The sequence below is a fragment of the Camelus bactrianus genome, chromosome 9 (genome assembly GCF_048773025.1).
Source record: "Camelus bactrianus isolate YW-2024 breed Bactrian camel chromosome 9, ASM4877302v1, whole genome shotgun sequence".
Classification (NCBI taxonomy): Eukaryota; Metazoa; Chordata; class Mammalia; order Artiodactyla; family Camelidae; genus Camelus; species Camelus bactrianus.
In genome coordinates, this window is record NC_133547.1 from 52383782 (window position 1) to 52455870 (window position 72089).

The window sequence follows — 72089 nt, forward strand, 5'->3', positions numbered from 1 at the left end:
AGAAACCATTTTATGAGCACTTTATCATTTTTGGATGTTCTTTTTAAAATGTTTATCTCAATAGGCTTTGAAACTGGAAACAAAAATCACTGATTCCTTCTCTGCCCACACCCCCCCCCCCCAGGAGATAGCTCCAGCTTCCTGATATATTTTACTTTTAATAAAATATCAAATGCCATTTTCTCTAATTATTTCTTATTGAATGTACTCCTTAAGTCCCCCTTTTTCAAATAAAAAGAATAAAACCGACCATGTAATAGGACAATGGCTCTATCACTACTGATAATTATACATTTTGTTCTCATTGTAATTGCCCTGGTTTGAACTGTGCTTATTTTAGCAGAAAGTGTTCATTATTTTATCAACAACTGGCAGACCCCGCTGGTATTTACTGACTTTTCTTTAACCAAAACAAGGATTATAGCTCCTATCCAAGGCTCAGCTGCTAGATCTCTGCTAAGAAATTTGGGAACCCCTTTTGAATGAAACACTGTACAAAGCTTTAAGCACTCTTTGCAACTGAGTTGTATTAAATGATAGACAAAAAAAGCCCTCTGAAGAATTGGTGCTTAATTACAACTTAATTAGCATAATTATGCATGCTAATAGCATCTCAAATGAATAGCAGTTGTCAGGAGGTTGGGACCATCTGTAAGAATGTCGGATTAATACATCATTTTTTATTTCTAACAACGCTGTAACTCTTTCCCTGAAAGTGATTTTCATTAATCAAGTTCATTTTTATTATATAGAAAATTTGGCATTTTTCATTATGGGCCATTATCTGTTTCCCCATGCAGCCCTAATACAATACTAATGAGCCCCCGTGTGGCTGGCCCACACTGACAATGGTGGTACAGGTGTATTATTATAATTGTTACAAACAGCACATTGTACCTCTGGAGTAGTGGAGTTCTAATCTCCCAGCACCCGCGTTTCCGCTTGGTACTTCCCCAGGGCCTCGTACAATTTTCAGAGCTTTATGAAAAACATACATGTTTGTGGTTACAAAGAAGCTATTTAAAGAGAAAGAGGCCAGCGATTACCTGTGGCCAGGATGCTGTTTTGCTGAGAATCCCTTTTGTGGAAACAGAAAGCTTTGGGGGCAAAAAGGAGGTCTGTGCCTGGACCAGCCCCATACCAGGGAGGAGGGAGGCAGCGGCTGCGAGGCCTGGGCGTTCGCTGCAGAATGGCTCCGTGCCGTTCAGCATCACTCATCGCTAAACACGGCCATAAAACCGCAGGGGGGACATGTGTCTTCATGGTTCTTAGCCCCAAGAAGCACCCCAAATGGCAATTTTGAAGTTCACATCTGGATCCACGCACACATGCTACAGCAGGCTCTGTAAATATCTGGAGTCTGTCTCGTCTCCGAGCTGCCTTTTACTTTTTACTTTGGTTTTCGACTGTTTTGAGGGTTTATCTGTGCTCCACCCTAAAAAATACCTCCGCTGGCCCTGTCCCCGGATGCACAGCTGCACAGACTCTTCCTACTCCACTCTTTTCGGAGGAGCCTCATCTTTTCTTGCACCCGCACTCCAGATTGAAGCCCAGGGCAGATGCTCAGGACTCCCTGCTGCGGGGCAGGAGGGTCCTTCAGCTTTAGCGCTCTTCGCCCATTTCCAAGCTCAAGGGGAGTGGCAGCCTCAGGCACTTTGTAGACATGCAAAACAAAAGGGCTACAGCTTTATTCCCAACCTCAGTTCTGGGGGAGTAGAAACAAGCCTCTGGCTGTACAGACAAGCCCCAGGGTCCAGAGGTGAATGAAGACTCTCTCTTTAGCATCACAAGCAACACAGGGGCTGGGAGGGGGCTCTATGTAGGACTAGTGATGTGTGTTTATACCTTGTACCTGCAGATGGGAAATGGGGTGATCAGAGAGGACGGGGCAGGCTGTAGGCTTCTCCCCACTGAGGGTCCACATGGAGGTGAGTCTGTGACTCTGCGCTGGCCACCCGTGCCAAGAAGCATGCTGTGTGTGGAACACGCACGCTATGGAGCAGGGATAGCACATGTGACATTCTTATGCTAAAACAGTTACTTGTCATTTATTTTTTTTGTAATTTGCTAATTCTGGAAGCCGTATTCCAGAACCAGACTGCCTGGTCTTGAATCCTAGTCCTGCCGTTATAAGCTGTGTGACTCTTGGCCACTTACTGAACCTCTCTGTGCCTTGTCTCCCTTGTAAAATGAAGACAGTGCTACTGACTTTGTTGGGAGGATTAAAAGATTTTTAAAAGGTCAAGCACCTAGCACAATACCTGGCAATAAACACTCATAAAGTGATAGTTATTAATGTTATCTTGTGGGAACTGTTTGCTAAGTTCCCAAAGTCAGATGTAAGATGCCACTTGTGTTTTAAATGTAAAACAGGAGGACAGCTGTTGCAAGCAGGGCCTGTGGGGTCAGAGACAGTGCAGAACAATGGTTCTCAGCATGGGCTTTGGAGCTCAAGGGGTCCAGGTTCCGCAGCCCTCAGTTACTAATAGTGGGATCTTCCACAGGCTCTTTGAGGTGACCTCCTGTGTCCTTATTGGCAAATGGAGTTATTCATGGTCCCTGCCTCCCAGGGCTTCTGGGAGGAACACCCAAGATATGTGTGGATTTCTCAGAGCAGTGCCTGCAGTATAGACAGAATCCTCCCCTGGCACCCCCAGCCTAATGAGAAATCGTACGGGCTGAGATTCCTGTTCCACTCGTGCCACATGCTAGCTGTGTGGCTCTAAACACATTACTCAGCCTCCATGCCTCGGCTTCCTCCTCTGTAAATGTGGGTAATGGTAGTGCTGACCCCACTGGGCAGGGGTCAGATGTGCCTAGCACTTAACTAGTCATCAGTATAAGATGCTGTGGTTTTCAGCTCTCGTGATTCCTTGTCTCCTGCAAACTCTCCCCTTGTTGGAGGAATCAAGCCCCAGTTTCCTGCCAGAGCGAATTCCCAGGCAGGGCATCTGCACAGAGCTTGCCTGGCTTACAGCGAGCTGCCACTGGGAGATGCACTGTGTCCGTGACAGCTCCAGTTAGTGCAGAACAAAAGAGCGCCAAGCAGTCCTGCCGACAGCCTTTGCCGGGGGGGGGGGGGGGGGGGGGTAGGGTTCTTCCGAAGGTCATGGGTAGTCTGCTTTTGTTGTTTTTTGTTGCTTAAGGAACAACCTGCTTTGTGCTCAGTAACGTGCACGCACACAGACACACACAACACACAGGCACACACAGACACACCATGCCCACTGACCTGGGAGAGGCCAGGTCTGCTCTTTGCTCCTTCTGCACCCTCAGGGTCATCTGGAAAAACACAAGTGTGACCTAAAGGAAGACATCTTCCTCCGCGTTCAAGAAGAGAGAGACCTTGTATCTTCCTGTTCAAAGGGTTGAGAGTGAAATCCACTGAAAAAACTATGAGACCCCTACTAAGTGCTTGCTGTTCACTCCATCATCTGTTCAGGCAGCCGTGGATTCTTTTAGCAGATGTTTCATGAATCGCTTTTCTCTGCAGAGGGAGGAAGGTTCATCCCGCGGGACTCTAAGGGGAGTGGGGTTTGGTTCTCCTTAGGGCTTTTGACCCATGGAGGAGACACAGTACATGAATGCCATGGGGACAGGAGACAGAATCACGGGGGCTGGAGGGAGCTGGAAAAAGAAGCCAGGGTGAGGGGGAAACCAAGATGGGAAGTTTCTCCTGATATTGTACAGAGGCTCTGTGATTACTGATATGCCTGAAAACCCTGTCTCCGACTATAAAATATCCATCACATCCACTACTAGGGATTTATCCTCCAGACCTGTGTATGAGACTGTTTGTTCAGCATAGATTTGAGAAACAAAAGAATGGAAACAACCAGGATGTTCATTAATAACAGAATGGTAAATAAATGATTGTCTATTTAAACAATGGGATATTATGAACTTGTGAAAAAAGAATAAAGTGGGTCTCTATACGGTGACTAGTAGGATCTCAAAGCTCTTTTGTTGAGTGAAAAATACCGAAGGCAATATAATGACTTTGGAATGTTCCCCTTGGTGGAAAGAAAATGGAGATATACACACAGGCCAGGAATAAAATACGGTGAATGGTGCTTGGACCTGAAGACAGGGCCTAGGTCTGGGAGTTTGATGGAGACTTAATTTCTTTGTATGTGTTATTGTTAGGTTTTCATTTTCTTCCACATGTGTACATTAATTGTTCAATTGAAGAGGCAGAGCAGAAAAAGGAAACCTTCCCCTGCAACAAGGCAGAGAGAAGGCTGCCTGGGAGAGCAGGCTACAGGCCAGGGCTTGGGGATAGGGGATCCCATTACAGTCCCCCAGCCTGAAAGGGTCCCTCCAAATCTCTTCTCGGAGATTCTATAACTTGTCAAATTCTGTAGCTGGTAGAACCACTTCATTGCTAATTTCCTGATATCATTTTGCCCCACGGGGAGTGTTGACAGAGCTTCATTTGAATGAAATTTGTACCTGTCTGTCTTGTTCCTGGAACTGAAGTGGTTTGGGGTAGAAGACAGTGGATTTCCTAAAAAGACTGTATTCACTAGGACCAAGAAGCATCTCTTGGTAAGATTCCCTCATCGGAAGAAATTAGCAGTTCACAGTCTGGTTGCGTGAATACTAATCCTTTGTTGTGCTGCCACCCTTCTGATCTGAGATCCGGGGAACATGGGATTCACTCTTCTGAAGTGCTGGAAAGAGACCGAACTAGAACCAGGAGCCCCGGGCTTCTGGCCCAGCAGGGTCACCCTGCGAGCTGTGTGGGGTGAGTTGCCTGCCCTCTCCAGCCTCCTTTTCCTTAGTTGTGAAAGGGACCGTTAGTCCTCATCACTGCTGGGACCCTTCAGTTCTGAAAACCCATTGTTTTATGAAACAATGAAAGAACAGAGAAAAGATGTAGGAGAAAATCCTTCCACTCTGTAGATACCAAGATGGTGCCATTGACACTTGCTGGCCGTATCTGCCTAGACAATTTTTGGCTTAAATATTAGGGAAATTTAAAAAACAATAATAACACTGAGTTCAAACAGCCACTTTAGGTTTTCTGCCTCCTCACTGTTTGTTTTTAAAATTCCTCCCCCACCATCTCTGGTGTTTATGACCCGTGTGGAGGTGCTTGCCCTAGGGGCCCTGCCTAGTTCCTCTGCCCCTGTAGGATCTGATTCTGGCCTCAAGTCCTGCAGACAAGCTCTCACCTCCTTTGGGATCCATGACCTCATTCTACTTTTCCCACAATGCTCTCTGGCCCCTTCACAGGGCCTCCCAAGGGTTAGGATCTTTCAGTTCTAAAGCCAAAATGTTTCCTAAGACGTTCGTATTTCCTAACTGTATATAATGTTACTTAAAAAGAGAAAGAAGGCAAGAAAGAAAGGAAGAAAGGAAGGAGGAAGGAAGGAAGGAAAAAGGAAAGAAAGAAACAGAAGGAAAGAAAGGAGAAAGAAATTATTTAAAATGCTTGGAGAAGTTGGGGTGAGTGGGGTGGGGGAGTGGCAGGCGCCATTCACTAGAATTCCTATAGAGTAATCAAGTCTTTTCATTCCCAAGGGTGTTATTGCCTGGAAATTAATATTAGATCTGATTTTGAAATAAGCCTAATGATGATGACTTTTGGGGATATATATTTTTTTGCTGTATTTGCATAAAGCCTTTTCTTCCCCCCAGCTTTGCATATGGAAGTTAAAAATAGGCGTCTTGCCCATGAAATTTGTGTTGGCTTATTGTATGGCAGAAAAGGTGATTGTTTGCAGGGATCACAATGAGGGAGGTTAACCTAGTGTTGTTTGAAATGTTGCTTTTGAAATTCAATGGCTTTCCTGGGGCTCGTCAGTGCTGGGAGGGCTTCAAGAGCTGTGTCTAGAGCCTCTGGCTCGCTTGGGTGTGGTGGAGTGTTCAGCTCCACATGTGTGCATTTTTCACAGGCCTGTCTCTCTTGTCTTCTAAGCCACAGCAACACCTCTGTATTTTCTCCATCTCTATCATTATTTACAGGATGAAGTTAGCAACACACACACAAAGTGGTGTTTTACCCTTTGTTCATTACCTATCGCCTTATGACAAATGAGCCAGAATGTAGTGACTTGAAATAACATTGATTACCTCAGTTTCTATGGGTAAGGAATTTGGGAGTGACTTAACTAGGTGATTCTAGCTCAGGATCTCTCTTGACCCTTGTTTTTCTCCCTTCTTATGTGCACACAATTTTCTCTCTTCTTGCAGTACTGATCCATGGTCTTCCTTTATCAAGAGGTGGACTCCTAGCCTTCCTACAAAACCCTGATTAAACAACCCATCCTCTTTTATTTTTCCCTTTGCTCTCCCCAGAAATTAGCTTCTACCTGTAGGCTCCCATGGCATTCAGAGACCCTTCTATTAAAATGAGAGCCTCTGACTTTTTAATGTGTGTGTGCATGATGTCCACACATGAGGTGTCCAAGATGGTAGCCACATGTGGCTATTTAAATATAAATTTAAATTAGTTAAAATTAAATAAAATAATAAATTCAGTTCCTCAATCCCATGAGCCACTTTCAAGTATTTGCTAGCCATACATGGCTGGTGGCTACTATATTGGACAGTGTGGGTAGAGAATTTTCCATCATCATAGAAAGTTCTACTGGACAGCATTACTCTAGAGTGCTAGCTCTTTCAAATCTGGGGTCCTGTCCTCTTCATCCAAAAAGCAAAATTTTCTGGTCTAAAGCAGCAAATATTTGACCTGTTCACCTCTGTATGCCTGGGTCTGACATAGTGTCTGGTTGAATTGGCAAAGTGGTTTCTGAAGGGTCTCAGAGACTTATTTGACATATATTGAATTCCTACTCTATGTCAAACACTGGTTCTTGGGACTGAATGGAAAAGGGATAGTGTGGCCATCAGAGTTAATTGATTGGCTCAATCTCTGTTTACAAAACCTCACAAGTGTCACCTTTCAGCCAGAGGTGACAACATGACACAATGGCCATCTGGAGATGTAGGTATAAGGCTGCTATGGAGTTTCTGCGGGCTCTTTTGCTTTCCCAGTACTGGTGTTGTCACAACGATCTTTTATGTGAGATGATAAGTTGTCACCCTTCTTCATTCCTACTGGAGTACAGGTATGATAGATGGGGTCACGGCAGCCATTCTGTGGCCAAGAGGTGATGAACGAACACACTGAAATGACAAAGCAGTTGATAGAGAAAGTAGGCCATACCATTGTGGAGTCTCTGCACCAGCCCTGGACCACAATTCTCCAGGTTTCTTATTGGTGAGGAAAAAGTAGATCCCTGTGCTTGAAGATAGGATGGTTAGGTTTTATATCACTTGCAACCAAATGCAGTTCTAAGTCACACAGATGGAATGAGTAGAATCGCCAGTTCCTCCTTATCAAGTTAAGGAGGATTCTTCTTCAAAGCTTAGCACTTAGGGCCTCTAGCCACTGGAAACACAGCAGCTGAAGGTAACATTTCTGACCAGACTGTCAAGTGAAGGATTGGAGACTGGGCTCACTGGAAGCACTAGTCCACAGCCCTCGCTGAGTCTGACCACCTGGTTGTTCCCCTCTCAGAGCCTTCCAGGAGCTTTCAGGGATGACATCCTTGGAGCTGTGATGCGCCATGGCACCTAGACCCATGCTGACCAATGGGACCTGCGAAACACACCATCAACTGAGGGCCAGGCCAACTCTGGCCACTGGATGGTCCTCTCTAGTCCTGACCTGCTGGAGACATAGAAATGATTAAAGAAACTCTGGAATGACTTTGGAGTCCTTCCTTTTCTTATATTACACTTTTGATTTAAAGGAGGCCAGAGGAAGTACTTTATTCTGGCTAAACTCAGTGAAGTTTGTCAGTGAGAATTTCAAATACAACGTTGTCTTGCACTTAACCGGATCTCCTATGCATCATGTTTTAATGCGACAATTAAGTCTTTAAGTCCGTTGATGGAATGCTGCGCTGTGTGCTTGTCATCCAGGGGAATAAAAACACTTGTTGATATTGAATGCAAAGGGCAAACTTAGCTCTAACTGCCAAATTCCATTCTGAGCAATACACTCTTGTTCGGCCACTGGTTTGCAAGACTTTGAACCTTTAATTGGCCCGTAACAGCAGACTGACAGCAAGCTAGATTTCAATCAACATACTCATGATTGGCCAGTATTTTGAGCAATAAATTGCTAGCTAATAAATTTCCCATAGCTTCCTTTGTAAATGCCAGCTAAAGGCCTAAACATTCCGTGTAGATTTAATTACACATTTAGTGTTCCTGTAATTTTGAATTAATTACATGCCAAACAGATTTATGTTCTATGTACTTAATAAACCTCAGTAAGTGCCCTTTTAGCAATCAAGTGGTATTTAGGACCTGGTTTGTTTTTAAAAAAATAATGGTTTACTTCGCTGGGTCCTGTTGTTCCTTCCATATGTTTGGGTGTTGATAGAATTAGAGGCACCAGATGTTGATACTAAAATGAAAACAGAGTCACTGGTGGATAGAGGGGTTTGAGGGTGTGGGGTGAAGAAAGGGGATGAGCTCACACTTGGACGTCACGGAGCAGAACCATCAACTCCATCAGCAGGTCTGGGTTTTGCTGTTTGTCTCAGGCCACGGTGGGGTGGGGAGCAGATGCTGCCCTTTGGGAGGAGAGGTGAATCGCAGGAGACGGGCAGTGACCTTGCTGTTCCCACGTGGTTGGTACCCTGATGTTTCAGGGGGCATTTTCTTGATTTATGTATTATTTTTCTTCAGGTGCTGCTTCTTATTGTATTTTCTCTCAGGACAGATGTATTTTCAAGCTCCTTGGGAATTTCGATTGTATTTATTGAGAATTTACTCAATGCTTAAGACTTTGCTGAATGTTTATGAATTATGTTCCAGTGATTTCTGATTTTCGATCACAACTGTCTGGAGTGGGGGTCCCATGCACATTTAACAGATGAGGAAACTGAGGTCTGGAGAAGTGGAGATGCTTGCCGAACTGACAGAGTGAGCAGAGGGTGGAGCAGGTGTTCGACTTGAGCAGAATGCACAGATGTCTGTCACTCCTAACTATATTTTTATCTCTGGTTTTGTTGTTGTTGTTGTTATTTTTCTGCCTTTTTTAACCCTTCTGTCTTAGTCTGCTCAGGCTGCTCTAACAAATTACTGTAGACTGGGTGGCTTAAACATCAGACATTAACTTCTCACAGTTCTGGAGGCTGGAAGTTGGAGGCCGGGTGCCAGCATGGCTGGGCTCTGGTGAGAGTTGGCTCACTTCCTGGCTGCTGGAAGCTGCCTTCCCCCTGAGTGCTCGCATGGTGGTGGTGGGGAGAGAGAGCAAATTCTCTCGAGCCTTTACTTATGAGGGCACTAATCCTATTATGGGGACCCCATCCTCACAACCTCCTCTAAACCCAATCACCTACCTACTCACCTCCCAAAGACCTCTTTTCTAAATACCATCACATTGGGGCTTCAACAAACGAATTTTGGGGAGACACAGCTCAGTCCATAGCTCGTCCTGAAGTGGTTGATGACAACTCAAATTGGGAGGCAAAAACCAAGAAATCAGTGACCTCTGGAATCTCTCAGGTTTGCATGACATCCCGCGTCGGATGCAGGCGGGAGCATTTTAATATGTGCTGCAGAGCCACCTCTCAGTGAGGCAGCAGCCACCCCATTTCATAAGAGCCTTCAGGAGAAATCCTCCTCCAGAGCAGACCTGGAAGAGGCAGGCTCTGCCCTCTGTACGTGAAGATAAAAGCTGATCGGCTGGGGAATGCAGAGGCAGGTCGGGGTGATGAGAAAAGGGCAGCAGTGAAATGAAAAAGCAGATCCTGGGGGTGGGATTGGAATTCTACATAAAACAGAGTCGCGAGAGTTCTCCCTCCACAGCGCCGGCGTCTGATTTCCCTTGTTGTTGGAGGTCGGGAGGCCAGTTTACCGGCGCGGGATAAGGACTGCTGCACCATCACTAAAGATGTTCTCTGCTCTGGGCGAGTGTAGTTCAGGGCTGACCGCGCCCACCTGCAGGGAGACGGCTCTTTCCTCTGATCACCTCCCACCCACTCTGGTGGCAAGTTCGAAACTGAGCTTTGTTCAATAAAGGGAGAAACTTGCCATTTTTTACCCGCGTTCTCTCTTTATCTGGACACGTCCCCAGGCCTGTGAAATTAAGCAGTAACGGAGCACGCAACTGTCATTATCTCTAGATAATCGACTGCGTATCCCGAGTGAAACAGAGGTGGTTACGGAATGGTGAAGTCAATTATCATTTATTAATGGCGGTTACAGGGCATAGCAGAGCAATTTCCAAATTGAATTTATAAAATTGAACAGCCTTCTTTTTTATATTTTTAAAGGCAGGAGGCAGATAGGTGGAACAAAGCATGTGACCTATAGCTGGTGACACTACGCACCTACTTTTGGAGACGCTTTTTACATGAATCCTTTATTAGGCCTCTTTTGTGAGGCACTTCGTTCCTTTGAACGAAAACTGCTAAATGAGCACGTTCTCTCCCATCTGATTTGGGTGAATGGATATAGCCGCTGTCAGTGTCTGTACGTGAGCCATGTGTCCACACACTTATGTGTGTCTTTACACATCAAGAGAGTCCCTGTAGAAATACACGAAAAGAGAGGAAAGAAAAAGCCAGAGGAAGGCCGGAGAAGGGTGCGCTAACCTCGTGAGGCTTTTTCATCACTAATTGTGCTGTTTTAACCAGTCCTGAAATGGAGAGAGAGAGATTGCTGAAAAATAAGGGAAAAGATCACTCACACCAGTGCCGTGTTTTATCAGAGGGTGACGTAGGTTCTGCTGCCTTTTGAAGGCATTTCTATCTTTAATAAAAGAGTGTTTTAACTTGACACCCCTGATGAGCTACAGTCGCAGAATTTCCGGCAGGCTGAGTGAATTTCTTCTTCTTCTTCTTTTTTTTTTTTAGGATTAAAAAGCTTCTCTCTAACACTTAGAATGAAGAAGCAGACCAGTAAGGTACCATCTGTGAGTTTAAAAACATTTTGTCTCTTCCCACTTGTGCTGTTGGCACGCATCTCAGCGGCCGCGGGAGATCCTGTTTCTTCTGTGATTTCATAACTCAGGCGGCACTCGTTCATTTATATTCCGAGTCACACTTTCACCTACATGGTACCTCACGACCTGAGCCAGGGGTAAAGGTGACCTCTTCCGGGCTTTTGTCCCACGTCCCTGTTTTGCCTGTGCAGTTTTGTTTTTAACCACCACGTGACGTAGCTAGCTCCCCTTAAACCTGCTACGCTTGACAGAACTGCTTGAAAGACACAAAGCTGGATGTCAGTGTCTCCTTTTACCCCGTCTGAGGGGTTATTCACCACGATTTGTAGGCGGCACAAACCGTGTTGCTGTTTTACCCCCTTCCCCAAACACCCTTTCTTTCCCGTAAGGTTTGGGGCCCAGGAATGTTCACTGCTTCGTGCAGATGTTGCCTCCTGCATGATAAAGACAACGGGCAATTGCACAGCTGGAATCCCCCAGACCCTCTGCTCAGTGAAGATTCCCCCTCTCCGCTCTGAAATCAGCAGCAAGCCCTACCCTCTCTGTGTTTCCATTAATTTTTCCTCCAGCACATCTGATTTCGATTGCAGGGTCTCTGGGAAGAGCCCTGATTAGCTTTTCTTTCGGAGTTGGTCCTCATATTGCTTACAAAACGCGTGCAAATCATGAAAATGATTCTAAACAAAATCCACTAGCTGCAAATAGTGTGGGGAGAGAATATTGCGGTGGGATGATGCGTATTTGAAAACGCGCTGAGTTGGAAGCCGTTTGCCAGAGATTCTGCATAAACAGTGGTGATTGTTGGGACTTAGCTTCCTCGCAGTCTTTCTGCTGAGAACTACTGGGCAGGCCATATCTGGAAACTTCTGCCTCTCCCCTTAAAAAAGAGGGCAGAAAACTCATCTTTTCTCCCAGGCATCCCACTTCTAACTTCCAGCCCACTCAGCACTGACTTGGAATTTCTGGCCCCAGTCAAAGCTTTTGTGCCTCTTTACATAACGGCTGGGCCCCTCTGCGGAGGGGTGGGTTGAGTGACAATTTTCTGCATTGTGTCTGTGTTCCATGACTGGGTCAATAGTACATCCCTTAGGATAGGAAAAATAGCTCATGGGTGAAAACAAAACCATCATTTAAAATCCCCACACAGTCGCCCCCGCCCGCCGCGGATGGGGCTGACGTTTGGGAGCGCTGGTCTTTGGAAGAAGAACAGTGCTGAAAACGCACTCTGCCGGCATCATCGAGTCAAAGGGAAACAGATCCTCCTCCCTCCCCTGCTCTTCTCCATTCCAGCCAAACTTCCTGCACTGGTTATAAATATTTAAAGCTACAGTCAACAAAGTTTAAAGACGGGGAAGTGAGGAAACCCAATCTTGTCTGCAGTGCCTCTGTGTCCCAGGGCCTGCCTCTTCTGTCCTTCAGAGTAAGGTCAAGGCACGTGACTCAGAAGGAGCAGGTTCTCATCGTCAGGAAAGCCATCAGCCCCTGTGAGTGGCACACAGGCCTTTCATTTTATGATTCTCACTCTGTTGAGTGTCGAATGTGGAACAGCTTGCTGGAAAGAAAGCTCCTGAAGCAGCTTGCTCTGGATACGTTCAGTGCAAAAAGCACGTTTAGGAGCCCTCAGCCAAGCACTGCCAGGCTCTGTGCTGGGTTTTGGGGATGCAGGACTTCAAAAGTGCAAACCCTTCCCTCCAAGAGTTCACATTTACAGTACACGGTGATACCATGTTCCAACACTGGGCATCGGGAGGCTTATCAAGAATTACACAAAGTGCTGTGGGGCTTAAAAGATTGATTCATTCATTCAGCCAACAGTTAAAAGCACCTACTATGTGCTGGGCAGTAGGCTAACCTTCAAAGAGTCAAGGATGAAGCAGGGATGAGAGTGGGGTGCAGAAAACTTACGAGATCATAAGGCTTCACCTAAGGAGCTAGCTTTGTTGGACCTTGAAGGATGAATAGGAGTTTTCCAGGTAAAATAGTGGATAAGGATTCGGGAGAAGACATTCCTGGCAGACAGAAGTCAAGGGCAAAGGTGTGCAAGTGGCAGACATAATTAAAGAATGGGCAGAAACCAGGTGGGAGTTTCCCAGGTACGTGGGTACCTCATGGGCAAGAATCTTGTAAACCAAGAAAACACTGGATCTCACCCAAGCTGGAGACTCTGGTCCAGAGCTGGGCCACTCAGAGAGAGAGGTATGTTTCTAAAAATTGTTCCACCCAGAGAAAATCCCTTTTTCTTATTCTCACAAATACACTGTATATTATTCACTATCTCATGAAAATGTTAAGGTCTGCTCGAACCCTAACAAAGAAGGCAGAACTCCTTGCTGGGGGAGAGAGAAGGAATTGCCTCCTGTCTCCTTTGCTTAGGAGCGGACTGTCTAGACAGGCAGTGCAAGGATTCTTCTGGCAGAGAGGGTGATGTCTGCACCCTGCAGGAGTGAAGCCTAGGAATGAAGGTTGCATAGGTCCTGCTCTGGGTCAGCAAAAATGGATATAGTGGCAAGTTAGTTTATTGCAGATGTCTTGTTGTTGGATAATATTGGTTAGGGGCAAATGTTATAGTCAGAATGTAAACCCCGGCCCAGAGGTCAGTTTCTAGCTGCCGTGAGGGGCTCACGTTCATGAACAGAACTGTCCTCCTAATGGGGGGACAACCTCAAGCCATAATTTTAAAAAGCCTTTTAATCAACAGCAAAACTTTAGTTAAATAACATTAAACACGTTTTTACGAATGACATGTGAAGTTGCTTTTGAAAATAAATTTTGTTTTGCAGCTCTTCCCTTGGTGAAAAATCTATAATTCTTCACTCAGTCTAAGTACATTATAGTTTATAAGACATTCTTATATATCTCCTCTTCCCAAGAACTTCCTGACGATCGGGGCCGAGGTTCTTAAGCCCATGACGTGGGTGAGAAGACACAAAGTCGGAGAGGTCCCGGCACTCACGGTGGCTTGGGACTGATTCTGTCTGTTTCCCCGATCCCACATCCTAATGCAAAGGGTGATTAGGTGCTTTGCCTGAAGGTTTGGGGGCCGAAAGGGCCTCATTCTGCTGCTGAGGGGCTGTGGCTTCAAGGGACATGTTTGTGTGTTGAGGCAAGTGTGTAACTTGGGGCCCAGGAGCTCTGAGCCGGCTCTGTGATTGTCCTGCAATAAGACAGCCCACTGTCTTCTATCCTGCAGTCAGCGACAGACAGCACGGCTTTGGGGGCGTCAGTGCCCGGCTCAACAATGGTCCCAGTGGCAGTGAGGGACCCACACACGCTCAAACTCTCAGAAGTAACCAACTGGGGACCTTGCCCTTCGGAAGTGATTGAATGGCAGAGTCAAGTTTGTTGTGATTTTGTCTTTGAAGTTACCTGTAGTGACTCAGTATGGCCTGAAAGAGGCTCCTTAAGACTTTGGAAGTTGGCTTTTTTGATTCCCGGGCGCTGTGGGATTCCTCTCCGACAGCAGTTCCTTCCTCTGCTCATGCAGGGAGAAGTGCTGTGAACCAGTTCTTTCTTTACTTAATCACATTTGCCCATGACTTGTTTTTGAGGCTTCCCTATATATTGCTTTATTTTTTTTTTTGCACTGCCCCCTGTTGACCATTCTGAAACGCTGTGCCCTAGTGCACGTTCTGGGCTGGGAGTGGCTTAGCTGCACTTGGAAACCCAAGAAGACGAGTCAGTTGCAATCACTTCTGTGGGATTTGTGACACGTAGGGATGAGTCATATGTTTGTTCATTCCATTTTCCATAGGCTTGTCACTTCTGTGCCTTTTGTCCCTGTGTCTATAGAGGGGGAGGAGCAGGGGGACCTGGGCATGCCTCCTTTCTGAGATAGCATTGAGGTTTCCAGTCTTTGGGGCCTCTGTCAATCCCAAGTCTCTCTCTCTCTGCCTCCTCTCACCTCTATCCACACACATATAGTTGCATGTGTGATACAGACTTTTGGAAGCTATTGCAAAGTCGGGTCACCCACGGATTCCCTTTCCCAGTTTGGACTTAAGTGTTAATGGTTTTAGTAGAAAGTGAGGAGACCTTCATCCACTCGGTGGTACATTTCTGTAGGAAAGTAACTCCAAAGGAAAATGATATCTCTTTACACAGGAATCACGAATCCCCAGCCTCTCTTGGGTGGGTTCCACCAGAATGGAAATTGTCCCCTGACCCTCTGCTGGGTAAATAGGCACCTGGGTGTAGGGTGGGAGGACACAGTGGGCTGAGTCGTCCATGCCTTTAGAATGCTTCTGTGAAAAACGAGATGTGCTTCTTGAGATGAAAGCCCCTCAAAAGTGACTGACCTATCACAGAGTAAAATGAGTGTTTCTGCTCCAGAGTGGGTGGGTGGAACTCATATTCCAGGAACGAGGCCCATTTTCTAGACACCATGCTTCACTGGGTCATGGTGCCTGCTAACCACACACTTAGTGCTGGGGGGAAATGAGCAGACTGCCTTTAGAGTTGTCTTTTTTTTTTTTTTTTTCTTTCTTTTTTTTTTTTTTTTTGCTTGATTGTTTCTTTAAAAAAGATTTGCCCAAGTCTTGGGCAAGTTAGGAAGATAGTATAGCTCAGTGAGGTCTGGCCTGAGAGTGACTGGGTTTAAATCCCAGTTTCACCTGTACTGGTTGCATGACCTTGGGCATGTGATCTCATCTCTCATCCTCAGTTTCCTCTTTCTGCAAAGTGGGAGTAACAACTTTACCTACTTGTGATAGGCTGAAAGATGACCCCCAAAGACATCCACTTCCTACTCCCTGGAACCTGTAAATGTTAGCTTATTTGGAAAAAGAGACTTTGCAGATGTGATTAAGTGCAGGATCCTGAGATGGGGAAATTATCCTGGATAATCTGGGTGGGCCCTTAATGCCATTACAAGGGTCCTTATAAGAGCGAGGCAGAGGGAAATTTCACAGGCACACAGAGGAGAAGGGAATCTGAAGATAGAAATGGACTAGAGAGAGATTTGAATATATTGGTCTTGAAAACTGGAGTGATGCAGCCATAGCCAAGGAATGTCAGTAGCCACCAGAAGCTTAAAGAGACAAAGAACAGGTTCTTCCCTGGAGCCTCCAGAAGGAACCAGCCCTCCTGACACCTTGATTTTAGTCAATGAGACTAATTTTGGACTTGTGGTTTCCAGAGCTATCAGAGAATACATTCCTGTTGTTTGAAGAAATTTGTGGTGATTTGTTACAGCAGCTGCATGAAACTAATACACACCTTCGTGGTGTTATTGAGGGGATTAAATAAGATGATGCACATAAAACATTTGGCATAGTCCTGGTGTTACATAGTACACTCTCAAGAAGTATTAGCTGTGATTATTATTTTATTTTGAAGCTGGGAGGAAGATTTGCAGAGGGCAATGGAAACTGGCTGAGGGGGTCGAAAGGGGGGGGTGTCAGATCCTGGTGGGGTCACTGTCATTTGCAAGCCCAGCTCCTGTTTTTCTCCTTTGGCAAAAGGAGGCGGCCGAGGCCTGCCCTGATCTCTTCCCCTGAGTTGTGAGGATCAAATGAGTTAATGAACGTGAAAGTGCTCTGCACGTCACCCACGTAAATTGTTAAGCTGTGGTCACAAAGACCGGGACCAAACTGAAGCAGCGTGGCCGAGGGCTGCGGAGAGCTTTGTCCCTTTGGCTCTGTGAGGTGAGGTCATCTCTTTCAGCTTTTGTTCCTGCCTCTCTGAGCTCATTTGCTGGTTTTCCCCCTAATCCCGGCCCCTTCAGCCCCGAATGGGGCTTCAGATGACAAAGCCCCACCAGCCCCAGCCAGCCATGAGCCACCCCGGGGCATATTTCTTCTTGTTTCCATTTTTAAGAGGCACAAACAAAAATAAAAACAAACCCCCAAATACACTAATCTTAAAAATGATTTGCAGTGCCCACCGCAGAGATGATGAGGTCAATGGATTCCAGTCCCACTTAGCTGAGGTTTGAGGTGTTTTCAGTCTGTTTTTCAGGCCAGAGACCCATGAGACCCAGCATCGGGTGTCAACTTAGATGGGAACAAGTCAACCTTTGTCAAATGCTTGAAAGCAGTGAATTCATCTGTAAAGATACCCAGCCTCCCAGGAAATGTGTGGTTTTAGCCTGAGTAGGCAAAGGACAACACACAGGATGAAAACAGGCCATTTCTGCCCATCATTTGCTTTGTCTTTGACTGGTACTCCCAGTAAAATCTTCACTCTCCTTAAGATGGTCAGAGGTGTGCATTGTGAAGACTGCCATTGCTGCGGGACTTGGCAGATTCCTCCAGCTCGTTGATTCAGATCTGCTCACCTACTGGAAAAGGAAGGACCCCGTTCATACTCATTTACCTTTAACAAATATAATAATGAAAACCATTGTGTTCCAGGTATGGTGCTAGGCACTGGGGAGACACTGCTGATCTCAATGCATGTGGTTTATCCGGAGTTTGCAGTTGAGTGGGGATGACATTAGCTAAACAGTGACATGACGTTACAAATTGCAGTTTTGTGGTGCAAAGGGGCACCTAGTCCTGGAAGGGTCTCCAATGGAGATTTCTCCCAGCAGAGAGATCCCGAGTTCAACTCAGATGTCCAGGGATCTGTTGAACCAAAAGAAAGAGGAGCACATTAGCTGCAGAGAGAATGGTGTGTGCAGGGGCCCCAAAGTGGGGAAAAAACATGACGTGGAGGAGGAACCAAGTGGAAGCCAGGGTGGTGGAAAGCAGAGGAAAGAGAAAAGTCTGGGGTGAGCCTGAAGGAGGAGGAGGGGCCAAAATGGAGGTCTTGTTGGCCATGCTAGGGTGTACACGATCTGGGGAAGAAAGATTCTCCTCTTTGGTCCCACTGTCCTAGAGATGCATTAGTGTGGCCTTCCCTGTGGGCTCCCCAGGTCTGCCCAGCCCTACACTGATCTTGACACAACCCTGGCCATTAGAAGGAACCTCAAAGGCAGGCGCCCTGTAACTCCTCGGCCACCCAGCCCAACAAGAGCCTGGGCCCTGAAGCCTGGAGAATGTACCTGCCATGCTTATCCTGGGTCTTCTTTTGGCTGACTTCATGCATAAAGGTTTTGCTTCCATTTCCCCGCAGATCTAGGTCTCTATTATGAACTCAGCAAGTCTTACTCTAGCCTTGAGCTACCCCCAACCCCCACGAGTTTGTTCATTCACTCAGCAAGTATTTAGTGAGCATGTGTTATGTGCCAGGCCCCGGGCTGCAGTGCTGAGTGAAAAAAGGCCTGCTCCCTGCTCCAGAGACACTTCAAGTCCAGTGTGAGGGTGGGGGAAGCTTGGACCCTCCACGATCAGACATCATTTTCCCCTTTGCCCATTGTCCAGACTTCCTGCTGACACCCTCCATGGACTGCCCACCAGCACGTCCCCTTATCACAGGGGCTTGGAAGTAGCCAGACTCTAGACCATTCACAGTGGTCTGCAGTGGTTCTCACTGTGTGGATCGGGGTTAGTTCCCAGCTCAGCCCCAGCTCGGTTTTCTTGCATCTTTGGCTGCCTAGCCCCAGCTTCAGATAACAAAACCATCCTGCCAAGATCTACCTCCCTGCCCTGGGGTTCCAGGTGCCCAGAAAGGCCATCTTGTCATTTCCATGGGGGCAGCAGAAGTACCCTCCAACAGTGGCATATTCCCCCTTGCCAGCAGTTAATGAACTGTTGTTGGGGCTGGTTAATGCCCTGTGAAATCAGCCATTAATTGTAGACACAACTGATTTCAGAGAGATTGCCTCAATCATGATCCTTTTATGATGATAAAGGCATAACCAAACCCACTGCCATGTTGTGTATTGGTCATGAGGGAAAGAGTCTGCAACTTGACTTTGAGTTGTGTCCTGATGGGAGTGGTCACACGCTGCTAAGCTTCTGGCAACCACACTCTTTTTTTTTTTTTTTTTTTTGATTTTAAAAATGTTCTCTCTTTTTATCTTTTTTGTATATGTATATATATTTATTATTGAAGTATAGTCAGTTTACAATGCTGTGTCAATTTCTGGTGTACAGCATAACGATTCAGTCATACCTGAACATAATAAATATTTGTTTTCATATTCTTCTTCACCATAAGTTACTATAAGATATTGAATATAGTTTCCTGTGCTATACAGTATGAACTTATTGTTTATCTATTTTACATTGTTTTATATTGTTTATCTGCAAATCTCGAACTCCCAATTTATCCTTCCCACCTCCTTCCCCCTCTGGTAACCCTAAGTTTGTTTTCTATGTATGAGTCTGTTTCTGTTTTGTAAATAAGTTCATTTGTCCTTTTTTTTTTTTTTAGATTCCACATATTAGTGATATCATATGGTACTTTTCTTTCTTTATCTGGCTTACTTGACTTAAAATGACAGTCTTCGGATCCATCCACGTTGCTGCAAATGGCATTATTTTATTATTTTTATGTCTGAGTAGTATTCCATTGTATAAATATACCACAATTTCTTTATCCAGTCATCTGTCTATAGACAATTTAGGTTGTTTCCATGTCTTGGCTATTGTATATATTGCTGCTATGAACATTGGGGTGCATGAATCTTTTTGATTAAGGTTCTCTCTGGATATATGCCCAGGAGTGGGATTGCTGGATCATAGGGTAAGTCTATTTTTAGTCTTTTGAGGAATCTCCGTACTGTTTTCCATAACAGCTGCACCAAACTACATTCCCGCCAACAGTGCATGAGGGAGGGTTCCCTTTTCTCCACAGCCTCTCCAGCATTTATTGTTTATGGACATTTTAATGATGGCCATTCTGACTGAGTGATACCTCATTGTAGTTTTGATCTGCATTTTCTCTGATAATTAGTGATATTGTGTATTTTTTCATGTGCCTGTTGGCCATTTGCATGTCTTCCTTGGAGAATTGCTTGTTTAGGTCTTCTGCCCATTTTTGGATTGGATTGTTTGGTTTTTTTATTATTAAGTTGTATGAGCTGTTTATATATTCTGCAAATTAAGTCTTTGTCAGTCTCATCTTTTGCGAATATTTTCTCCCATTCCGGAGGTGGTCTTTTTGTTTTGCTTCTCTGGCAACCACGCTCTCAAAGCCCTGGCTGCAAAGTTAGCCACTGTGTTCCTTGGGAAACAAAAAGGTACACCTGCAACGGGCCGGCTGAAGGAGGCAGCATCGGATAATGGATGAAGCTGCTGTCAGGCTGTGGCCTTTCCTGGCCCGGTGGCTTCTGAACAGAGGTCCCAGAACCGCGGCTGGGCAGTGAAGGTTCTCCCTTGTGGTCTCTGGGCTGGCTTCTGAGAGTGATGATTTGAGACTTATTTTTCATATGTTTTGTTTCCTGGGAGAATGTAAGAGAAGCTGGCCCCTTTGTTGGTAGTGCATCCAAAACATGATCATTCATTTGTTCTTTTTACAATGGGAGTTTCATTCCTGGCAGATAGAAACCAGTCACATCCGTAGGAACATTCATAGTGTCTCGGAGCTGTCCCTAACCACACTGCTAAGATTTTTCAGCTCTCTGCCTTCAAGTCTTGCAGCTATTTCCAGAGCCCCAGAGAGTGTCTGTGTAAACTGTTGAGGAGGTTCTTAGGGGCCCCTGTCCCCCGGCTCTTAGAGATGGTGCCTGGAAGTATCACCCCCTTAGTCACTGGCTCTGCATTCACCGGCACTCGGGCTGCATCAGATCATAACCCAAATAACGTCCAAGAGGAATGGTGACCATAAAAGGTTTCTGAAGCATAATAGCAGGACCATTAGTCTGTTTTACAGAGATCAGCTAGGTCAGGCTGGGTAAGGATGTCAGTGTGTGCTCATAGCCAGGCGGTTTACAATACTGAAATACTGAAGTTGCCCTGGGTGATAACAACATAGGATTAGCAAAATGCATGTGGGTATTTCAGTAAGGTAGAATCCTATGCAGCATTTAATATGATTATTAAAATCTATGCTTATTGACATGGGAAAAATGCCTATGGTATATTACTGAGTAGAAAAAAGCAGGTAGCCAAATATACTTGATCCTGTTTTATGGAAAACGTGCACAAGTGTGGGTATGTGAGTGTGATGGTCTTTATTGATACCCTCCTCCCCTCATGTTACAGTGCTTATTCTGGGAGATTGAAGATGACTTTGAAATTCCTCCTGATGCTTTTGAGTAGTGTCTGAATTTATTGAGACAAGCATGCTTTGATTTTATAATAAGAAAAATAGTCTCTTTTTAAACATTTATTGAAACCTGCTCTATTTTATTTACTGTAATAAAATGATATTAAAGGAAGTAAGTCAGAGAAATATCATATGATATCACTTATATGTGGAATCTAAAAAAAGATGCAATATAAACTTCTTAACAAAAACAGAAACAGACTCACAAACATGGAAACAAACTTATAGTTGCCAAAGGGGAAAGGAGGGGGAGGGATGACTATGAATTTGGAATTTGGGATTAGCAGATACTCACTACTATATATAAAATAGATAAACAACAAGGACCTACTGTCTAGCACAGGGAACTATTTTCAATTTCCTACAATAACCTATAATGAAAAAGAATCTGAAAAATAATACATATATATATATATGTATAAGTGAAACACTGCTGTACACCTGAAACATTGTAAATCAACTATACTTCAATGAAAAATTAAAGCACTCACACACAAATTGTATCTTATCAGGATTTTCTAAAGCTTTTTACATTACTTGCCCTTATTGGCCAAATTAAGACATAATACTATTAGAAAAAATTTTTTTTTTAATTTAGAAAATAACATCTCCAAAGAATTTGAAAGATTAAGTTATAAAAGTTGAAAAATAAATGGCTTGCATATTTTATGGATTATATTATAAATGGAAACCAAATATCAACTGGGCAGCTTCAGAGAGAGTAGACTTGGCTGGAAGTGGGGTGTGGGGGAGGGGGTCCATGCTAATTTGAGACAGAGATACAGGTTAGGAGTTGGGTAGCAAATTATGTTTTTTTTTTTTACAGTAACAGTGGGCGTAGATGTCATATAAGGATCTGCTGTGGCCACGTAAGTGATTCGGGGGCAAACAAGCCTGGACATTTGTGACATGACTGAAATTTTCATTCTGTCTTTAATTTAGACTTTTCTTGAATTTGTGCATAATTTCAGATTGCGCTATGCCTTTTCCTGGTAATCTTTTATTCTGTCCCCAAATATTGAGCTTTTGCTTGGCCCCCTAGCTGAGAAGTGGCTGTGCACAGATACCCAGGGAAATGATTGTCATTCCTGTGTCTCCTTAAATGAGGTCTTTTTCTTGTTAAACGTCATTGCATGCAAACTTCATTTTAAAATTCGGCAGCACAGTGGGAACTTCAGCCGGTGGTGTTTTGAATTCCAATGCAAGAAGTTATTTCTTTAATGAAATTTGATGCAAAGTGCAAAACCTGAAATCTGAAATCAATATTGTGAATCTATGTTTTAGCTAAGTTATCAAGCGGCTGGAAGGAGGGAGCAGGAATTTTTTCAAACAAATTAACTAAAATTAAATATTTAAAAAGTTATCTTTGGGGCTGAATATAAACAATAACAACAAACATACATTTAAAAATGGCTTTAAAATCATGATCAGAGGAAAATTCCTAAATAATAAGGATCAATCTCATTTTATTAATGATTGAACAAAAATGGTATTTATTCCACAAATCCTATCTTTTCTACTAAAAAAAAAATTCTATATCTGTCTGAAGTTCTCTAGCTTTGGGAAGATATTTCACAAATAAAACATATTCTGATTGGAAGTGGACCTAATAAAAATGTTGCAAGACCTGGGTCAAAAATAAAAAACCAGGGAACCCTCCAAATTATCTCTTTACAGTGTATCCTCTTTCCATTGATGGAGACACTCTGTTCTTTATTATCTGCACTAACGCAGCTTTAAAATAACTTCTTTCATTGTTTCATGTATCTATATTTTGTCTCTCTAGCGAGATTTCGGGCTCTTGAGGGTAAGGACCATTTAGCTCTGTTTCTCTGATAATTCCCACTACTTGGGATGTCAGGAGAGCTAGGGACCTGTCAGGTGCTTCACAATTATTTATTCACTCGGCAAGAAAGAGGTGGAATTAGAAAGGAATAGGTTTCATTTTCCATATGACTTGTCAACTCCAGTTGATTGCTAATAGCTTCTTGGAGCCCCAAGTTAAGAAAGATTCTGAGGATGAGTTGGTACCACATGCAGAGTATTGTGGTTGATGGGGGTGAGGACTGTCCAGGGTGCAAGAGTGGTGGTACCTCTGCTGTGTTCAGTCCCTGTCCCTGAAAAAACCAACCCCAGACCCACACCGTTGGGCTCTCTGTTGGGTGAGATAAACATATCTCATCATTTAAGCCACTTTTAATCAATTTTTCTACCCATCGATAAAGGTGCCCCATATGCTACAATCTCCTTTTCACCAATCTGAAAACATCAATAGAAAATTTTTTGACTTATAAAAATTATATTTTCCCATTAAGAAATTAATATGTTTTAATGAAATGCCACATGAGATAAAAGGTATCCAAAATTCTCAAATATTGATTCTCTACTTCCTAGTTGAGTGACTTCTGCTTAAGTTTTCTTAAAGTGTGCCAAGTCTGTGTTTACTAATTTGTAAAAACAGGACAATGTATATATCTCATGGAATTATGAGAATTAAATAAGCTAATTCAAGCACTTGAACACATGTAATGTAGAGCAGGTGTCCCACTCAGCTGGGTTTCTCTCTTTTCTAACCTCCTTGAGGAAGTTTAACCTCAGCCACTTTGTAGAAACATCTGCTTTACTTGGTTGCTGGAGCTCGGTCCCAGTATCTCTTCACAGAGAGATCGGGAAGCTCTGGAGGGAGGGAGTGGACGGCTTTCCCTTTGGACTGATGGCTTTCTTCACAGAGCTGTGTGGTGGTCCTGCCCTCACACCCCCAGCTCCAGCGCAGCTGAAAGGCAATCTAATCAGAAGAAGAAATCCAATGCAAACTAATACGCAATTGGGAAATCTCCTGAGTCTGTGCGATTTACACTTTGGAAGATTTTCACTCTTTATTGCTGGCGCTTCTGATAAATTAAAGAGAGATGAGCTGTTCCTCAGCCAAAGAAACCCTTGCATTCAAATTCAAATTTAAACTTTTCCTGTGTTTGCTCTGTCAGACCCATTGGACTGTGTCAGAAGGGACTTGAGCCATGTGACACTGTCTTGTATTTTTATTTTTATCTTCTTGGTCAAAAAGGTCCCATTGACTTTTTCTGCAGTATTGCAGTTTGTCACTAGAATGATGTTCTCTAGTACAGGGGAAGTCACTGAAGCTGCGACTTCCCCTGTACTAGAGAAATGTTAAGAGAACATTTGAGAATTGATTCAGCAACTAACAGCGTTCCATAATAGTTAGGAGAATGGGTTTAAAGTCCAGACAGATTTGGTTGCTAATCCTACCGCTTAACAGCTCTATGACCTTGAACAAATGACCTCTTCAAGCCTTTGCTTCCACATCTGTGAAATGGAGATGATGCTTGCACTGTTTAACCACAGCTGTATACAAACCTACCAACAGCAACCTTTTTTTTTTTTTTCTCAAACATCTGTGTGTCAGACGAACTCGTCTGCACTTGGTTGGGTGACCCTGCTCCACATGTCCCTTGTCCTTCTTGGAACAGCTGGCTAGCTGAAGCATGCTCTTCCTAAGGTGATGGTGGGGGCTGGGAGCATGAGCCCAGTCACTCAAGCTCTGGTCAAGCCTTTTGTTATGCTGGCTACCATTTCATTGACCAAAGCAGGTTCCATGGCCAAGGGCAAAGTCAGGGGGTAGGGAATTATGTTCCTTCCTCCTCCCTCCAGACTCCCTCCTCCTCCCTCATCTCCCCCTCCTCCACCTCTCTCCTCTTTCCTCCTCCCTCCTTCCCCTCTTCCTCCTTCCATTCCTTCTCCTCTCCTCTCCCCTCTCTCCGGCCCCCCCATTCCTTCCCCCACTCCCCACTCCCTTCTCCTCCTGCTCTTCCTCTTCTGCTTCTTCTCTCTCTGAGCAATTTGAGGAGAAAAAAATCATATTTTATTAACCTCCCTCCACCTGGCACCTTGTAGGTTTCTGATACATGTTGACTTAAAAACCATAAGGCAGTTTGCACTGAGCTTGTGTAAATGTGTGTGCTCATGCACACCCACACACATACACACACGTGCACGTGGTTCGAAGACATTGGGCTGTCTTTACTTATGAAGAAAAAAAATGACCTCCGTCTTGTCAAATGCTTCAGGAGAGAAAAAACATTTTCTCTTTTATGCCATCATTTGCTCAGAGGCAGATCCCGAGTGTTCATTCAGATGTTTCTGCTGCCCCTATTATCTTGTACAAAAGCTCTCCATTTGGGAATAGTTGCAGGTTTCCTTGTCATTCTCCAGCTCTGGTTTATATAAAAATGGATCATTTGTTGAGGCAAACTTCAAAGTCAGAGAACGCCCTAAGTTATAAATGGTTCCGTCTTTTAATTCAGGCATAATCCTATTAGAGACACAGCTCTCAGGGCTGGGGAATCCTTTTAGGACTCTTTGATCAAGGGAGCATTTTTGAGTTCAGTGGCTTCAGCTGTCCAAGCCCTAAAAATAACAGGGAACCCATTTAATACCTGGAAATGTCAATTTCTCTCATTTCTGGTGAAAGAAGTCTATTCTCAAGTGGACCAGTACCCGTTTCTGAATTCAGAGGAAAAGTGGGAAGCAGGCACGGGACTGTGCTGTATTTCCAAAGTCAGGCCCACTGTGGGGGACTAACCCTTGCTGATCCGCCAAATAACTTTGAGTGGCATTGAATTATTTCCAAAGGCATTTGGTACCCTACTTGTTCATTGACCATCTTCAAACGTACATTCTGATTGATTATATGAGATAAAAGTTTCAGTTTGGTCTTTGTCTCTAGCTTATCAAAATCTTATAAACTTTTCTGTTTCCCAGAGATCATCAGCCAATCTTTCCCTAAGCCTCGAAGACTCCCTAAGTTCTGCCAGCCTCTGCCTCCTCACATCCCCCCATCACCCCTGGCTCATCACTGCCTCACTCACTCTGTACCACCATGAGGTGGGCCTCTTTGCTGTGTTAACACACCAAACACATTCCCTGTAAACTTAGCACACTGTGTTCCCTTTGTTCTGGGGTTTCTTCCCCCATTAATCCATGGGATTCAGTCCCTCACCTCCTCTGATCTTTAATCAAATGCCGCCTTTTCCTGAGGCTGCTCTGCCCACCCCGTTTCCAATGGCCTCCCATCTCTCGCATCTCTCTCTTCCTGCTCTGCTTCATTTTATTTGCATAGCCCTTTTCATCACCTGTTGTACTGTAGGGTTGCTTATTTGTTTACTGTTTGTCTCCCTCATGAGAAGGTAAGCTTCATATTTGTAGGAATTTTTGTCAGTTTGGTTCACTGCCATATGCCCAAGACTTAGAATGGTGCCTAGCACACAGAAGATGCTCATTAAAATTTTTGTTGAATGGACAAATGAAAGAACTGATTTTTGACATTGGCAAGTGATATTATTTAGTTAGAGTTTGATAAAACTGCTCTGTTTGCATTGTTATTATTTTTATCTGCACTTTCTATTTAAGGCAAGTGACACTAACATCTTGGCCCACAGTTCCTTGTTCAGAATTCTTTTAAAATTCCACACTCTGATTTCTCCATTATCTGTCAAGGCTCTGAGTTCATGGAATATTCAACACACTCTTGAGATCGTTTACAGTGGAGATGAAATATGGATCTCACTGGGTTTTGAAATGCATATTTTGAGGCCCTTTATCAATTTATATTTTTCACTTTTTTCTGAGTTTTTTTCATGTACAGTCCGCATTTTTCATGATCTGGAGAAGAGGGATGTGTGCTTTTCTTGGGGGCTTACCTCAAGAATTCACCAATCAGGTTTAGATTTGAACCATACCCCAAGTGCCATATTGGAAGGTGGGGTTCCACAGTGTGCTTGTCTCAGATCAAGCACGTGAGGCTTGTCCAGACACACAGAGAATTTATTCTGATGGAACACCAGCACCACAGAAATGACAAATGGTGGAGGAACTCTTTAGGGAGGCAAAAAATTCAAGGCCTGAGCTTGACAAAGATTTGAGGCTGAAGTCTGCAGCTCCAGTTAAACCAGTTCAGTATGCGAACCGTCCACACCCAACTATGTGCAGTGACCCAATTCATTCATTAGGAAACAAAATTCGTTGAGCTCCTACGACGTGCCACACACTGTGCCAAGTGCTGGTCACCAGGGATGAAGAGACAGATAAGACCCCTGTGTTCATGGAGTTTAACACCTAGCGGATGGGGTGGTGTATTAGCCCGGTAATGATCCAGTCACAACCTGGGGGAAGGTATGTGGAGGGAAAGCACAGAGAGAAGCAGCAGAGACTAACAGCAAGGACGAGGGGTCTGACTCAGACTCGGGGTGACGGCATCTAGGGTGCAAACTGGAGGTCTGACCAGGCCATGGTGTGAACCCCAGCCTCTGCCCTCTCCTTTCTGCCCCCCGGAAGAGAGTTACTTCCATAATTTACTCAGCTGTTCACTCCTAGGCCGGTGGTTGTCCAGCCTGGCTGAGGATTGCAATCTCTGAGGGAGGTCACAAGTGTACAGCCCCGGGACCCTTCACAAACGAAGGGACTCTGACTCTCCAGGGTTGGGCCCAGGGAATCTGCATTTTGAAAATGTACCAGCAAAATTCTTTGGCTAGCGCAGTTTTGGGACCCAGGTTTAGCCATCCAGGAAAGCTTCTGGGAATGATTCCCCCCACTTCACCCACCAGATAACTTTCCTGGAACAATCTGGCTTACATGCCAGCCTCTGCCTTCTCTCCCTCATTTTTTACCGTCATTGTTCTGGAGCCCAACCACCCTGGGCCCCAGTAATCCATTCACCTTTCTCTGTCTGGGAGCCCCTTGGGGGCAGGGCTGGGGTTTTCATGATTCTGTCCCCAGCGTGCAGCACAGGGCCATTCCTCACGAGAGACTAAATGAGTTATAATCGTAACCAGCACGTAGGTGGGTGCTCACTGTGGGCCCAGCATCTTCCTGATACTTACAGAGCTCACTACATCCTCCCAAATTCCCCAGGAGGTAGATGCTGCCATTATCCCTACTTTACGAAAGGGCAAACAGACACAAAGAGACTAAGCAATGCAAACATGTAGCTGGAAGTGGCAGAACCAGGCAGCCTGATCTTAGAATCCGGACCCTCGATCATCGATCATCATGCCCTCAGTACATGAATGAATGAAGCAATGAATGAGTGAATGATTTCTGTGTCACCCTGTCCCATTTTATTCTTAAACAACTAGTACATAGTGTGTTGGGGAAACCCTTAAAGCGATAGGAAGCTTTACTCCCTGCTAACCTAAACCCTGTTTTGGCTTATCCCTGGCTTTTGAAGATTTTATTACAAATTCCTTGAGACAGGCACTGGATAGAAAGTTCCACAGGGAGAATTTCCTAGTAAGTAGCCTCTGTCTTTCTCCTCCCTCACCCCAACATCACTGGTCTCGTAAGGCACATTGTTAAACTGTTGGATAGCCACTGTTGATATTTACAGTTGTTCCAAGCAGCTGGGGCAAGATATGGGGAACTAACCTTAGTTTATCAAACCTGACACACAGAAGGAGTCTCTATGGGCCTTCCCTGAAGTCCGAAAGTGCCCAGAACCCTCTCCTCTTGCATCTTGTGCCACGTAGATAAGATGCAGTTGTCATTCACTCAGCACTCCCGTGCACCAGGCACCGCGCAGGTAAAATGCCTGCCACCACTTAGCTCACGGGGGCACCTTGGTTGGATGCCGACCCACCAGACGTTGCCGGTCTCCTGATTCATTGGTACTCAACCTTCGGTCATATCTAAATCACCTGGAGACCCTGGTGCTGTCCTACCTCAAGGACCTTGGCCGCTGTGCCTGAGTAGCTTTGCAGGTGATTCTGATACACACTTACATTTGAGTTCCTCTGGACCAAGACAGTGGTCCTCACACTTTAGGGCCCATCACCGTTGGTGGGGGAGCTTTTAAATGCCGAGCACGCTGGTGCCCAGGTAATCCTGACTCAGGTCACGTCTCGGGCTCGTTCCCACCTGCAGCATGCCTGTGGCCTGGGAAGGCATTGGGGTCATGGCTGTCCTGAGCCTTGAATACTCCAGCCCCCCCTTCCCTGCAATGCCCTTCAGTCCTCTGTGGGAAGATCTGGGAGTGCCTAACACCCTGGGAGGACGGCCCGGGAAGGGAGGCTTTGTTAAGATAAGGAGGGCTCTGCCTTTTGTTTTGAATACTGGCTTTTGGGTTGTGTCTGCTTTCTGAAACCCAGATGAATGTGGTTTACTAAACCCATGAAGGCCAAGGCTAGCTTTTTGTTCTGTGTGGGTTTAGGTTAAGGTTGGCCTTGTCTCTAGTGAACCATGTTCTGTGTTACATTGTCCTAAGCCCGTTCACACCCAGCCTCTCTTCCGATCCTCCCAAGTTCAGCAAGGTTGGAGGGATGGATTTTATAAAAGGGACTGAGGTACAAGAGAGATAAGTGACCTGCTCAGCGGCTGCAGGGGAATGAATTAGGTAGCCGGGGCAGTAACCCGGGACTCGTGGCTCCCATGTGGTGCTGGAATAGACTGTGCTGGTCCCTCCACACCGGCTGCCGTGACAGCCAGTGGTCCTTGCTGTCTGGGGCTGAAGGTGCGGATGGGGGGAAATCTCCAAAAACTGCTCCTAACAAGGTGTTCCCAAACTTCAGCTTCTACCAGAAGCCGCGGCGACACTAGCTAGACTTAGGGCTCTGGTGATAAATTGGCAGTAATGAAATCTCAATATCTGCCCACGAAGAGAAAAGCAAAAAATCCATAAGGGGCCCTGATGGACCATTAGGTGTTAATAGGAATAATACAAATGCCCAACAGAGTACGTTACTGAACTGAGTGAGCCTCGCCTCACCTGACACAATCAAAACGTCTCAGTATTTAACTATACACCACGTGTGTTGGCTTGAGAATGACAACGACTAAGATGAGGGAGGTGGTTATACATATATATGTTAGACTGGAAATAACAATACCTAAGATGAGGGAGGCAGGACTGTAAAAGTTAATGATCATTCGTCTTTAGTCTTTCACTGAAGGGATGAATTTGGACAAGTTATTGAAACTCTCCGAGCTTCTGTTACTATCTATAAAATGGGAGCAATCATGCTCCCTTGCGGGGTTTTTGGCAAGATGGAAAGAGGTCATGCGATCCCATTGTCTTGACTTGCATTTCCCTGACTTCCAGGTGAACTGAACACCTTTCCCTGTATGGCTGTCAGAGGTTCTTTTGTGAGCCGCCTGTCCCCTTGCTAGGTTCCATCTTCTTTCGAGTTGTTGACCTAGATGTTTAAATGTTAATCTTTTTGTCAGATATGTTTGCAAATATTGTCTCCCGATTTCTTTTTTTTTTTTAAACAGCTGTGTTGAGGTATAATTTATATACTAAAAGTCCAGTCATTGTAAGGGTACCATTCAAGGATTTTTTTTTTCGGTAAATATATAGAGTTGTGCAGCCATTACCACAGTCTACTTTTAGACATTTTCCACCAAACCAGAAATTTCCCTGTGCTCATTTTCAGCTAATCCATGCTCCCATCCCCCAGCCTTAGGCAACCACCAATCTGCTTTCTGTCTCAAAAAGTTTGCCCTTTGTAGACGTTTCATAGCAATGAAACCATACAATATGTATCCGTTCCCATCTGGCTTACTTCACTTGGCATCACGATTGCTATGTTCATCTATGCTGTAGCTTGTGTCAGGACTCATTTCTTTTTTATTGTTGGGTAGTATTCCATTGGGAGGATGTTCTCTCCAGCCTTTGCTGTGTGTGTGTGTGTGTGTGTGTGTGTGTGGTGTGTAAAGCCTCAGCCAGCAGTATGGTGCTTTCCGCCAAGACCAAAGCCTCAGTCAAGTAGAGCTGTTGGCCCTCTCTGCCTCTGAGATCATCATCTCCACCAATAACACCACTGGGCTTTCATGTTGCCCTGGTAGGTGTGTGAAGCTGCCACTCCTTACAGTTTTCCATCCTGGCACAGCCTCTGCCAACCTAGCTTGCAGAGGGGCAATAACCCCATGATGATAGTGGTGATGGTGGTGGAGGTGGTGGTTATGGTGGTGATGCTGGTGGTGATGGAGATGGTGGTGGTGGTGATGGTGGTGAGTGAGGTGAGTGATGATCCAATTCCAGGCCAGAATGTTGCAGAGTGGGTCCCACTGTTTTTATTTAAAGTCCAGCAGTTTTACAAGCATAAACACTTTTCAGATTGTTATTTGACTTTGGCAATTTCCAGTGTACTGAAATGGTAGTTTTGGCCTTTTTTTTTTTTTTTTTTTTTTTGCAGCTCTAGAGTTGCTTTTGCGGAACTGATTTGCCAGTCTCCTCCTTCAACCATAGCTGGAAGGCTCGCCCTGCTTCCCAGTATCTTAATTGTCTGTTAAGTGAGCTGTGGGGTTTATATAATGATTTCAGTTTTTGTGTAGACACACGTAGTCGTGTTTCTGTTTTGGCATCTGTGTTTTTTTTGCTTGTTAGGGAGACTTCCTCCATCCTGAGATCATTAACAAATTCCCTTATATTTTCCTCTAATATTTTTATAGCTCTGTGACTTACGTTTAAAGGCTCTTGATTCACGTGAAATTGCTTTCTGGAAGGGTTGTACACATTTATAATTCCACCAGCAAATTATCGGAGTTTTTTTTTAAACCACATCTTAGCTTGTGTTAAAATGTGTGTGTATTCTTTCACCATTAAAGTTGATTGTTTCTTAATTAGTTGTTTATCTTGTTTTATGAGTTCATGATATTTGCCAAACACCTCGTATGAAGTCTTTATACACAGAAGATATTGAGCGTTCACTTATCATATTTGCTGTAAATATTTCACCAATATGCTGTTTGGCTATTAATTAAATACCTTTTTATAATAGCAATACAAAAGCATTTTAGAAAAATGAGAAAATAAACGTGGTTTCATTTATACCTTATAGTATTTATACTTTTCCTGGTTGGTGTAATTGTACACACATATTTAGCCAAAAAGATTGTGTGGCGTATATATTTTCAATGCCTGTGTCATGAACTTCTCTCACAGTCACTTCATCCTCAACATAATTTTAATGATTGAGAAGTATCTTATATGGATATACTGAAATTTATTTAATTCACTTCCTTTGGTTGGTCTTTGCAATGTTTTACTCTTACGTATAACACTCTGAAGAACAAAACTAGCTAAATTGTCATGGATCTCTTATTTATTTCCTAGTTGGCTTTGTCAGAGAGCACATCAGTTTCTGAAGCTTCTGATACCTGTTGACAAATTGGCCTCTAGAAAATTTATTCCAATTTACATTCCCACTGGTGGTATGTAAGAGAAACTTTTCTCCTAGAACAGAAGCAGTTATCATTTTAATAAAATCTCTGCAAATTTGGGAGGCAAAATTGTATCCTTTCAATGTTTTTAGAATACATTCATAAATGTCTATATTTTTGTAGAAAGTAAAGTGTGTAAATACATGTATATGTGCACACACACACATATATATACTTATCTATGTTTTTATGTGCATATAACTTTTTTTAATTTGCAAGTATTTAGTTACTAATAGGGTTAGACATTTTTCAGTTTAAGCAATTACAGGTCTTTTATGAATAGCCTCATCATGTCACTTGCCCAGTTTTAAAATGAGTATTGATCTTTTTCTTATTTACTTATGGTCTTTATATGTTTTCACTTTACAATATGAGACTGCAGTATTTTGTAGTGTACCTTTCTTAATTTAGACTATGTAGTTACTATAATTCCTTATCAACAGTATAATTTTTATATTCATATCACGAAGATGGTACCTCTTTACCTCCTACCGTTATTCTCTTCCTGTTACACAAATCACTCAGAAAGTCTCCAGTTCTCCACCCTTTCTGGTGTCTGTGCCCTTCGCAGTGGGACTTTGCAACTCCCCCAGAGATGGAGTCTTCAGCCTGTGCTGCCTCTAAGACTTGTTTGGCCGACAGAATGGGGTAGAAGTGACAATGTGCCATGAGGTATTGCATGCCTCTGCTCTCTCCCCTGGCGTCCTGCCCGTGTCGTGTGAACACACCTGGGCTAGCCTGCTGGATGATGAGAGACATGTGGCCTTATCACCCTGTTGCCTTAGTAGACAACAAGCCAACTGCCAGACTGGTAAATGAGGTTGTCCTAGACCACCAGACCCAGCCAGCTAATCACAGATGCATGAGCAATTCAGGCCAAGATCAGAAGCATCCAGCCATCCCCTGGAGCTGTTAGTAATAGTTCGCAGTGGTTATTTTCAACCACTATATGTTAGGGTCGTTTGTTATACAGTAACAGATAATCTTTCTTTTTAAGAAAGTGGGGTGGTGCAGGATCTGGAATTTCTTTTATTCTGCAGATGATTGTTATTTTATATGTATTACGTTTTTCAGTGGTTATTTTAATTTTATTTGTACCTTAGAACAATATGGAGGTTTTTTCAATATTCACCACCAGTCATTTCATACAAGATGCTAACGTTTTTCTTCAACTTGATTTATCTCTTGTTCTGTTATTCTGCATACTGATGAGTCAAGATGCAGTGCTGTCTTAAAATGTATCTGTTATAGTCACCATTTATTTTTATTTGTACCATAATTTGTACAAGGTAGGAAAAAGGTATTTTCTGTTGTTTTTTCCCCCCATAACTCCATGATGATATAGACTGTCTTTATATTGGTTAAGATAATTATAATGGCTTCAGTACAGTCATGATTGTTATGTTTGATAAGTAAACTAAAATTCAGTTCCCTACAACAAAACTAGCCAGAATTACATTTTTTTATGATGAAAACATACTTCTAATAAAAAAGGACTTTTACCCCACATTGGCTAAGATTTATATTCTCGGTGTATTTATGGCATCTGATTTTCTCCAACTTTTACCTCTACCTAAATTTTAGGGTATAATGTTTTGCACAGTGCATCATATTCTCACAGCTTTGTATCAATAATAAAATATTTCATAATCTCTCAAGGTTATCTGTCACTTGTTTCAAATCTGATTTTAATCAAGGCTGAATAAAAAATGTGGCATTTGTAGTTTTACATTTTCCTAATATTTTAGTAATTTTCTCTCCTAAAATCATCAATAAGTCTTAAAATTTCTGTGTCACTACATTTCTAAGAATATCGTTTCGTTATCTGCAGATGCCCCTGGGTTTGGCTGGGTGTATAATTTTCAGGTTACCCCTTTTTTTCCTCCTTCAAAGATGCTCTTAGGATGGCCATTATTCAGGTTTCTTCTGGCATTTCCTGTTAGAAAGCCACATGACTTTTCTTCCTTTATAGGTAACCAGAGTTTTCTCCCTAAGTCCTCTTAATAGTCTTCTATCCTCAAATGTAAAAGAACAAAACAAACAACAGTGAAATGGGTTTTGTCTAGGTGTTGGTTCCTTTGTGTTGATTTTACCTGCCTTTTCACTTACAGAGTAAGTTACTCAGCGTCACTGTAGCTGCGCATTTTACTTTTGCTTCCTTTGCTTTGGTTTCCTGCAACGCCAATTATCCATCTGTTAGGAGTTGGAGCTTCGCCATTCGTTTCCCCTCCCCGCCCCTTACCTATTACCTTCCCGTTCAGCTTAACTTTTATTTGTTCTTTTACTTGCTCTTCTGTGAAAAGCACACCAAGCTCATTCTCCACATTTTTTTTTTCCAATGTAAATTTTAGTCTTCATGGTTCTTAATGTTATTTTCTTTTTAATTCAGTTGTGGGCTTGTTTTATTTTTCCTTACCAATGTCAGGAACCATTAGTATCTCCCTGGATGTCTCATCCACATGCCTTATTTGACTTCCCCACCTGGGAAGAAGATGATCCAATGACTGTGCAGTTCAGGGAAGACAGCTAGGGAGCAATGAGATGGTAAATAGCTGACACAGTGGGCAACTAAAACTAAATCCTAAATGGAAGCTCTGGGAAATGGCATGACACACATGCTCCAAAGTATCCCACCCAGAGTGTGAGGAATCTGGGATATTTATGCCCTACACCCGTCAGTCAGTGCTCAGGGGCTGTCTGCAGGGGCATGCCAATTTCCCAGGGACCTTGGCTCACCATGCCTGTGGGCAGATTGGGTTCCTGCAATCTGAGGTCATCACTCCAAAAAAAGGTGCAGGTGTTGGCACTTGTAAATGAGGCCAGTGTGCACTGAAATCATAAGACAGTTTGAGGGCCTGGGGGAAGAGCGTTACTTTTGGCTATGTCAGAGGAAAGGAAAATCAACAAACCTAGATGCTTCCCTGAACGAGCCACAACGACCGGAATGTGAGAGTAAGGACCGCAGCTTTGCACCCTGAAGCCTGGCTTTCAGCTCACTTCACTTCGGCTCCTTCTTGGCTGTGTCTGACGTCTCAGAGCCCTCCGTTTCTCCTTGTGTGAGTTAGGTATTATTACAGGGTAGCTTTGAGGGTCGAATATGATAGTGCCTGGTCTCTAGTGAGTGAAACATACACATTTTTATTTTTTAAAAAAATTCAGCTGGGACTTTACCTTTGAATGCAGCTTTGACCATATCTCTTAGTTTGGGGATGTGGTACTTTTTGTGATGTTCTAAATAATGCATGGTGTGTGTGTGTGTGTATACTCCTCATCTTACTTCAGGCCATTTTAAAGAACTGCCCAGTTGCCAGATCCCAAACCTACAAACAAACAAAAAACTGAAACATGCATACTTTGCCCTTACTTTGTGTTTTGATGTTTAAAGGGCTTTCTTCTTAAATGTAAATCCTTGTCTGTCCCAGCGTAGTCCTGTGAGGTTCCGTGGATGGAGAATTACGCTCTTAGAGGTTATTCACAGTTTACCCAAGGTTACACAGGAGAAGTAATAGAACCGGAGCCCCGGGTCCCTCTGACTTGTGTTCCAAGGCTTTTCCATAGCCTCATGCTCCCTCTGTGTGGTGGACAGATAATGGTCCCCCAAGATGTCCACATCCTAATCCCCTAACGTGTGAATGTTACTTTATATGGCAAAAGGGACTTTGCAGATGTGAAAAAGGATCTTAAATGAGGGGATTATCTTGGATTATCTGCATGGGTCCAGTGGAATCCTGAGTTGTCCTAAGGGGGAGGGAGAGTCAGAGACGCGATGAGGGAGGCAGGTGTGGAGCATTGAGTCAGAGAGGGAGGGAAAGAATGAGAGAGAGAGAATGATCAAAAGATCAGGGCGGCCCTGGTTTGATTTTCTGTATTGAGGGGAAGACCACGTTCTTTCCCCTTTTCCACACATCTCATCCTGGAGACCCGTCTTCTCTCTGGAGTTCAGCCCTGAGCATCTACAGGTTTCCCAGGTGAGCTCTGCATGCCGTCGCTGGAGCCTCCCCAGTGGGTTTCAGGTTTGGTTAAGCTCATACACTATCCTGTGACGCCTTAACAATCAGAATTCAGGTTCCCTTCTACCCTGCCCATGGCCATAAAATTCAAGGTAGAAGACACTCGGGTATCCAGCTCATATAAAAAAACTGGAGTAGTTTGTTTTGAACTGTGTTATGGAATAGACTGCTTTCAATATTGTGAAAAGATAACAAAGATTAGATACTACCTAGGCATGCTTGGTGTTTCTTTTAGCATCCTTGGCCTGGTTTAAGTAACCCAGTTAACTGGTAGTGTCTTCCAGCTTTCCCCTCAACCTTGTGCTTTATGGCCAGAGCTTAACACCTAAGGCTGGATGAACTGGATGATCTGTGTTTTAATCCCCCTCCTCCACAGCGTTACCTCACTTCACTATTTATATTTTATTTATACAGCAGGTACTATGTGCCAGGCATTCTTTTAAGCACTTAAAGATATTAATTCAGTTGATCTTCATAATACTCCTACATGGCAGGGACTACTGTCATCTCAGTTTGAGTGATGAAGACACCGGGACCCAGAGAAGTTATGAGTTTCCCAAGGTCCTGTGGCTCTTAAGTGGCAGAGCTAGGATTCAAAACTGGACAATTGTGCTTAGTTCTAATGCTGTCTCCTTGGGAATGAGAGATTTTGTCATTCTCTGGTGTCTTCCTGCTTGCCCACCTGTGCTTGAGTCAGAAGCCACATTTCTCATACCCCAGTGTCTTCTGGCCTCTCCTATACCAGCCCCATGCTCTTTTACAGAGTTGAGTTCTGTCTGCTTGCCTGGCCTTGGCCACATCATGAGGCCAGGAGTCATAAGCGGGAAGTGCCCCCCCCCCTCACTTGCCAAAAGCCACCAGGCCCTAAGCCAGCCACCCCGAGGGAAGATCTCCAACACCCTGGGCCTGCCGCCACCCATAGATGTGTCTTTTCCCAGAAGCACAGCCAGGCCCTTTCTTGGAAGCTGACAAGGGGATGCCAACAGAGAAAAAGCTTAAACTTTGTGCTGTATCCACCCTGATTGCCACCCATCCCCACTGCACTCCCAGAGTTTGGGGCAAAAATGCCCATGATCTTTCAACAGCTCCTTTGAAGTGCCATCATTTTTCTGCAGGGCTTAAGGACTGTCCTGATACCTTGGGGTCATTCTCTAGCAGTCCAGACAAGTAACTGGAATGAGGTCTGCAGGATCAGCCTTTCTTGGTAAAGACACAACTCTTGCATCAACTCTGTCTCCTGCACAGAGAGCAGTTAGATATTTCTGAGTTCAGGATGGCACTTGAGCAGTTCCCTTCTTCTGCTTGTTCGTTCATTCAAGCAATAGATATAGACAAGCACAGAAATCAGAAACAAACCAGGCACAATTCCTGCCTCATTAAGGTCACAATCACCTGGGGGAAAACTGATAAATGAGCAATTGCGTAGAGGATGGAGAAATGCTTTGATACGAACAAATGAAGTGGGAGAGACAGGTAGCCTGCTCTTGGGTGGCCTCCCAGGATCTGACTCCTGCACTGGGTCCTGGGATGGAGGAGGGTTACCTGCGCAGAGGAAGAAGGGAGAGACTGTTCAGGCAGGCATGGGGAACAGCATATGCAAACGTATGAACGGGGACAAAACATTTGAGAGCTGCCCAATGTGACAGTTGATCGTAGGATTAAGACATGTCAATCACGTAGATGCTCTTGCATGAGAAAGTGATGTTTGGCACTGCAGCAGCCACCTTGTGATCATGAGCCTATGAGCCTGAGGATTAAAGCCAACTCGTTTGGGTTGTTCTGTAAAGTATTAAATACCCTTAGGATCTAAGCCACTCATTTTTTTGTTCCTTTCAGCTTAAAAGATAATAACTGATACAGCTATGATAAGGAATTTGGCCTTTACTTTATGACAGTGGGAGGACATAACATGTTTTAAGCAGTCTATTTTCTTTAGACATGTCATACCCATGTGGGTGTGTGTTTTCCCAATGGCTCACTCCAGTTGTGTCCCTGCTTTATGAGTCTTTATAAATGTCTAAATGGAGTGATAGATGCAGACACATCTCCATCCCACACCACTTCCCTGAACACAAAACCTTGTGAACAGTCCCCCCCACAAGACACACTCATGCAAACGTTCACAAGGAGGACACCCGTTCTCTTCACACCCGCCCCTCGGCTTTGGAACTTTTCAAGTTCATCATTATTTATAAAGTTAATACTCATAATGCCAAGGTTTCTCTTTGATGTGGGAGTATTTTCGAAGCCTCGGTGACCTATATTGCCGACACACTCTGTACGAGGTGAGGCCGGGACCGGCTGGGGAATTACCCGTGTTTAATGAACACTAAAATTAGAATTTGACTGAAATCCACAGAAACGGCTCGACAGCAAGTTCGAGATCCCCCTGGGGAGCTGTGGGCAGCTCAAATTTACCCACAGGCGTTTTTGAAAAATTTTTTTTTTTTGAATCAGCATAGTTGGCTCTTTTGAGCCGAGAATGCTGCTTGCACTCAAAGCGTTTCCAACCCCTCCCTGCCCTGCCCCCTGACATTGATGCTTCAGGGACAGCTCAGTGCCTCCATGGTCCTCTGTCATATTGGTCATGCCTCAGTGTGCACAGAGTGTGGAGCCTGGCAGTGGTCACACTCCTTATGGAAAGTTGTAAGAAAAATCTCAGCCTCAACAATGGGTGCATGGTCAGTTGTAAAGGACCCCAGATATCCACTGGTTCTGTGGACCTGGGGCCTCAGGGTCGATTTTGATGTCCTAAGAGATCTAATGAAAGTTCTACTTTTAATGAGAACAGGGGCCCTACGTGAATAAATGAGTTTAGTTTGGTGACTGTCACTCCAAGCCCAGAAATAATAAAGGCAAAAAACAACTAAAGAATGAAGTGCTGGATGGTGATACGAGAGTTTGGAGGTGCAGGTTCAGTGCGGCTGCCTCGTCTCCCAGGAGGGGAGCAGCTGGTCGTCAGGGACAGAACTCAGGTTTCAAACGCGGATCTCCTAGTTCCTGGGCCAGGGCGGTGTTTGTGGGGTTCCCCACCCTACTGTGCACACTGATGCTGTACAAGTTGCATTGGCATTCTGGGGGGGGCATTTTTATACACTTATGTAATTGTAAACTTTATTTTCTAAGTTACAAAAGCATTTATAAAAATGCTTGTTTTAACAAGTTAAAAAAAAAAGGAAAGAAAATGTTGATACTGACTTCCAGCTCTTCTCCAGTCTCTCCTCCCTAGGAAACTGGTGTTCACATTTGATGTGTGGTGTTCAATAGCTTTTTATGTTCTTATGCAAACATACAAATACATAAACTATAGACATACATGTCTGTATATTTTTAGTGGGATATTATACTCTTTAGCTGGACTTTGGCTTTTTTAATTTACTCAAAAAAAGCATAAGAAAGATGACAATCAAAAGACACATCAAAAGTATCTTTCCTCGTGTGCACGGCATCTGATCACCGTTCTGTATTAGTCCATTCATACACTTTCTCAGAATATAAACTGATGCAGCCTCCTCACTCCTCTGTCACTACTCCCCTGACCCAGTGCTTCTCAAACTTGACGGTGTTTAAGAGTCACCTAGAGATCTGATCAAAACGCAGCTCCCGGGCCGCTTCCGTCAGTTCTGAGTCAGCGGTAGTAGGTGGGCCTGGGGATTTGCGTTTCTAAGGCTCCCAGGTGTGGTATGATGCTGTTGGCCAAAAGCTAGGCTTTGAGCAGCTCTGCCTTCTTCTAAATTCTCAGTCAGCTTGGGGGTGATGGGTGCATTTGTCTCTTAGCTCACCTGCTTTATTGTAACCACTCCTGAAATTTCATCTTCTTTCCTCTTCCGCAGCCTCACAAACACCTCCCTGTCTGCTGAGGCCTAGTGCTATTGTCCCCGGCTGTGTGGTAGCTTCCCCTGTGCCCACTTCCTGTCCCAAGGAGAGCTCCTAATGGCTGCAAGCCTCATACTGGATTTGAATGATCATATCCCATGTAACATCAGTAACCCATACCCAGACTTCGGACACTCTGCTCAAAAATGTTAATCGAGGGCCTGTATTCTATTATTTCAAAAAAGAAAGATTATATAGCATTGCACATCAACCCCAAACCTTTAAGTTTCTTCAGTCATAACTAAGACTTGATAAAACACCTAGATATGTAGCAAGCTATCAGTCAGAATGTGAAATGTTTAAAACTTTGGTTCTTAATGTCAACCACCAAGTAATGTGGATGTTATGTTACCAATCAGCTGCCTCGTCTGCATGGAGTCTGCAATCTATTTCCTAGCACTGGCTTCATCTGAGACACGTGCCCCTTTCGCTGACCCTCCACTAGCTCTTTAAAGTATCTCCCGTGTCATTCTGACATTCTACTGATTTTATTTGCAAGGTCACTCAATTTTTTATTTGCACATTGTTTTAATGTATAGTATTGGGGTTGTAAATACATGTTTTTCTTGATAAACATTGGTAGAGTGATGTGATATTGAGAAATAGTTGCCTTCTATGACATTTGAGTATTAAAAAACAAAGGTGTTCTGCTGCTGGAAAAAATGTTAACCAGGGAGATGTTATCTCTGAGGAAAAAACACAAACACATTTTTCCCTAATCCCAGCTCATCAATAGCACCGCCTGGAGAACTTTCCCTTTCAGGTGATTCACAGGCCCCTCCCTGCAGAGATTCGGATTCACTAGGTCCAGGGATCTGGGGGTGGGGTTCTGGACCGGTCCAGGGCTATTTCATGTGAGCAAACAAGTTCAAGAATCACTGCTTTCGGTCATGGGCTTTGCCCACTACATTTTCAATGGCAGGAATTCTTGCGTGTCTTTCTACCCAGTGCCTGGAATGGAGTAGTGTTATAATTGAGTGGAATAGTACTCATGCTGGGTATACAGCAGGCCTGCCTTGATGCTCATCCAGAAGTGTTTGTGTGGAGCCAGGCTTGTCCTTGGGCTCCTACAGCAGGACCACGAGTATAAGGAATCATTTGAGGGTCTTAGTTGGGGTGAGAGATCTGAACGAGCTTTTTGTGCAAACATTCCTTCTCCCTTGCCCTTTCCTGACTCAAGCAGATTTGTTGTTTTGCAAGACCAGGAGTTTCTTGGAGCATCTGTGAGTGCTGAGTGAAGCCTGATCTTTGTTGTAATCATTACTGTCATCTGGTTCTCATATCCTCCTGTCCAGCCTGGGGCCGGGTCAAGCTGCCCCCTTCCTGAGTTTTTCACCTCCAGTGAATCTTCCTGTCCTTGACCTTGGGGTCCGTGAGACTGCCCTTCACCTTGCCTTTCCAGCAAATTCCGGGCTGCCTCTGGGGCTCTTACCTTTCATTTTATTTTCACGAAACCCTTCTGGGGCTTCTATTTTTATCCTCCTGTTTGAGGTGTCGAGACTATTTAAGATGAGGTCTTTCTGGGAGCAGCTCTTCTCCGAGGGACGGAGGCTGCTGTTCCCATGCGGCCGCCTGGTAGCATTTACTTGGACACACTGGGTGACTTCCTTTCCGGTTCCTCCCCCCACCTCACTCCACACACCTAACAACACATCCACACGCTGCCATTTATTTGTCAAGCTGATAAGGGGGGGAAATGTCAATTTGTACATTTCCAAAGTCACCTGCTTTTTCTGCATGGGTCACTTCTTTTATCCATAGCTCCTTTTTAACTCTAATTATTTTCTGACTAGTATCGATACTGTGCTTTTTATCCTGTGATACTCTGTCCCTGCAGTAAGACTTCTGAACTCTTTGAGATCGGGTGTTGGTCTCATCCTTCTCTTTGTAGCACCCAGGGCTCCCAGGAGAACCAGGGATGACTTGTTGAATGAAATGTTTGGCCCAGATTTCTGAAGACACCGCCACTGATGCACAGCAGATGAAAACAACCAGAAACAAAATTCCAATGGTTTATTTTTGAAAATGGGCAAAATTCAAGTTCTAAGTTTAGAAAAACATTTGCAAAAATGCTTGTTTTAATAAGCAAAAAAATATTCAAATATCAGTAATTGCTCCCCACCTTTCTCCAGTCTCTACGCATTAGGGAACTGATTATTATTTTGATGTGTGGCATTCCATAGCTTTCTTTTTATTCTTATATAAACATGTATATAAATATATAGGCATAATGTGACTATATATATTTAATGGGACTTTTAATGTGTTGCCCATTTGTGCTTAGATGTAAACACTCCAAGCAGCATGACTTGCTCTTGTGTCCAGAAAATAGGTTGCTGAACAGGTCAGGGCCCTGCCACCTGCATGACTCCATGGTGCTGCCATCTCACCTTGCCTTCCTCCAGAGAAATGAAGGAGCCCATCTGAGCAGAAACCTAATCACGGTGGAAGAGAGGTTCTGGAAATGGTCCCCAGAAGCATGCTGAATAATCACCTACATCTGTGTCTGCAGCACAGTGTTGTTTCTCTCTCTCTCTTTTTCTTTTCCTTGAACAACACTGTGCCCCCTAAGCTTCAGCAGTTCCTGCTGCCTGAAACACAATTTCCCTATCCTCTTGGTCTGGGTAATGCTTCAGATAGTAGCTTCCACGTCACCTCCTCCAAGCAGCCGACCCTGACTTCCGTGCTCCCTCAGAATAGCATTAGGGGCCCTCCTCTGTGTTACTGTGGCATTCTTTCTTCCCCTCTTCAGTGTTCTGTTATCCTCCGTAGCAGTTTTCTAGGGTGGTGGACATGGAGGTGCACTGTCCATTCTCCTTCGAGGAACGACTCGATGCCCAGGGGCAGGAAGTGTAGGCGGCACGTGGCGAGCTTCTTTAGGTCTGCCCTCAGCTGCAGAGAGCCATGTCGGCAGGAGCCATCCCTTTCCAGTGCCTGAGCAGGTCGGGATGTAAAGACTCTGCCCCTTCTCCCTGGTGCAGGGCAACTCTGACAGGTGATTCCTGCCCCCAGGTGACACGCCAGGTGAGCAGAGGCCTTGTGGAGCTTGCATCACAGCTCAGTTTCTCCCTCTGCCCTATCCTGCACCTTTACTGATGTCAAACCCTAATACACATCTCATACACGGAACTCCATCTTCCTGTTTCTAGAAAACCCACCTTATGATGTGTAATTGACTGTCTGCCTGCCTCAGTGAGGGCAGGGGTGAGTCTCAGTCACTGTTGGATCCCTAATACCTATCGCATGGCGAAGAGTGAATACTGGTTGACATTCCTTATTGAAAGCATGGATAGATGAATGAATGAATTTGGATGACTCCAGAGGAACCTCAGATGCTAGTTTCCCCCGACTCCTGCCAGACGCCCCTCTCTGCCCATCAGCCCTGGAACCTGACCCTGTCAGCCCCTCTCCCAGTGGAGGACCATGTGACCACTGTGTCTCTTCCCTTTTGTTTTCCATCCTTGCCTGCCCCTGGGAGGGCTGAGCAGGGATGCTGAGCAGCCCAACCAGACAACCCCTTTTATTCCTTTTGACGGCCTCAGGGAAGTTTGATGGGGATATTTCCATAATCGATGAGGGAGCCCTGTCACCCCAAACGTGGAGTCTTTAAAGAGAATAGGTTTATGCAAATGACATATTGATGGAGTAATGATTAATTGGCCCTGAGCCTTTGTTAGTATGCAATTGTAGTAACAGAGATACATTTATAATTATTTCGGTTAATTGTTCAAACAAGCACTCAGGACTTAATTGCACAGAGTAATTGAAGAGCCTTGGTATCAGGAGTCTTTCTTTCCAGAGAAAAATTGGAGTTATTTAACTAGTTGGATTCCTGTGCTGAATGGGGTAGGTGAAATCTGGTCCTTTGAGGTCATGGTGTCACCCAAGGAGAAAGAACAGTCATGTATTCTTAGGTCTTCCTGTGTCTGCAGAGTGTTGGGGATGTGGGCTTTGAATTTGGACAAATAAAGGTTCGAAGTTTGAAGTTGGCCAACTTCAGCTCTATGATTTTGGGCAAGTTATTTAGCTTCTCTGAGCTACAGTCTCCTAACCTGTAAAATGAGAGGAATTACACTTAACTTACGGAGCGGAAGGAAGAATAAATGAGGTGGTCTGTGTAAAGCCATCCGCTCGGTGTCTGGTCCACAGTCCTAATGCGAACTGGTGCGGTGGTAACTTCCAGCACTGCCACCAACAGAGGCAAGAGAAATGGAAATGAGTCCAGGTCTCCAACACCTGTGAGCCTATGAGCAGGAAGCATTTGGGGGAGGGAAGGGCATAAAAGGCCTGACTTAGAGAGTTTATTTAAAAACACAGAGATGGGAACAGATTGGAGGAACATGTGCAGCTCTGTTACTGCTCTTGGAAGGGTGATGACAGTGCTTTGCAGAGTAGCTGGTCTGGCTGCCACCCTGAGGTGACCTGCTTCTGAAGGGTGTTTTTGTGAATTCCAACTTTCTCTTATTTCCCTTTGTTCAGACTCTAAAATCACACACACACACACACACAAATTACAAACATTGTGATGGGGAGGAGGAACTTGATGCTGAGTGATAAAGGGGCAGTCCTTTCCAGTGGTCCCTGGGTTTCCCTCCGGCCCTTCCTGAAAGTGAAGACTCCCAGCCATGCAGGGTGAGAGGGTGCAGGATGAGCTGATCAAAGCTCTGAAACCCAGCCCCCACGGAAGGGGAGAGAATACGTAGTGATGTTCAGATCCTGGGCTCTAGAGCCCGACCAATGTTCTTGCCAATCCAGGCTTTGCCACTTGAAGTCTGTGACCTTGAACAGGCTATCCAAGCTCTCTGACTCCGTTTCCCCATTAGAAGTTTGGACCTTGTAGGGCTGAAGTGAGGCACAAATAGGATTGTACATGTAGGGTATTTATTTAGCATGGTGCCTGACCACTGTAAGCAGCTGACACTTGTGTGGCAGTGACAACGAAGATCAAGATCTTTGGGGGTGCTCAGGCAGCCCTCAGGAAGCTTTAGAGGTACCACTGCAGGGGCCACCCTTTCCCACATCACCCCATCAACTGCACTCATCAGCAGAGGCACCCGGTGAGAAAAGTGGCGGGGCCACGCTACCTGACGTGTTTATTTCCCTGGTCTCCTGGCTGGCAGGCTACTGCTCCAGGAGGACAGCTAGTGATTTCTGTGGCTGGGACCCTCCCCTCACCATACCTGCTCTTGCTGCCTTTTCACCACTTCCAGCACAACCTCAGGACAGAAGGAGACGGGCTCAGGGGCACTCTCCATGGTAGGCAGACCACTGGGACACTACCTGTTCATCTGGTCACAACATATGCTGTGCAGTGAATAGTGCTGTGTAGCGAGTGATTCCTCTCACTCCTCTTGCTGTGGGTCTCAATAAAGAAAAATGCCAAGGGTGCCGCGTGTGAACAGTGGACTTTCACAGGGTCATCTCATTGAATCTCCTCACCAACCTATGAGGTGAGGATTTTGATTATCCCCACTCTACAGGTAAGCAAGGTGAGGAACGGAGAGGCAAAGTGTAATTTGTATTTATGAGGCAAAAATTTCTATTTCCTGGTATATCGGTGAGTCCCTTTTCTTGAAATAGTCTACACCGTACTCACTGAGGTTCAGAATTTTGCCGTCAATGATCCATGGCAGACTTTTGTCCCTCTTAAGCCAGAAATCTTGGTGATAAGGTAGGGATGTGTTCAGACCCTTCTGGAAGCTATTCCACGCCGTGGTTACTCCTGATTAATTGGTTTTGTCATATGCACAGAGTGGCGTATCTGTGCATTCGGAACTGAATTTATCCCCAGGTTTTACCACTCAGCCAGCTTTTACTCTCTCTGAGCAGTGGTTCCTTCATCTGTCAGGGCTGACCACCAGGTGCCCGTCTCATCTGGATGCAGTGAGAGTTAAATTCACGAGGGAACATGCAGGGTTTAGCATGTTGTATGATGCAACGTAACAGTATCATAGACCGTGATGTTGTCATTATTGTTCCTGTTGTCTTCTTTTTGAGAGTACAGAGGAGAAGCGCTGAGGAAGCTGGGTGACAGGACAGAGGAGAGGGGCTACAGTGCTGGGAAGGGGGTGGAGCGGGAAGGCGGGGGAGACCCCATGCTCTTTCTTGGGGAAGGGCTCCTTTTAGGACCTGCAGGCCTGTTGCTTCATGTAGCGTCTCCTCTGCTCTAAAATATCAGGGGGAGGTGCAGCCTGGATAATCCAACATCTTAGTCAATGGTTGCTTCATGTTCCATAAGGCAAGGGTTCAAGTTTCAAAGCATTCAATGGACATACCATGCCAGGGTGATCGTCGTGTTCCTCGTGCCGTGCTCGGCACAGAGAGCGCTCCCTGAGTGTGTGTTTACCGCCAGAGTGAATGCATGAGCTCACGGAGTCACGGCTCTGGGCTTCTATTCTTCCAGGCATTTCGCTCTGTGATGCACTCGTCTCCCCTTTCTTCTCCCTTCCCCTTGAGCCCTCTCCTTCCCTCCCCCGTAGGAGTATGGGGGACCAGGCCCCCCGGTATCTCACTGTCTCATGGGGATGCTGTCTGAGACTGAATCAAGTGAGCGGTGAATTGAAGTCCGGGGCACAGGTGAGTGCTTGCTCATGGAGGGTGCTTGCTTATCCAAGAGCTTCCAACTTCTTCCGTTGCATCCTTTCACAGGGTCATCCACTGCATCCTCCACCACAAAGCATGAAGGCTGCTTCTGTGCCCTTCGGGTCCCTGGGAAAATGGATTGCCCGTTCCCTGAGTGTGACCCCCTTTCCCCTCCTGTATCCTGATTACTCCCTATCTCTGCCCTCACCCCCTTCCCACCCCCAGACCAGGTGATGGTTCTCCTGGACGCTGCCGCGTGGCAGGAAACAAGCAGATCCCCAAGTAAGCAGCAAAGTCTTCTGGACAATAAGTTTGCTTCCCCATCTTTCCTGGCTGCTCTTCCGTCCCGTCCTGTGGCCTCTCTGGCTGTGATGCTGCCAGGCTATGTGGAGGAGGCCGAATGCGTGAGGACGTCGCTGAAAGCGCTGCCCTCACCGCTTTGCCGCAGCTGCAGCCTGGGATTCTGCTTGGGTGTCATCCCCATCTGCCTCGATCTGTCCTGTGACACCAGGTCTGGCCCCGCCCACTCACCCTTAGCAGCCTCTGCCTAGACCCCAGGCCCTCACCTCACCGGCCGTCCCTCAGGCTGCCTAGAATCTGTGCCTTTAGGAGCCTTCACAAGTCCATGACTCCCAAGTCATCCTTAATTATTCCTCTCTCTTCCACCTGAAGAAGCTGACACTAGGAAGCAAAGAACTGCTTCTTGTGGCAAGTACATGCCAGGTGTTTCAATGCAGCAGTGAGTCTTCTCCCACCCGGGGGTGGAGAGGGGACCGGCTGTCTTCTCATCTATCTCTGAGATGCTCTTTGTCTCCAAGTCTGCTCTGAGTTACTGTAGCTGCAGGAGCTTCCTGATGGCCTGGGGCACTTTTTTTGCATCTATTTATTTTCAGCCTTTCTGTGTCTTCTTACTTAAGATGCATCTCTTGTAGACAACACGTAGTTGGGTCTTGATTTTTTTTTAACCTATTCTGACAATTTCTGCCTTTTTTTGTTTGTTTCTTTGTTTGTCTGTATAATTTAAAAATGTTATTTTATTGCTTTATAATCATTTTACAATGTTGTGTCAAATTCCAGTGTAGAGCACAATTTTTCAGTTATATACATGAACATATATATATTCATTGTCACATTTTTTTCTCTGTGAGCTACCATAAGATCCTGTGCTATACAGTATAATCTTATTAATCTATTCTACAATTTTGAAATGCCGTCTATCCCTTCCCACCCTCCGCCCCCTTGGCAACCACAAGTTCGTATTCTGTGTCTGTGAGCCTGTTTCTGTTTTGTATTTATGCTTTGTTTTTTTGTTTTTGTTTTTGGTTTTGTTTTTGTTTTTGTTTTTTTTTGTTTTTTAGATTCCACATATAAGCAATCTCATATGGTATTTTCCTTTCTCTTTCTGGCTTACTTCACTTAGAATGACATTCTCCAGGAGCATCCATGTTGCTGCAAATGGCGTTATGTTGTCATTTTTATGGCTGAATAGTATTCCACTGTATAAATATACCACATCTTCTATATCCAGTCAGCTGTTGATGGACATTTAGACTGTTTCCATGTCTTAGCTATTGTAAGTAGTGCTGCTATGAACATTGGGGTGAAGGTGTCATACTGAAGTAGTGTTCCTTCTGAATATATGCCCAGGAGCAGGATTCCTGGGTCATACGGTAAGTCTATTCCTAGTCTTTGGAGGAATCTCCATACTGTTTTCCACAATGGCTGCACCAAACTGCATTCTCACCAGCAGTGTAGGAGGGTTCCCCTTTCTCCACAGCCTCTCCAGCATTTGTCATTTGTGGATTTTTGAATGATGGCCATTCTGACTGGTGTGAGGTGATACCTCATTGTAGTTTTGATTCGCATTTCTCTGATAATTAGTGATATTGAGCATTTTTTTCATGTGCCTATTGATCATTTGTATGTCTTCCTTGGAGAATTGCTTGTTTAGGTCTTTTGCCCATCTTTGGATTGGGCTGTTTGGTTGTTTCTTATTAAGTCGTATAAGCTGGTTATATATTCTGGAGATCAAGCCTTTGTCAGTTTCATTTGCAAAGATTTTCTCCCATTCTGTAGGTTGTCTTTTTGTTTTACTTCTGGTTTCCTTTGCTGTGCAGAAGCTTGTAAGTTTCATTGGGTCCCATTTGTTTAGTCTTGCTTTTATTTCTTCTAGGAGAAAATTTTTGAGATGTATGTCAGATAATGTTTTGCCTATATTTTCCTCTAGGCGGTTTATTGTATCTTGTCTTGTGTTTAAGTCTTTGATCCATTTTGAGTTGATTTTTGTATATGGTGTAAGGGAGTTTTCTAGCTTCATTGTTTTACATGCTGCTGTCCAGTTTTCCCATCACCATTTGATGAAGAGACTGTCTTTATTCCATTGTATATTCTTGCCTCCTTTGTCGAAGATTAGTTGACCAAAAGTTTGTGGGTTCATTTCTGGGCTCCCTGTTCTGTTCCATTGGTCTATATGTCTGTTTTTGCACCAATACCATGCTGTCTTGATGACTGTAGCTCTATAGTATTGTCTGAAGTCTGGGAGAGTTATACCTCCAGCCTCTTTCTTTCTGTTCAGTAATGCTTTGGCAATTCTAGGTCTTTGATGGTTCCATATAAATTTTATCATGATTTGTTCTAGTTCTGTGAAATATGTCCTGGGTAATTTGATAGGGATTGCATTAAATCTGTAGATTGCCTTGGGCAGTGTGACCATTTTAACAATGTTGATTCTTCCAATCCAGGAGCATGGGATATCTTTCCATTTTTTAAAGTCTTCTTTAATTTCCTTCATCAATGGTTTATAGTTTTCTGTGTATAATTCTTTCACCTCCTTGGTTAATTTATTCCTACGTATTTTATTACTTTGGGTGCTATTTTAAAGGGGATTGTTTCTTTACTTTCTTTTTCTGTTGATTCATCATTAGTGTAAAGAAATCAACTGATTTTTGAACGTTAATCTTGTAACCTGCTACCTTGCTGAATTCTTCGATCAGCTCTAGTAGTTTTTGTGTGGACTTTTTAGGGTTTTCTATATATAGTCACATGTCATCAGCATATAGTGACACTTCCGCCTCTTCTTTTCCAATTTGGATCCCTTTTATTTCTCTCTCTTGCCTGATTGCTGTGGCTAGGACTTCCAAGACTATGTTGAATAGGAGTGGTGATAGTGGGCATCCTTGTCTGGTCCCAGATTTTAGTGGGAAGCTTTTGAGTTTTTCACTGTTGAGTACTATGCTGGCTGTAGGTTTGTCATATATAGCTTTTATTATGTTGATATATGTCCCCTCTATACCCACTTTGGTGAGAGTTTTTAATCATAAATGGGTGTTGAATTTTATCAAATGCTTTTTCTGCATCGATTGAGATGATCATGTGGTTTTTGTCCTTTCTTTTGTTGATGTGATGTATTACATTGATTGATTTGCATATGTTGTTGAACCACCCTTGTGTCCCTGGGATGAACCCCACTTGGTCATGATGTATAATCTTTTTAATGTGTTGTTGGATTCTATTTGCTAATATTTTGGTGAGGATTTTGGCATCTATGTTCATCAGTGATATTGGCCTATAATTCTCTTTTTTGGTAGTGTCTTTGCCTGGTTTTGGTATCAGGGTGATGGTGACTTCATAGAATGAGTTTGGGAGTATTCCCTCCTTTTCAATCTTCTGGAAGAGTTTGAGAAGGACTGGAATGAGTTCTTCTTTGTATGTTTGGTAGAATTCCCCGGTGAAGCTGTCTGGTCCTGGACTTTTATTTGTAGGGAGGTTTTTTATTGCTATTTCGATTTCATTTCTAGTGATCGGTTTGTTCAAGTGGTCAGTTTCTTCTTGATTCAGTCTTGGTGGACAGTATGTTTCCAGAAACTTGTCCATCTCCTCTAGGTTATCCAGTTTGGTTCCATATAGTTTTTCATAATATTCTCGTATGATATTCTGTATTTCTATTTTATTTGTTATAATTTCTCCATTATCCTTTCTTATTTTGCTAATTTGTGCTCTCTCTTTCTTCTTCTTTGTGAGTTTGGCCAGAGGCTTATCGATTTTATTTACTTTTTCAAAAAACCAGCTTTTGGTTTGATTGATTTTTTTTCCTATGGTCTTTTTAATCTGTATTTTATTTATTTCCTCCCTAATCTTTATAATTTCCTTCCTTCTGCTGCCTTTTGGGTTTTTTTGTTCTTCTTTTTCTAGTTCATTCATCTGGTGGGTTAAATTGTTTATTTGAGATTGTTCTTCTTTTTTGAGGAAGGCCTGTATTGCTATAAACTTCCCTCTTGGCACTGCCTTTGCTGTGTCCCATAAATTTTGTCTGGTTGTGCTTTCATTTTCATTTGTCTCAAGGTATTTTTTAATTTCAGCTTTGATTTCCTCATTGACCCATTGGTTTTTTTAAATAACATATTGTTTAATCTCCATGCTTTCCTTTTTTTCTCCTTTGTTTCTCTGTTGTTGATTTCCAGTTTCATGGCATTGTGGTCAGTAAAAATGCTTGAGATAATTTCTATCTTCTTAAAATTGCTGAGGTTTCTTTTGTGCCCAAGTACATTATCGATCCTGGAAAATGTTCCATGTGCACTTGAAAAGAATGTATATCCTATTTTTTGGGGGTGTAATGCTCTGAAAATATCCACCAAATCTAATTTTTCTATTGTATTATTTAATTTCTCTCTTGCCTTATTTATTTTCTGTCTGGAAGATCTATCTAGTGATGTTAATGCAGTGTTAAAATCTCCAACTATGATTTTATTCCCATCAATATCCCCCTTTATCTCTGTTAGTAATTGTTTTATGTACTTAGGTGCTCCTATATTGGGTGCATATACATTAACGAGTGTAATATCCTCATCTTGTATCACTCCTTTAATCATTATAAAATGTCCTTCTTTATCTTTCTTTATGGCCTTTGTTTTAAAGTCTATTTTGTCTGAAATCAGTACTGCAACACCTGCTTTTTTGGCTTTTCCATTTGCATGGAATATCCTTTTACATCCTTTCGCTCTCAATCTATATGTGTCCTTCTCCCTAAAGTGGGTCTCTTGTATGCAGCATATTGAAGGTTCTTGCTTTATTATCCAGTCTGCCACTCTATGTCTTTTGACTGGAGGATTTAGTCCATTAACATTTACAGTAATTAATGATAGACGTGTGTTTATTGCCATTTTGAACTTATCTTTGCAGTTGATTTGGTATTTCCTCTTTGTTCCTTTCTTCTTCCTTTTGTGGTTTGGTAATCTTCCTTTGTATTATCATGGATTTTATTTAGTTTTTGTGGCTCCCTTGTAAGTTTTTGGCTTGTGGTTACCCTTTTCTGTAAGTCTATTAGCCCATTACTATATCTTGAACCCATCCTACTGAAAACAAAAAATTTAAAGAAAGAAAGAAAGAAAAAAAATACTCTATATTTTCTTGCTTCCCTCTCCCACTCTTAATGATTTAAATGTCTTCTTTTACAATTTCATGTTTATTTTATTTGTAATTCATGAGTTATCACCTTTCCAGTTATGATTTTCTCATTTCTGTAGCATCCAGCTTCTTTTCTACTTAGAGTAGACCTTTCAATACTTCTTTTAGCCTGGGTTTAGTGTTGCTAAACTCTTTTAGTTTTTGCTTGTCTGTGAAATTCTTTATCTCTCCTTCTATCCTAAAGGATAGCCTTGCTGTATAAAGTATCCTAGGCTGCATCTTTTTTTCATTCAGGGCTTTGAATATATCTTGCCACTCCCTTCTGGCCTGTAGTGTTTGTGTAGAGAAATCAGCTGAGAGCCTTATGGGGGTTCCCTTGTAACTCACTCTTTGCTTTTCTCTTGCTGCCCTTAGGATCATTTCTTTATCCTTGACTCTGGCCGTCTTGATTATGATATGTCTTGGTGTGGGTCTGTTTGGGTTCTTCCTGTTTTGGACCCTTTAAGCTTCCTGTATTTGGATATCTGATTCCTTCTTTAAGTTTGGGAAGTTTTCAGTCATGATTTCTTCAAAAACCTTTTCAATCCCCTTTGATCTTTCTTCCCCTTCTGGGACCCCTATTATGCGAAGATTGGCATGCTTTATGTTATCCCATAGGTCCCTTATGTTGCTTTCATTTGTTTTTATTTGTTTATCTTGTAGTTGTTCTGATTGGGTGCTTTCTGTTGTCCTGTTTTCTAGGTCACTAATTCTTTCCTCTGCATTATCTAGTCTGCTTTGCACAGCCTTTAGATCTGGTCTCATCTCGGCCAATGGGTTTACCAATTCTATTCGGTTCTTCTTTATAGCTTTGATTTCATTTTTGACATGTTTTATATCTCTAAACACTATTTCTTTTAGTTCCTTCAATACTTTGATCACTCTTTCTTTGAAATCTTGATCTAGTAGGCTATTGATGTCTATTTCATTGATCATTCTTTCAGGGGATTTCTCTTGTTCTTTTAATTGGGAATGGTTTCTCTGTTTCTTCATCTTGTTCATATGTCTCTGGTACTGTGGCTTATGGAATATCAGTTATCTATTGTGGTCCTTAAAGGAGCTTATTTATTTATCTATCTAATGCCAATGTAGGAATAAAACAGATTTTTGGCGTCTTTGTCTTTTGAAGAGGACAATGTTCTGTTGGAGTTCTGAAGGTGCTCTGGTTGGCTGAGTGGGTCCGTAGATGTGAGTCTTAGTGTATCTGTGGAGAGGGTGAGCTATGTGCATCCTACTACTCTGCCATCTTGGCCTCTCCGTCTCTGCCTTTTGAGTTGAGTGTTTATTCTGTTAGCATTGGATGTCATTATTGATGTGATTGGATTTAGGTCTGGTTCACTGTTTGTTTCCTTTTTGTCTCATTTATTTCATCTTTGTTTCTCTGTTCCTGCCTTTCCTACTTTCTTTTTGGTGTTTGAATATATATTAAATTTGAATGCATATTAGAATGCCATATTCATTTATCTTTCAGCTTTTTAGATGAACCTGTTAGTTTTTATAGGTACTTGAATATATATCCTGAACTTTGCACAGTCTACTTAGGATCAGTGGAATGTGGAAAACTTCCTACTGTTGTGGGTTCATTTACATTCACCCAATCCCCTATGTTACAATTGAACATAAGTATTATAACTACATATGTTATAAACCTCAAAATACAGTTTTATAATATTTGCTTTAAACCAGGGGTTAGCACACTCTGGCCAGCAGGTCAAAAATTGACCTATCACCTGCTTTTGTAAGTAGAGTTTTATTGAAACACAGCCATTTATATACTGTCTGTGGCTGCTAGTAGTTGCAACAGAGACCATATGCCTGCAAAGCCTGAAATATGTCCTATCTTCTGGCCCTTTACAGAAAAAGTCTGCTGACCCCTACTTTAACCACCCATGTGTATTATAGAGAAACGAAGGGGGAAATGCCTTTCACAGATTCCCAGATACTTACCACAGATGAAGCTCTTCTTTTTCTCAATTGAAACATAGTTCAATATGTGATATTTGTTTCAGATGTGCAATGTGGTGATCCAACATTCATATATGAGTTGATCACCATGGTAAGTCTAGTACCATCTGTCCACAGTATTATTAACTATATTCCCTGTGCTGTGCTTTAGATCCCTGTGATGAACTGGAAGTTTCCACTGCATAGTCCCCCTCACTCATTTAACCTACCCCTCCCCTACCTCTCCCCTTGTGACCACCAGTTTGTTCTTTGTATCTGTGGGTCTGTTTCTGTTTTGTTTGTTTGTTTGTTTGTTCATTTGTTTCATTTTTTTTCTGTAAGTGAAATCATATGGTATTTGTCTTTCTCTGTCTGACTTATTTCACTTAGTATAATACCCTCTAGGTTCATCCATATTGTTGCAAATGGCAAGATTTCATTGTTTTTTATGGCTGAGTAGTGTTCCATCATATACCTATGTACCATATCTTTATCCATTCATCTGTTGATGGTCACTTAGGTTGCTGCTGTATCTTGGCTATTGTAAATAATTCTGCAGTGACAGTAGAGGTGCTTACATCTTTTTGAATTAGTGTTTTTGTTTTCTTCAGATATATACCCAGAAGTGGAATTGCTATATTGTATGGTAGTTCTCTGCTTAATTTTTTGAGGAATCTATGTTGTTTTCCATAGTGGCTGTATCAATTTACACTCCCCCCGGCAGTGCATGAGGGTCCCCTTTCCCCACACCTTCACCAACACTTGTTATTTCTTGCCTTTTTGATAGTAGCCATTCTGACAGATGTGAGATGATGTCTTATTGTGGTTTTGATTTGCATTTCCCTAATGATCAATGACATTGAGCATTTTTTTCATGTGCCTGTTGGCCATCTGTAAGTCTTCTTTGGAAAAATGTCTATTGAGTCCTTTGTCCATTTTTCAATAGTTTTTTTTTTTTTTTTGGATATTGAGATGTACTAGTTCATTTTATATTTTGGATAGTAACCCCTTACCAGATTATTGTTTGCAAATATCTTTTCCCATTGAGTGGGTTGCCTTTTTGTTTGATTGATGGTTTCCTTCACTGTGCAAAAGCCTTTTAGTTTGATTTAGTCCCATTTATTTTTGGATTTCTTGCCCTTGCCTGAGGAAACAGATAAAAAAAATATTGCTAGGACCAGTGTCAAAGAGCATACTGCCTGTGTTTTATTCTAGGCATTTTATGGTTTTAGGTCTTAACATTCAAGTCTTTAACCCATTTTGAGCTTATTTTTGCATATGGTGTAAGAAAGTAAGGGGCAGAAAACGTATTTAAAGAAATAGGAGCTGAAAACTTCCCTAACCTGGGGAAGAAAACAGATATCCAGATCCAGGAAGCATAGAGAGTCCCAAACAAGATGATCTCAGAGATAGCCACACCAAGACAAATCACGATTAAAATGGCAAGAGTTAAAGAGAGAATTTTAAAGGCGGCAAGAGAAAAGCAACTAGTCACTTATGAGAGAACCCCTATAAGTTTATCAGCTGATTTTTGAGCAAGAACTTTGCAGGCCGGAAGAGAGTGGCATGATAAATTTAAAGTGCTGAAAGGAAAAAACTTGGAATCAAGAATGCTGTACTGGGCAAGGTTATCATTCAGAATGAAGAAGAGAGAAAGTTTCCAAGATGAGCAAAAACTGAAAGAGTTGATCACCACTAAACTGGCTGTAAAAGAAATGTTAAATGGTTTTCTTTAAGCTCAGAAGAAAAGGCCATGAGGAGAAATAAAATATTTGAAAGAAAAACTTTCAATGGTAAAGGCAAGTATACCATACAGGCAGTGGGGTCAGATACTTGAAAAGCTAGTATGATTCTAAAAAAAAATTACAAAACAAACCACCAACAACAAAAAACTAGTCTGAGAGTTAAAAGACAAAAGTTGTAACATCAGCTACAACTAAAATGAGTAATTAAGGGATGCATAAAGTAAAAAGATGTAAACTATAACATCATAAACATAAAGCACGGCGAGGGTAGGAAAAACGTAGCGCTTTTAGAATGCATTTGAACTTCAGCTTGTAACAATCTGCTATATCTATAGGTGGATATATATATAAACCTCATGGTAATCACAAACCAAAGCCCTACATTAGACACACAGAAAACAAAGAGAAAGGAACTCAGCACTAAAGAAAATCATCAAACCACAAGGGAAGAGACAAAAAAGAAAACGGAGAACTAGAAAAGCAACCAGAAAACAGTGAACAGAACGTGGAGGAAGTCCACATGCATCACCATTTCTTCATGAACCTCTGGTGCCGTTTCCCTTCAGCCTGCGTCTTGTGGCGCAGACTCTGCACAGTGCCTCCTTCCAGGTGCAGATGCCCCCCAACAGTCTGTCTGCACGGGCCCCTCTCCAAAGTCTGCCAATATTTTGTCCAGAGTTTTCTCTTATCTACAGGAAGAGCCTCTTGTAGAGGAGTTCCTGCTGGAAGCAGACCCTTGAACAGACTTAGGTCGAATGAATTCTGTATTATTAGCATCTCCTGTCATGGGCTGGAAGAAGGTGTAATACCAAGGGATTTTGTACGTCAGATTGCAGAGCGGGTTGTAGAAGGGAGAATTGCACTAAATACGGTGGATTTTCTGATAGTGTGTGAATATTTGAAGGTGGTTTGGGCAAGGGCATTGCCAAAGTAACTAACACTATTCTTGTGGGACGACTAGATGACAGGCACCTTTAGATAGATTCTCTAGTTGCATCTTTATGAAAATCCTCTGACAGGCTTACGATCAATGTCCTGTTTCACAGTGAGGCACCTGAAGGTCTGAGGGAGGAGTGTGGTACTCAAGGTCCCACACACAGTGAACAATGAAACCCAAGCAAACTCACGCCCTTGACCAACGCTGTGCTTGGCCTTCACTTAACCCTTCCTGCCTTACGATATCATTTGTGGTGTTTCTGTCTGGAATGACTGTAAGCTCCCGGAGTGCATGGCTCAGACCTTTCCTGCCCAGAGCAGCCTCCACAGGCCCACAGCCCTGCACCGCCTGTAGTGTGCCTCATCCTGTGGGTGTCGAGAGGCAGGGCTGATGGGAACTGTCAGGGGTCGGGCACATAGTCAAAATGGGAAAGGAGTGGAGTGTTAGAGAATCAGAAGACTTTAGGGGGAAAAGGCCGAACTTTAAAGTGAATGAGGCAGTGCTGGGAAGAAGGAGTGGGCTGGAGACATGATAAAGAAGGACAAATTCATCTGAAAGAGGCACAGCTGATGGAAGACAGAAATTGGTGCCCAGAAGAGAAAAGGGATGCATTTCAGGACAGGACAGAGAGGCAGGCTATCAAGAGAAATGCCTGGAAGATACTGATTTGCTTTTGGAGGGTTCAGAATAGGCCACCCCTTCCCCTGCCAAATGCAGGAGAATACACCTCTCAGTCTCTCAGTCTCTCTGTCTCTTACTCTCTCTGTCTCTCAGCCTCTCTCTCAAAGTTGCAGCTCCCAGAGCTTGGCTACTGATAGCAGGTGCTCAATAAATCCTTGATGAATTAAATTAAAATGTTTGAGAAGCCATTTTCTGAGCCAGGCCTTTCTCTGCTGTCAAGGAAGAATTTATTTAACAAGACCTACACTTTGGCAAACGGATTCCCCTTCTCTTGGCTGGTCTGTGGCCGTGATTTAAGATGCTGACATTGCTGCCCACTGTTGGGAAATAAGTTCTTGGTTGGGGAAGGGGTGTGACTTAAAAGGCTTGGGAAGAAGATAATTTAAAGACGCTCTGAACATGATCATTGCTTTAAATTCTCTGGTCCCCCCACCAAAAAAAAAAAAAAAAAAGACTCTGAATTCTTGAACTATATGCTTGGTCCTCAAAAGTCATAATTCTCTGAGGGCAGCTGGTCATTTTCGGTGTAGATGCAAAGGCTTTTGCATCCACACAAACAGCTCCAGATCATCTCTTTGCAGGAGGCAGGGAATATTAATGAAATTGGTGTAGTGTCTGGTGCAGCTTTTCTTTCTCTCCCTCTGTGGGTGTTGTTCGTTGTGAACACCATCTTAAATATAACGAATATTTGCTGTGCCTGGGAGCACTGAGCAGCAATCAGAAGATGTGTTCCCATTATAATAACTTCATGGTGTGTCTTTTCTTCTCCTGTTTCTTGACCAACAGCAAACCTCTCATTCCCTGAATTTCTCTGAAGTGGAAGAAGCGATATCCTTTTCGAGACACCCAGAGCTAAGATGATTGTCCACGCCAGGACTTAATGATCACCTGTTTCTCAAGAAGACAACTGCAGCAGCTCGAAGGAGCCCTGTGATTCAGTGAGGTAAGAACAGAAACAGACGTTTTAATTTTAGTGGACGAATGCCATGTGGCTTCTGGGAATCCAAGCACTCAGTCTCCACTCCAGCGAACGCCAGCGCTTGTCCCCAGTTCCAGTGGATCTGAGAACCAGCTCTTGCTTCTTCAGCAGGGACCAGGGAGGCAGAGGGCAAAGAAACCCCTTGGGTAACTGGTCTGGGCCCTCGTATGTCTTGGCCAAGTGCTCAGGATGCTGTTAAATTCTTCCAGATCTAGTGTTTGGTCTCAACACTCAAGTTATAACCTTCCTTATTGGTCTCCTGAGCTGGACCTCCAGATCCTCCCAGGTATAATTACCTGAGAAGGAGGCTCTGTCTGCTTAATTATGGAGGATTCTCTAGTAAACCTGGATGGTTCCTTTTGCACTGGTGATGTGTGAAAGATGGAATGACGTTTCAAAGATGTTTCAAGCACTTAGGCAAATTGGAGAGTTCGTTCTACCTTCTGTTAGTGGGGAAGTTATTATTGATGTAAGATCTCCTTTGAATTCATCTTGAAAACTTCATTGTGGAACTGAGATAATCTTATTCTGCGCTCATGGTCTGTTTCTGGTTAGTTTGACATCAGAGCCCCTTTCAGAAGGTGTTTTTCTTCTTTTGGTGCTTCTTCCCAAACATTACTCCTGCGTATTTTACACAAGCAGGTAACACAAAAATATTAATGAGTTTAACAGTTGGAAAACTATGACCCCACCATCTAATTCATCATGATTTCATTTTTCTTTGTGTAATTTATACAGATAATACTAAACCTACTGTTTTATGTTTATTTGCACTTCAACATTTTTCTCTGTGATGCTGCAGTCATTTTAATGATTCTTTAGTTTCCATCCTTTTGCTTAACAAATATTTATTAAAATTATTCCCAAATATTGAACATTTATGCTGTGTTCCAGGATTAACTTTAAGAGAAAATCTGCATTAAATATCCACGTGCATATTATTTTATTTTCTTCTGTTTCTGTTGAATTGTATCCTTGGGTAAAATTCATACAGGCAGAAGTTACCTTAAGGACTGTTTTCATGAATCTTCCTACATGTTATAATGCTCTCTAACATGGCTGTGCCAGTCTAGAATGAATGAATGAATGAATATAGGGCTCACTGAAAACTCACTAGGATTTGATATTACCATGTGTAAACTTTAGGTCTGAGAGAGCATGTCAATTTTGTTTAATTTTCATATATTTGATTTCTCTCCAAGCTTTCGATCTTCTTTCTAGCAAGAGAGACCTGGCTGTTCTAAGCTAATCAAAGGCAGTGTTTCCTTGGCTTTAAAGCATACACATCATTTCTTTAAGTGCTAAGAATTCCTGTAGCTTCTCCTTCCAAGAGCCAAACACAAAAGAGGGGAAAGGAGTTACTTAGCAATGTGATAACCTGGAGTTATCTTTCCCCAAATGGAAAAAAAACCCCAAAAACTTCTGCTTAGTTATTTGTTTCTCACATTGGAGACCTCAGCTCTGTTATCTGTCATTAATCCAGTGGAAAATTTTCAGTCTTCATCCTACTGTACCCTCAGCAGCCCTTGACCCTGGACCAACCTCTCCATCAAATAATGTCTTCCTTTGGCATCTGTGACCTTTTTCCCCTCTATTTCCTTCCACTTATCCAGCTTTTTCAGGTCCTTTTATTCCCTCTGTCTTGTCCCACCTGGCCTTTAACTGTAGGATGTTCCTGGGACTTAGTCTTAGGGCTTCTCCTCTTTTCTGTTCCTGGACAATCTCATCCCCACAGAGGCTTCTGTTACCACCTCTATACCGTCTTCATCTCCAACCAGAGTGCCAGACATGGAGATGGGAGCATCAACTAAGTACCCTGTTGACTGTGTTGAGTACAGTGAGTTCTGTTTTAATTCCTTTGGAGTCCTCCACCCCGATCCAGGCACCTCTATTCATTCATTCAGGCAAACCAGCTGCCCTCACCATCTATGCCAGTATCAGGTCTTGTCGACCCTACCTCCTTTCAGTTCTCACCATCCCCTGAGCCGCTATCTTTGTACACACAATCTGGCCTTCTCACATCGACTCAACCTTGCTTCTCCCAATTCTGCTCAATTCTGTTCTCTTCAGCGAAGCAGATTGCTTCCTTTATGAGGACCAAAACTCTTACCATGGCCCACAAGGCCCCATGTGATCTCATCCTGGCCTGCTTTTCAGCTTCATCTCGTTTCACACTCATACTTGCCATCCACGCCCCAGGCCTATGTGGGCCTTCTCTTCACACATTCCATGCCCTCTCCTACCACAGGGCCTTTGCACATGCTGTTCCCAGCATTTGGTATCATTCCCTTTCTCCTTCATCCCTAGCTCCTTTTAGGAATGCTGAGGTCAAGGGGCACTGCTCACAGTTTCCACTTAAGCGTTTATTTCCTCAGCTTCCTGGATAGTCATCAGCTGACAGCTGAGTCTTTCCCCAGGTTTGTCCTCAACTGAAGGGAGAGGCCTTGCCCAGAGTTATGACTGGTTAATGTCGAGGTACAAAGTCCTAGCCTCTTACCACAACTGGGGACAGAGCTCTCTGTGGGCTTGGCTGAGCCCTTTGTTGCTACTTTCCCCTCTACCCCATGCTGCTTCCCTCACTCCCTTACTCACCTTACAGGTGTTTTCCTGAGCCCGACCCCCCAGAGATCCCAGCACTCAGATATACATGTCAGAATTTCTTTCCTGGGGACCTGAGCTGTCACCCTCCTGTTCACCTTTCAGGTCTTGGCCCACACTTCATGTCCTCACCATGTCTTCCCTGATTCGCCCCAAACTGTGTCTTCAAAGTGTCATTCATTAATGCATGACTGGACTTTGAGCTCCTTGGAAGCGGGAGCTCACCAAATCTCCAGTTGTAGGCACAGTGCTCGGCACAAAGCAGGTGCTCATTCGACACAGTTGATTCTCAGTACTCACGGTACTTCTGTTCTAGAAGATTATGGGGACACGGGATTAGCCAACACTGAGCCACTGCTCCTCGTGTAAATACATGGTTACAGTCCTACGAGCCTCTGGGCATAACATGTCCATCAACTGACTGTTATGTAGCCTAGTTTTATGTGTGCTTCTATTTAAAGAATTAAATGCAGTTAATTTTTATTGTTGATTCATTAACATTGAACTCATGGCCAACAGCACTATGACTTTTTTGTCTGCATGAAGCTTATTTACCATAAGTGTTTTCTCCATGAGGCACATGGCAGCCTTCTTGTGCTCAGGAAACTAGACAGTGCTACTCTTTGGGGCTATTTTAGACAGAGGAATCACCAACACACAAAAAATCACAAACATGCGAAAAAGTGGCACTAAGTTGACTGCAAGAGGAACACTCATTCTAAAACAAGAAGGCAGAGTCTAGTTTCCCAAAGTCAGCCTCAGCAGGGAGCGTGTGGGTCAGGGGACTCAATTTTTTCATGTCTGTGAATGACCACAAAAATGCTGTGTTTTCGGTGTTATAAATAAATTTAGTGATTATGAAGTGAATTCACAAATATGGAATCCTATGAATAATGAGGATCCAATTGTATTTGTTTAATGAACAAATGTGATAAATTAAAAATGACCAGAAATGATTCCCCTCCTTCTAGCACATCCCCTTGGTAATGATCCCCTATATTGACTCGGTCATGACCCCCTGTATTGACTCTTGGCTGGCCTTGACATGGTCAGTGGGATAGTAGCAGGTATACAGCAAGCAGAGGCTCTAGGAAATGCTTGTGCATGGTGGCTGGCTCTCTTGGAAGCACCAGGCACTGCCACCACCAGACGAGAGAGCCCAGGCTAGTCCACTGGGTGACAAGACACTTGGCCAAGCTGTCCCCTTGCTGTCTCTGCATCTGACACTGAGCCAGCTGCCGGACAGGGGAGTGAGGCCATTCTGGGTCATCCAGCCCATGCAAGCTGGCCCAGATCAGAAGACCACCAGTCAACGTACAGAACAATGAGCAACAAAAAATGTGTGGTACAGGTTGCTTGAACCTACTGAGTTTGAGATTCTTGTTCCTTGCAGCTTCTTGCTGGTTAAAAAAGTGAACACTTGGAGCAACTGTGTTGGGTAAAGGTTTCCTGAGTGTATAGATAGATTTATGTCATTAGTTAAATAACAAAGGTTCTAAGCTTATCCAAAAATGGCCTTTTAACTTGGTAAGTGGAGTCCTGACCAGCTCCTCTTCTGGCTAAAGAGGAGAGGGTGAAGTGAAGTGGATAGGGGAGGACATGATGCTAGCCTGGGGAGGATTCCAGCACCCAGCTGTAGGGTTTCTTTGGTGCACATTCTTAAACCACCTCAACAGTCCCTGTGGAGTACTGAGCCCAGCTTGGGAGTGAGTCATAGGACAATGCTGCTTCTCAGGTTTTACAACATCCAGCTCATACAAAGACTGACAAGTCTCTCTCCAAGGCAGGCTCCTGCTGACACGTTTGCCTTTGACGTGCATAGTCTTCATGTTTCGATTTCTTAATGCCACGTTTAAACGTACTTTCAAAACCCCCCCAAATCATTTATCTCAGGCAGTGGTACATCTTTGGGAGAAAAAACTCTTTGCATCAGAAATCAGAATAGCAGTATTTCTCCATAAAACTGATTTTAAAAAATCAGAGTAGCAATTAAAAGGCACAGAGTTCTGTGGGGGTAAGTGTAAATTGAATTGGGAATAGGATGCATGACAAACTTTTCAAAAAACCAAGAACTAATCATTCAGGAATTCAACAGAGTTATTTCTTAAAGCCGGTCCTTTCAACTGCTTCCACTTTTTTTTTTTTAATGCTTCAGTGACTAAAAATGGCAGAAAACATTTTATTTATGTAAAAAGAAATCACTTGTATGCAAAGTTGCAGCTGCTTCTTATAGGTATACAAATGGATAAAAACCTGGGAACATGTGGTTTTTCTTTTTTAATGGAAATCTTGATTTGCTCTTTAGTGTGGAGTTTTGAGAATCCTTCATTCAGCGGTATCTTGGAATTTGAACTGGATTGACGGCAAAAAATGAAGTACTAGGAAGACATTCGTATCCTGGTTAGATCTCATTAGATGCAGTTGTGCTTTTGAGGATTGTGACTTTTTCATGATTAGGCCAGAAAAATAAAAATGGTGATGATGGTAATGACAATTATAATCAGTAAAATTTCTAATACATTAGTATTTAATATTGTTTGGCCTACTTTCCCCATCCTCCACACCCCTGACTTAAAAATAATCTTTTTTTTTTTTTTCACTAGGGAATGTTTGAAAGTAGAATAATGACTTAAATCCAGAGAAAATACTCCGAAATATTCTGTACTTTGACTTGTTTTTGTTGACTCAGAAGGAAAAAAGACGTTCTTTGTGCATACTGCAGACAGGAATGATGCTTTAGTAAAGAAAAGCAAATTATGAGTTATTTTTCAGAGCACCCTTCAGGCTTGTTTATTTTTTGTTTGAAGCCAGTCAGGTCAACTCTGGAAGGCAGTGATGGGGATGGGGAGGAGGGGGCAGGGTGGTTTAAAGGCCACATGAATGGGCTGGACTGGAGATGAGGGACCACTGGCATCCAGTGGGTGGAGGCCAGGGATGCTGCTGAACATTCTGCAACGCCTGGGACAGCCTCCACCAGGAAGAATTACAGTCCGAGTGTAACTGGCCTGAGGTGGGAAACCCCAGTGTAGCCTGACTATTGGGAATTGCTACAGAGGCTCTCGCTTGGCAACCCGCTTGGACAGTTTGGGGTGTTTGTGATTGGGTCCACTCCCAGGGCGTTTTTCAACAAGGAGGCAGAGTGAGAGAGAAAGGCAGCAGAGCCAAGCGAGAACTCAGGTCCCCCAGCAGGAGCGGGTCTAAACGTTCAGTTCCTGCGTGTGGGTGTGGCTCCCACTGTGACTCTGCCTCCACTTGCGGTCGTCCTCACCACTAGCTACCCCCCCCCACCAAACCTTCAGCCATCAGTAGTGCCTGCTCTTTCCTGCATCCTGAACCCCGCTCACCGAATCTTCATCTCTGAACCTCACTGTCTGTGAGTCAGTTCCATACCCCAAAGAAACAAATGAGAAACAAGCCAGAGACCTTTTCTTACTTTGCTTCCCGCCTCCTGCACTCGCTGCCTCTGGCTTCCTGATCTGGAGCTGAACTTCCCAGAGTGGCCTCCCTCCTTGTCCCCTTCCCTCCACACCCGCTGCGTGACGCCTTTCTCTCCTTTCCCCTTATTTGCTTACTTCTCGCTGGTCTCCTTTTACTAGAACGTGAGCGCTGGTGTTAAGGTGCTTTCCCCCACTGCTCTGTCCGCAGTGCCCAGAACAGCGCGTGCGCTGTAGGCTCTTAGTTGCTGTGTTTTGGAATGAACGTGTGATGGGTGATGTTTAATTAAATCTCCGAAGGCAGGAGGCCTCACCTCACATCTGGGTCTCACCTGGGATGAGGAAAGTGATGTTTCTAGGGCAACAGGAAGTTGTACTTGGATTTTTCAGCTCCTGGAATGCCCCCCACCCCCGCCTTTTCCTTCTTTAAATCACCTACACGTGCCCGTCACACTTACGTTGTCTGTGCTCTTCCGCCCAATCGTGCTACGTCAAGACAGCCGAGCTGCCAGGAAACAGGGCCTGTTTTTTCTTTTGGCCTTAGCTTTGCTTCCACTTGGTTTCACTCTGGGGGAAACTGGTTGTGAGCCAGCTTTGGGAATTCAAGGTGCTGTGAGTTCGCTGCTGTCCCTCCCAAAGCTAAGTGCAAGTCCTCAGCCCACAATCTGTGAATGCTGCCTTATTTGGAAATAGGGTCTTCATAGATGTCAGCAAGTTGAGGCCATACTGGGTTCATTGGGCCCTAAATCCAGTGACTGGTGTCTTTATGAGAAGAGGACTGTGGGACATAAAGATGTGAAGTCATCCAGAGGGAAGACCCTGTGAAGATGGAGGAGGAGGTTGGAGCAATGTGTCTACAGGCCAAGGAATGTCAAGGATGGCTTGCACCCCCCAGAAGCTGGGAGAGAGGCCTGGGGCAGATTCTCTCCTAGAGGCTCTGCCAGGAGTATGACACTGCTGACAGCTTGATGTCCGACTTCCAGTGTCCAGGCTCAGAGAATACAGTTCTGTTGTTTTAAGCCCCCGGAAACCCGCATGCAAGACCAACGGTCTCCGAGTGTGCCGGTCCCTTAGCCAGCCCTTGCCGCTCAGGAAATTTGTGATGGAAGTAAACCCTAGGCACGAACTGGCCAGCTCAGCATTGCCAGACAAAGGGTGTCAGCGTGGCGAGGCAGCGAATTCCTCTCTCCCACAGAGAGGGGGATGTGACAGGAGGTGGCTCTCGGAGCCCCGGGACTGAGTCCTGTCGGATCTGTGTGGGGCCTCATGGTATGGGGAATCTGGGGATACCTGGGACCCAGGAAAGTGCAAGTGAGGGCCTGAGCCAGCCTCCAGCTTAGACGAAGCCCTCTGAGATCAGACTCTGACCTGAGAGATGGCCCAGAAGTGAGCTAGACCATCCAGGCTCTTTGCTTCTGTGACGTCCAGGACATCTGGGCCATCATTGAAGCGGGCAGGTCCTTGCTGCTTCTGTATGTGCTCTTTGGAAGGGGCTCCTACTTGTAGTTACCGAATATTCATCTCTTCTGTTAAACTCTTAGTTTTATGAGGGAAACGACTGTTTCTCTTCTTCACTACTCTGTCCTCAGTGTGCACTCAGTACCTGATGCACTGTAGCGCCTTATAACATGCGTTGTTGGAGTGAATTGATTGGATATATCCTTAGATACTTAAAAAAGGAGTTTGGTCATTGTTTATTAAATGTGGTTGCTTTAAAATTTAAAAATTTTAAGGTGTCCTCAGTTGCTAAAGGCTGTAGGGAAAAAGCAATCTAAAACAAAACATCTCACAACCTATGGAATTTTACAACACAAAGCATGAACCCTCATATGAACTGAGGACATGAGTAAATAACAGTGCATTAATATTTGATCATCATTTGTAACAGACATACCACACTCGTGCAAGACATTAATAATAGGGCAAACTGGGCGGGGGTGAGAAGGAAGGGAGGAGAGAGAGTGTATGGGAGCTCAGTGGACTTTCTGTCCAATTTTTCGACAAACCTAAAAGTGCTCTAAAAAATAAAAGTATGAATTTAAAAATCTAAACACCCAAAAAATCTCATTTCATTATTTTTTGAAGACTCACACCTGCTTTGCAGGATTACTCTCAAGACCACACACACACACACACACACACACACAAACACACACACACACACACACACACACACACACACACACACACACACAGTTAAGTAGTTTATTTAAAGTTGGCTGTAGAGAGGGGACCTGAGGAATGGCTTTGCCTTCTTCACTCCTTACACCATTTGGAGCCTCCTGGGCAAGAATTTTTACCTGTATTAACTCCATAGATTAAGTTTTATATACAGAAGCTCAGGTAGGAAAGGTTCAAGATGAAACTGATAACAAATTACAGAATTAATGCCCCAAATCTTGTATCATCATTTCTGCCACATATACCCTTTAATGGTGGAAACTCCATCTCTTAAATAATTTCAAGATCTCATTGACACCCTGTCAGCCTTTCATATAATTTTTATCCAGCTACTCAAAACTTCACCTGGAAGGCAGTGTCTGGCTGGCACCACAACCTGTTATTTTGATTCTTAGTCCATCCTTCTGCCTTTTGGGGAAAATCCAGGGTCTTTGTCTAACAAGCATGATATGACAGATATGGCATTAGTGACATGTGTTCAGAGGCACCCCCCCCTTTCAAAGTCCATCAAAGAGGAAGTAGTTGGAAGCAGTAGGAGTGGGTCTCTGCCAAGGCTGTTTCTAGAATTTTGAGATGCAGAATCAGGTAGTGAGAGAGAGGAGACAGGAGAGAGGAGACTGGGCTGTGATGAACACAGTGAGAAGGTCAAACCTCTACTAAGAGGCATAGTCAGTGGCTCAAAGCAGAGAAAGTAAGAAGTGGGGAGGCTGGGGAGGGAGCAGATTTACTACGTGACAAACCCTGGAGAATCTGGGAGGTGAGAACTAGGAGAAAAGCGGGTTCAAGATAAGTTTCTGGTCTGTGCAAGACGTTCTCCATGGGCAACCATAAAGGGGAGGATTCATTCAAGTCATTTATTGGCTTTTTAATTGTTGGCTTCTTGGGAGGAGAGAATAGCTCAGTGGTAAGGTGTGTGCTTAGCATGCATGAGGTCCTGGGTTCTATCCACGATCCCTCCATTAAGTGAAAAAACGAGAAATTAATTGTTGGCTTCTTTTTTTTTTTTTTTAACATGATACTTCTCTGATACAGAAATGCATGTATTGTGCCTTCAGGACCCCTTGGGGGATGTATGGGACTCTGGGAAATTTTTTTGTGGGGCCCTTGTCTATGTAAACAGTTTGATTATAAAATTTATTCACTGTATGAGGTATGGTGATTTACTGGTGAAGCTGTGGGGCAACGAGGAAAGGACGTGAACTTGTTTATTGTCCAGTCTGCTCATGTGAAGAGTCCAGGCCTCATTGCTTCGGGTCCAGGGCCACTTCTTTGTGCTTCTTATTGTCAGTAAGCCATTCCTGACTGATTTCACATCTTCTGTCATGAGCAGCAAGTAGCAACCCTGTTTTTACTCATAATGCTGTGACTTTTCATAACTGGTTTATATTGAACCAACGCAGATATATTGTGGCCTCTGCAGCTCCCAGTACTGTTGATTTAGCTCTGGTTCCGTCATTCCTCATAACACAGCATCACCCTTCATGCTACCTGTGAATACTGGCTTCCACTGATTCGAAGGTTGTGTTTCACTGCAAGTGCAGTCTTACCAAGAGTGTGCAAGAAAATGGGAATGATGATTTATTTTCTGGGCATATTAAATCTACTGTTTGGAATTTTATTTTGTAACGACACAGAACGTAGAACAACACATCCTCCAATGGTGTCGTCTTTCGAACTCTTGAGGACGTAATCACTGCGTACCTAGCATGGGATCTCTTTCAATGTTGATGGCACCCTGCCGTCCAGAGAGCTGGATGCATAGGGAAAGCCAGGCAAGGGGCCCGGGGTGGAGAAATGAGAGCAGTCCATTTGTGCAAAGAGCATCTCTCATCGAGCGTGACCTGCCTGGCCATGGGGATGACCCCATAGGTATGAATCCTGGAACTTCTGGGGACATTGACTCCATATACAGGGTAAAGGGCTCAAGAGTGCTCCAAAAGGGAGAAATGAAGACTGAGGTCTGTTTCAAGGGAGGGACTTCAAAGCATGGGGTCACTGAAGGGTGGGGCTGGGATGGAGGCCCCACTAGCCTGGGCCTGGAGGACACACTGCCTGTCTACAGCAAGATTATAAAAAGTCTCCACCTGGTATCATGTCTCCCTAATTTCCCATTGTACTTCCCTGTACCCCTGTATTTGGGTTCCTGTGTTGCACCAACTCTTTGTTCCTTCAACCCAATTTCCTATCCCATGCTTCCGTACAGCAGATATGACAAGTGAATTCCCATCTCCAAGAAAATCTTTCTCCCTCTTCTTCTGATGAGTACTTTTTGTTCTTCAGAATCCAGCTTACTTATTACCTCCATCGTCAAACCTTCTAGAAAATTCCCATCTGCCCAGTTCCCTCCCCATCAGAACATCCGTTGTCTCCTTCACCCAGCCAATGAGAACTTTCTAGTGAGCATCTGCTACTCTCTGCCAAGCCCTGTGCCAGACGTTGTAGCAACAGCAGTGAAGAAAACCGCCCCTTTAAGCCAACTGTCATATAGGCTCCCTCTGGACTCTGCATATCTCTATTTCCACTTATCTTGTGTTGAAATTATCTCTATTTGTCAACAAATGTTTTCTGTGAAGGATGGACAGTAAATACTTCAGAAACTTTGTGGGACCTATGGTCTCTGTTAAAACTACTCAGCTCTGCTGTTGTAGCACAAAAGCAGCTGGAGATAATATGCAAATAAGTGGGTGTGGCTTGTGCCAATAAAACTTTATTTACAAAAACAGGTGGAGGGCTGCATTTTGCCTACCAACCATGGTTTGCTGCAATAAAATGTAAGTTCCATGAGAACAGGTCTCTTTTTCTTCTTTTTCTTTATTTATTACTGCTATCTCCTTCATGTTTAGAACAGTGTCCTGCACGTAGAGGTACTTGACCTTGATATGTTAAACAAGAGAAAAGAGCAAGTATCACCCATTAAACTGGAAGTTTCTGAAAGCCAGGGCCCCATGTCCACCTCAATCAACACAACTACGTGTTGAATTGATGGGTGAGTGACAGGAACACCTTCCCCCTGAGACTTCTTCCCGGCTGGTGCCTCTGGTGGGTTGGCAGGAACCAGCCGTATCACCCCTTGTACTGCAGCTGCCTCCTCGGCCGGCCAGTCGAGTTGCACACGAGGACCCAATAACAGAATTACAGGCAGAATTACAGGCAGGCCTCCCCAGCCGCGTGCCGGCTCCCTGACAGCCCGCTGCAGTCTTGCAGAGCTGCGGTCCTGTCCCGCGAACTCACAGTGGAAGTAGCCATTACGGTTCAACGTGACTGCCTGTCAGAGGGAAGTAGCAACAACAGTATCCCGATGGCCAGCATCAAACCGCCTGTCAGCGCCGGCCCGGTGGCTTTCCCCGACGGGGCCCACCTTCCTGAGTGAGGGTCAGCGGATCGGCTCTGGCAGGCGGGGCCCTGGTGTTTGGCTGTACCAGTCAGCTGAAATCTAGAGGTGAAGCTGGTGCCGCTTTGGAAATTGGGGGCATGACAAGTGCAGCCAGATAAAGACAAGAGGACGGAGAGAGGGTCAGGGTGCTGTGCTGGGGGAAGTGGCCAGCAGGGCCCTCTGCTGCCAGGGCCTCACCCAGAAAGGATGCAGCTTCTCTTCTGTTTTATGTCAACTTCGCTGTCATTGGATAGTCGGCGAGATTTCAAACAGATAAACGCCCCTTTGGGAAGCTGGAATGCCTTGGCAGACAATTTTAGGCCTTGATTTGATTGATAAATCCTTTGTGACAAGAGGGGATGAAAGAGGCCCCCAGTTTGGTACATATAAATAGGAAATTAGCTGGCAAAGTTGTCAAAGATAATTAACTTTCCGATTCTGCGGGTCTATTCAGGTTGACATCCTGAAATTATTTAGAAATGCACATGTCAACGCTCTGACAGAGTTTGGGGCTGATCAGATAAACAGATTTGGAGATGTTTGATTGTAAAATGATGTAAGCGCTTAGCTGGTGTTTTATCACCGCGTGCTTCCGCTAGCTGTAGCGGATGGGCAGGGAGAGGGTTTGGTTGTTCGGGGTGGGTGGGTGCTGGGGGTGTGGGGATGGGGAGATTGAATAGGATGCACAAAGTACAACAAACTTGCCTTCTATTACTCTCAGTGAGTTGAAAAATTCCTAACGTTCAATTCAGCCACAGTCAGCCCTGGACTCAACCCAAGGCTCTCCAAGCCTGGACCTCACGTAGGAAGGGACACATTCCGAAGGACTTGGCAGCAGGCACCCTGTCCCTCTGTCAGACTCGGTCTTGGCTAAGCGGGTGTGGCATGCAGAACCATCTAGAGTCACTGCTGTTTCTTATTCATCATGACTCTGGGTGAACCACTGGGTCTGACAGGCTATTAAGAGTAGAGAATACCTTCTTCAGTATTTCAGTCTTGTTATTGGAAGTTGCCTCTTTAAAAGACCAATTCAGAGCCAGATTCTTCCGGTGAAGAAATGTCCTTTCTCCAAGTGAGTGAAGATGGATGAGAGCTAACATTTACTGAGCACCTACTATAGGACAGAGGCCAAGCTGGACACTGTATTGTGTCATTGGCTTACTTTAACCTTTGTAATTTCCAGATGAGATATGTCTTTCTCATTTGGCTAGTGAGAAAACAGATACTCAGAGAGGTTAAGTCAGCTACTGTAGGTAACTCAGCTACCAAAGAAGTGAAATCGGGATTTGAATGTGGGTTTGACTGTCTCCCCTCTTCCCTGAACATGGCCTTCTGGCTGAGAGAATCCTAGACTTAGCTAGGAGGGAGTTTGAAGATCATCTGGTTCAGGGTTCAGCAATCCGTGAGCCAAATCCAGCCTGCCACCTGTTTTTGAGTAGCTCACAGGCCAAGAATTTATTTTTTATTTTTTATTTTTGCATTTTTCAGTGGTTGGGGAAAAAGAAAAATAATATTTCATGACATGAAAACTACATGAAATTAAAATTTGAATGTCCATAAATAAAGTTCTATTTAAACATAGCCTCACTCACTCATTTATGTATTGTCTACGGCTGCTTTTATGCTGTAACTGCTGAGTGTCAACAGAGACCACATGGCCTTCAAAGCTGAAAATATTTACTTCTGGGTCCTTTACAGAAAACATTTGCTGACCCTTGGTTTCACTGGCAAAACTCTCAACAGGCATTTTCTAATTTATCTTAACTACTTAAGGTGGATCCTATGAAGTGTTATGAAGGTGAAGAAACTGAGGTTCAGAAAGGTTCAAGAAGATAGGCTAACACAGCAGAGCCAGGATTCATGGCCTGATTTCACACTCAAAGCACATGCTCTGAATTCCCTCATCTCATTGCCATTTCACTATAATTCCATGTTGTCTGGATACGGCTTTTCTAGGCTAGGTGCTTGAGATACAGTAGTAATTACCACTGTGGTGGGCAGAGAGATCCCC